At 36.7% G+C, this 72,089-nt stretch overlaps 1 protein-coding gene across 1 annotated transcript; it reads right to left on the bottom strand.

Moving 5' to 3' along the window:
• Nucleotides 1-23,021: 23,021 nt before the first annotated feature.
• LOC105160108 (uncharacterized) lies at nt 23,022-35,062 on the bottom strand. The gene is made up of 2 exons (XM_011077374.1): nt 35,004-35,062; nt 23,022-23,904 (listed from the first exon to the last, which is right to left on the bottom strand). The coding sequence occupies exons 1-2, from the start codon at nt 35,060-35,062 to the stop codon at nt 23,022-23,024; spliced, it is 942 nt and encodes a 313-aa protein (XP_011075676.1).
• Between the last annotated feature and the right edge of the window lie 37,027 nt (nt 35,063-72,089).

Genomic DNA, 72,089 nt, shown 5'->3' with positions numbered 1-72,089 from the left:
TTATACTATGTATTATTTGAAAATATTATAATTTTCAACCTGAAATTAAATTAAATTTCTAAATTGGTCCTCCTACTTAATGATATTTATTAGACTTGTTCTCTATAAACGCTAAGAAATATTAGTCTAGCTTTATATTATACGGTTTCATGCAATTTACCTCATGTGATATTGTAGTTGTTCAAATTATCCCTTAAGAGAAAAAAAATCAAATTACCTTCCTATGTTTTTTTTAAATAGAGCAATTTTTACGTTCCTTTCTGAAAAGGTAAATTACTTCATTTCAAAAAATATACTGAAGTATTTTGCTATTCTTTTATAAAGAATAATTTGTTCATTTGCAATATTACTTACAGCAGGTTGCGTGAATTCGTGTGTAATTAATCTTTATTTATTGATTTGTCAATCAATTTTGTCTTGGGATTTCTTTAGACACTAAAGTTAATGCTTTCATTTTTGCATTACTTAGTGTTTATTTTTTATTCTTTTCATTGTATTTTATACATTGAATTTTAAAATTATTTATTAATTCCATGCTATTGATATGATAAAGGTTATGTCCTCATTTTATGATTGTATACATTATGATAATTTTATTACACTTTCTACTATCATTATTACTGCTTAAAATCCTTCATTGTTTAATTGATTTTATGCAAGTTGCCACTTAAAATTCCTCATAAAATCTCTTATTATAGCATTAATCATGTCAAATTTCCAATTCCTAACTAACTTCTAAACTAAGCCTATCACTTATAGATGATCTAGGTTTCATGAACAAGCCTAAGATTATGGGTTCAAATTCCATTATATTTGACTTACTTTATGTGGGTTTATTAGATTCTATTTCATTATTCTTTGTATTCATATATGAATTTAATATCGATATAATTTCAAGCTAATGCATTGCGATCAATTTAGTAAGATATTATTATTACCATGTAATTACCATTTAAATATATATATATATATAAAACAAAAGGTTCACCCAAAAATTTTCAAGATATGAATTAATTTTCAGTCAATATTTGCATTATTTGACAATTTTTAAATTTCATTAGTTGATGTATTAAAATTTCTATATGTATAAATAAAGAATGAAATTTAATGCTAATAATTGTACCAAAAATTTAGATTATTTTCTTATGAAGAGATTTTGTGTACGTACCGGCCGAACGATGGTGATGGCACGAGTGTGGATGATTGTATTGGTGTGTTGGATACTTTTATTTGAAATTATTTGATAATTTAGTGTGGTGCCCTCCAACTATACTATGGATTATTTAAAAATATGGTGACTTTCGTCCTAAATTAGAACTTGCGATTTGGTCCATTAATTTTAAAAATTTCATGATTCTATGACTTATTTTCCCAGATATTTATAAATTAGTTGGAAAATCACATGTACAAGTCATGCATATTCCTAAATTTAAGCCAACAAAAAAATTGCACGTGCTAATTTTGGACAGATATAGAAATTTCTGTCAAAATTTGTTAGAAAATTGAAAAATTTACTAAGATGATAGATTAAATTGTAAGTTCCACTTTTAAAGGTCTAAAACGCCAAACACCTCTAACTATAGGACAAAAAATTTACAACAGTGCCTTTATAATATTAAAATCAAAATGATGCCACTAATTAACCTTATTATCCAAAGGTAACACGATCTTAATCTAGAATTACTTGATAACTAAACATTCAGCTTTCAGTCCACAAATACTTGTAAACATTAATCGGTTTTAATGAAGTTAATCATTAAAGGCTTCCCATGAAGAACGTGGCCTTGCAGACCTTGCGTCGCCAATTTCATGTCCTCGATTTCTTTAAAGTACACAAAGGCGTAGAGATGGAAGGGGAATGAGTTAATGCTGATAACTTCTCCCTGAGCGACAAACAGAGATTTAAACTCACAATCTATCAGTTTTAGTGACAAAATGCCGATCCACAAGTTGTTAGATAGATGGATCACCCTCTGAGAATCTTTGACAGTGCATCATGGTTCTGTGTAGCTCCAGTCGTTGATTTTATACGTGATGCCATTAAATGGGTCATGTACAGAAAACAAGATAAATGATAGGTCGTCGGAAATTCCGATGTGACCGAAAACCGAAATAGTAAGAGATTACTGTGCAATGGGGAGGTGGTGGAGTGAGGTTTTGTAAATATTTAAAAATATCATAACTTTCACTGTGAATTAAATTAAAATTGTAAATTGGTCCCATATGTTACTTATTAAAAATATTCTTGTGTTTCTAATCTAATTTTGTTGATTTTTCAAGCAAATTTCTCTTGGAATATCTTTTGATACCAAAGTTAATTTTTTTATTTTTGCATTATTTAGTATTCAAATTTTTTCTTGTCACTATATTTTATAAAAACAAACCATGCTAATGACATGATAAGTTTATGTCCTCACTTTATGATTGTCATATGATAATTTTATTACTCAATTCTATTATTATTAGTACTATTTTTGGTTATATATTGCAAAAGTCGACCATTTTTATTCAAAAATTTACTGCTTAAAATTCGTCATTGTTTTATAGATTTTATGCAACTTGCCCCCAAAAAATCCTCCTAAAATCTCTTATAATAGTCAACATCATATAAAATTTTGAATTCATGATTAACATCCTAACTTTTTGTCGATGATATCTTCAAATTCACACCAGCACATGACTTGCACGTGCCAATTTCTAACAAATTCAAAAAAATTTATCAAAATGTGTTAGTAAATATAAAACACAAATAATAAATAAAAAATGCATAAACGATTTTTGTGGCTTAAGGTAGAAAGAAAAAACTAATAAAAATGTAAACCACCAAATTATACCATTTTGATTTTGTCTGAATTTGCTTTGCTCGTTTTTCCTTCTCCGGATCTGCGTTCATGCAAATATCAACTTAGACCTCCTCTTCCTTCATCCACATCACACGTCAGATGCATAATTTTCAATCCACTGTTAGATGACTTGAGATCTGGCAATCGAAACTATTTTTATTGAACAAAATGGATTCGATTCTCAGTTTCAAATTAGTGAATCGGATTTAATTAGCTTTTTCTTGAAACTTGTTCAAGAAGAACTTGATGGAGAAGGGAAGAGAGAGTAGTGGATGGATTGTGAGAGACGTAGAGTAGAGTGAAAAAGCTAATTTTTCAAAACACTGAGATGAGAGATGTTGGGAAAAATAATACACTCGGTGTGTTATACGTCATCATGGCCGAGTGGGGTCTGTAGAGGAGTCTCAACTCCTCTTTTGACCTAGTCACTCTCAAAATCGGCTAGGACTTTAGTTAGGTGGACCAAGTTTGGTTTAATTCAACAACTAAATCAATTCAAGCCCAGCAAGGGTCCATCTGATTTTTAAATTGACCTAATTAATTTTAAGGCCCAATAGGAGTTGAATAAATTTATTTAATCCAATTAAATAAACTAAAGTTCAAGTCCAATATTTAATTAATATAATTAACTACTTGAATTAAGCTCAATTAAATTAATCAAACAAATTAAATTGTGCTAAGCCCCAACTTTTTTTGAGGGAAAAAGCGGATGGAATATATATTGCGAGCAAAAACAAAGTTATTACCAGGCAACAACACAAGCAATAAAACCAGAAAAAGGAAGTCAATAATACTAAAGCCCTAGTTAACAATCCAAGCTGCTAAGCCCAAATTTAATTAATTCAATTAATTAAATTCTGACTAAACTTCTCAAGACATATAATAACCAAATTAAAGACATAGTCATCTTTATTCAAACCCAAGATACGATAATTCACGTATCACTTTAAACATTTAAAGTCGAAAATGGATAGAGATACACTATTACAATGATACGCTTTACATTGTAATTTTAGTCATGTAATTATAGATATTTGGCATATTTGTAAGATTTATAATTTGCGATTTGATTCATTAATTTTGTAAATTTATGATTTGAGGATACATTTTGCCAAAAATTTGAAAATTAGTTGAAAACTACATGTGCAAGTCACGAGTATATCCTCAAATTTACATGAACACACAAATTGCACGTGCTAATTTTCGTCAAATTTAGAAATTTCGAGCAAAAAATGTGTTAAAAAATCGCAAAACTTCTACGAAGATAATACATCAAATTATAAGTTTCATTTTTTTTAAGGTTCCAAACGCCAATTACCTCTAATTATAGGACAAAAATTTTCAATAGAGCCTTTATAATAAGTAATTCAAAATAATGCCATTAATCAAACTCATTATCTGAAGGTAATACGATTTTAATCTAGAATTATTCCTTTTAAAGAAGTTTATGTGTCATTTCAGACATAAAAAGTAAAAAATTACAGGATCAAAAATATATTTAAACTTTCGAAAACAGTATTTACACAATAGAGAATATACAAAATAAAAAAACTAATGAATCATGCACTGGAGTTAATCATTAGAGGCTTCCCGTAAAGAGCGTGGTCTTGCAACCCTACCTCGCCAGCTTCATGTCCTCGATTTTCTTTAAAGTGAACAAAGGCGTAGTGATGCACGGGGAGTGAGTTAACAATGATCACTTCTCCTTGAGCGGCAAATAGAGATTTTAACTCAAAATCTGTCACTTCTGGTGACAAATTGCCGATCGCAACTTGTTGGATGGATGAATCTCCTGTTACAAATCTTTGACGGTCGGATCGTGGTTTTGTGTAGCATCGGCCGCTGATTTTACATGTGATGCCATTAAACGGGTCAAGTACACAGAACAAGAATAATAATGGACCGACGGAGGTTTCCATGTGAATAACGAGATTTGTGTGCAATGGGGATGTGGTGAAGTGAGGTTTTGTAAGTGTATGAGCGGGATTGTTACTGCAATATTTTGTTGGATTTGTCTGAATTTAATGAAATTTACTGGCTCTTTGTTGTATAGTGTATTATTTGGAAATATGATTACTTTTATCCTGAATTAAATTAAAATTCTAAATTGGTTCTATTACTTAATAATATTTATTACACTTGTCCTCTATAAACACTAAGAAATATTAGTATGACATTACATTATTGCAAGAGCCGATCAATTCTATGCGATTTACTGCTTAAAATCTTTTATTGTTTTATTAATTTTATGCAACTTGCCGTTGAAAAATCCTCCTAAAATCTCTTATTATAGCTAAAATGATTTCAAGTTTTGAATTCCTGACTAAGTTCTAAACTTTCGGTCAACGATGTCTTAGCCTATCAGTCGTAGGTAAGCTAGGTTTCATGAATAAGTATAAGATGATGGGTTCGAATCCCACCAAACAAGTGAATATTTGACTCACTTTATGTGTTTATTGTAATTTATTTTATTATTCTTTGTTATATTAATATATGAATCGAATATTGATATATTGTCAAACTAATCAATTTATTAAAATATTGATGTTATTATGTGATTATCATATATATATATATAATAGATTCCTCCCAAAAATTTTGAAAAATAGGAATTAATTTCCCATCAATTTTTGCATTGTTTGACAATTTTTAAATATGGAATCTTCCTTATTAAGAGATTGGTGTAATTTTAGTTGTTTGGCATTTGAGTCCATTAAGAATTAGAATTTGCGACTTGGCCCATTAGTTTTGCATATTTCATGATTTGAGGACACATTTTGCCAAAATGTTAAAAATTAGCTGGAAAAACACATGTGCAAGTCATGAATATGTTATCAAATTATGCTAGCACATGACTTGCACGTGCTAATTTTCGACGTCTACATTCCACTGAAGTCCATGGTAGAATCCCAGCCAGGAGAAACGGAATGGGTAAATTCCTACATAATTTCAGTTCAAAAAAGTATGACTGATTGGAAAGAGCTCGAGCCAGATACATCAAAGATCTCCCAAGATCGGAGGGAGATACAAAAGACGGTTCAAGACTATGGACATAGGTTAATACATATACCTATAAAAATAGAATCTTTGAGCCAAAAGGTGGACGAGGTCCTTAAGATCCTTCCCGATCTACACAAGGGTCTCACAGATCTGAAGGCCGAAATCACAGATCTGAAGAAAAACCAACGAGAGAGCCCTGAGACCTCTAGATCCAGACAGGAGAGAATTACGGACGCCCTCGGAACAGTACCTCTTCTACACCAGAAGGGGAAGGCCACGGAGATTCCAAAGCCAAAGTCAAGAGAAGATCTGATTATTGCATCTATCAGATCTATAAAATAATGGAGATAACAAGAGCAGATCTTTCAGATCTACAAGAACTAGCGGAATCCTTTTCCCAACTCGGGATTGTGGATTTAGTCAATATCCAAACAAATGAGATCACTCCAGCACTACCACCGCCGGAAGGCACTACATGTTCTAATGATCCTCCACAGGATCAACCGATGAGGGAGAGTGCAGGTTTCCACACTAATGCCACACCAACATTCGTGGGAACCAGATTAAAGGAAAATCTAGGAAGAAATCCAAAAAGAGTGCCGGAGAATACACCTTGGGCAAGGACCATACTCCAGCCCTTACATCCATACGGCGCTATACTAAACTTGGATATTATCGATTTCCAAAATACCGAGAAATTAATAGACGAATGGGTTGCAGCAATCAAGATAGCAGCAACTACCCTGGAGCTCGACAAAGAAAATTTCATAAAGCTTGTAGAGTTGAGCTTGGAGGGATCTATAAAAATCGGATGGGATAATACCCCAGAAGATACCAAAGCCAGCATCCTTGCCGGAGATTCAAAAGGCGTGATAGCTGACCGGCTAGGAAGGCTCATCAAGATACACTTCATCGGAGATGGATATTTCGAAGGAAGTAGGGCAGAAAAAGCTAGGGAATATGCACAAGCTCTTTTCAGCCTCGAATTAAGAAGTATTTGCGCAGTAGATGAGTATATCTATTGGTTCCGCAAGTATTTCTTCCAAAGTGGAGTAGCAACAGAAGTAGCAGCTCCAATGTTCTTCGCAAAAATATGCAGTCCATGGAGAAAAATGTTGATCCAATCATACAAAGTACCTGAAGGACAGCTGGATTCAGTGGCGCGAAGAATGTCTTTCCTTAAAGACAAGTTGAAGGATTGGTGTTATCAAGCATCCATCCAGAAGAACATGAAAAGACTGAGAGGTAAAATTAAACGAACCCCTCTCTGTTGTGATAACAATGATTTTCCAACTATTATAGGAGAATCAAGTGAGCCAAAGAAAAGGAAGAAGCGGAATAGTGACTCTTACACTAGGAGTTCCAGAAGAACCTTTTCCCGACGGAGATCATGGTGGTCCAAGTCCAAAGCCAGAACATACAAAGTTGGACAAAGAACAGGACCAACAAGGGCTTCATCCCAAGGATCTAGACGAACAGATGCAAGATCCACCGGAAGAGCCCCTACAAGAAGAACTTTCAGACGGGCCCATACCCGAGCCAATGAAAGTTTTAAAGATTGCAATTGCTTGACTTGCGGAGCAAAAGGACATATATCTCCCGATTGTCCACCGAAACGTGGTGAATTAAGAAAATTTGAAGCCACGGATGACATCCTAGACGCCGTTTACTATGGTGACTTGGTACCCATCTACCAATTCGAAGATCTTCCTTCAGACGAAAGCGTCTATGAGGAGGAAATAGAGACTGATTCAGATGGATCTTCAACCGAGTCAAAATAACTACAATGAAGGAGATAGGCTTCAAACCTCCGAAAGCCTATCAGGATTCTTTTCCAGAATGACAGTGTCAAACAAAATCATGGAAAGAATCATGCGGCAAGATTCCAACCTCAGCCCATATGATGGATTTAGGATCGGAGGAATTGGGAAAGTCCTGAACCAGATAGGACTAAACCAAAGGAAGCATCACATAATCTACAAAGTAAGTTCAGGTGAGTTTGCTATACCAATGGAACTTACTGGTAATGTGATGGAAATGCAGTTAATTCCCAAAGAAGAAATTCTTGAAGAATTGAGTAAGCTTAGAGAAGAAGTAGCCATTACTATGAAATGGATCCACATAGGAACTATTGAAGTAGTAATAAAAGCAACTTCTAAGGAAGGGATTGATTCAGAAATATATTTATCAATAATGGATAGAAGAATCAATAATTTAAGAGATGGTTGTCTTGGAACAATGATAGGTAATTTGTATGCAGGAAAACTGATGTTTGACATTCATCCTAGGATTGCATACAACCTAGCAGACCAAGATTTTAGTAGAGCCTTAACCCTTCATCAAGATTTTAAAAGAAAAGATCTAATGAGAGAAGGAAATAGACCGTATTCTATAACTTATAGAATTGCATATGCCCTTTCCAATACGCATCATTCAGATTTGTTTCTTAGGAAAGAATATATTGAGATTCCTAGAATTTTCAAGGAGTTCGCCAAGGTCATGACACCAGATCCTATTAGGATACCTAGAATAGGCGGTGTTGATATCATCATAAAACATCACCCAGTTTTAGATAAAACACTTAGCTCTAGAATTGATTTCAGTAGTCGAATGTCCTTTTCGGAAGATAGGATTACAGGCTATAAAGGAAAGGAGAAAGAATTATTAAAAGCTTTAACTCCTCAAGAGATTAGGGTAGATAACGTAAAACTTAGATGCCCTAAAAGATGGAAAGAAATACAAGTTATATTTGACATCACTAAGAAAGAAAATTTTTTCCCTTGTGATGACTTATATCATTTGCAGCAACCTGTTGTTGGAAGATATGAAGGCATGTTAGAAATAGCAGGCCATGAAATTTTAGTTGCAGGTGTTGTAGGAAGAGAAAATGGGAGTATGACTTTGGGGTTAAGTTTCCTCGAAGATCATAAACCATGTGGAAGAAAAGGTAACGGAATGGAATTTAGTCTTGATGGTGTCACCATAAGGATTGAATGATGAGTCCTTTTTCTATAAACATATCTGTTGGTATGTTGTATGATCAATATAAGACGGAGTATTTTGCAGCTTATATTGATTCAGGATCAGGTATTTGCACGGCAAAACCTGGAGTTTTCCCTAAGGAAGCAAGGGAAACTTTACCCGTCATTGCAGGAAGGGATTTTTCACAAAAAATCTTGATACTCAATAAGGGAATACGAGAAGCCAAGATCATGATTGGAGGAGCATTTGGATCACCCTGGTTTAGGGTAAAAACAACTCCTATTTACTTTCATTATACAGGTGCCGATATCTTGCTAGAGAACAATTTCATTCAAACATTTGCAAAATATATGTAGGATAATCAAAGAAATCTGTTAATCTTTACTACTAACTGTGGTAGTGAGATACAGGTGTTGCGAAGAGAAAAGGCATTCAACAGGATAATGCCAATAAATTTTTGCAGCAAACGTGGTGATTTTGATGCCAAATTAACTCATCCAAAAATGCAGGATAAGAGGAAATTTGGTAAGGTCCTTTTGTCTTTCAGGCAACAGGGACTCATAGACAGCGATAGCTTGTATAAGGAATCCGAGGAGGAAATGCTAAACCTTAAAGAAGCACTACTAGGAATGAAAGCACTCGACATCAGCAAAGAAAGCAGGCTTTCTCTTGAGAATGTCAAGAGGCTTATCCAGAGGAACTTCAGTGAAAATCCTCTGGCTTGGTGGGATAGGAACAAGATCGAAGCTACTCTTAAGGTCAAAGACGAATGCAAATACGAATATGTTCGATACAAGCCTATCCAGATGAACATGGAGGATAAGAAGGATATGCAGATCAAAGAGCATATCAGTCTTGGACTCATTGAACCTGGAATCTCTACCTACAGTAGCCCTGGATTTTTGGTAAGAAACCATGGCGAGATCAAGAGAGGTAAACCCAGGTTGGTTATTAACTATCAAGGTATTAATAAGATATTAGAATTTGATGGTTATTACATTCCTAGTAGAGAACACTTAATTGATTGCATTAAAGGAGCAAAAGTGTTTTCTAAATTCGATTGCAAATCTGGGTTTTATCAGATTAAGATGGAGAATGAATCAAAGAAATTTACTGCATTCTCCACACCACAGGGACAATATATCTGGAATGTGCTTCCAATGGGTTTAGCTAATGCACCCCAGATATTTCAAAGAAAAATGGATAATCTTTTCAAAGATATTTCATGTTTGTCTATATTGATGACATACTAATTGCATCCAAAAATATGAAAGAGCATATTAAACATCTTGAAATATTTTCCGATGCATGCTATAAAGAAGGTTTAATACTTTCTGAAAAGAAAGCCACTATTGCAGTCAATAAGATTGAATTTTTAGGAATCCTTATTGACGAAGCAGGAATTAAGTTGCAGGACCATATCGTGAAAAAAATCCGCAATTTCCCAGATGTACTCAAAGACAAGAAGCAATTGCAAAGCTTCTTGGGAGTTGTTAATTTTGCAGGAATCTTCATTAAGGATCTTGCAGGATATCGAAAGGATTTCCGACCACTCTTGAAAGAAACGGAGAGTTCAAAGTGGAAATGGGAAGAAATCCACACCAAAAGGATTCGTGAGCTAAAACAAGTTTGCAGTAACCTTCCAAAGCTTGCTATACCGCAAGACGGGGATAAATGTGTAGTCTACACAGATGCCAATGATTATAGATGGGCGGCAGTACTCATGAAGAAGACAACTACAGGGGAGGAACCCTGTAGATATACCGGAGGGTTGTTCTCAGAACAACAAGCCAAAGTTTGACACATAAACGAGAAAGAATTTTTTGCGGTTTGGAAGGCTTTCAAAAAATGGCCTTTATTTTTACTTGCTAAAGAATTTACTTTAAAAGTTGATAATACTAATGTTAAGGCTTTCTTAAAGAATAAATTAGAATAAAAAATAGAGAAAGCTCGTATTATCAGATGGCAAGCTGAATGCCAATATTATTGTTATAATATTGTCGTCATAAAATCTCATGAAAATGTTCTTGCAGATTTCCTGACAAGAGATGGAGGCATCTGAAGCAAACTCCATCATGCTGAGAATCAGGCACCTCCGGGAAAACCACGAGGAGCTTGACAGAAAGTTCGGACAACTAGCAGTCAATGCCCAAGTTGCCGGACAAATCCAAAGAGCCGATCTAGTTCAAGTCGCAATAAGAAGTTCCTTACTAGCATCCACTTCGCTATGGATCGACCAACGAGAACCAATTCGGAAGGCGTCACCTTCGGGGATGACTCACGAGTTGAGGGAGCATGACCCAAAATATGCCTTTAGAGTACAGGGCTCTACACTTAGCATTGGATTCAAGTACCGATTGCACAAGGCCATGACCAGACTCTGGTGAAACGGCAACAATTGAATCACAGGAAGTGCAAACTCCTGTAGGTTCAAGTCAACCCAGCACCTCAGGGGTTAAAGAGGGAGAGATTAGCCTTAGGCCAATGACAGGCACCTCTAAGGCTAATACTAATGAAGTAATATCTTCTTCTCCTTGGCAGGATTATTAGCGTATGTGGGAAAAATTAATTTCCCGGAAAGGAGTCAATCCAGGCAAGACCATTATCGAAACGTCCAGAAAATATAACAGAGTCTGGATGTTAAAAGGGTCTAAACCAGAAGATGTCAGAGAATGGTATGATTTTGGAGCCCTTGCTTCAGTTCATACTATGTCACCGAGTTTTCCAGAACTCTCAAAACTTCCGTAGTGGATTAGTGGGGCGGTCTTTGATTCATGGCAAAACATCCCCCACTTGAAAAGAGGCGATGTTCTGGAGATAAAATTTGTTTCAGTAGCTCCAGAAACTGCAGGAAAGGGGTCTCATCCAGCATTCCATTTCATGAAGCTGCAGAGGCCAGATATGGTAGCTTTCAACAAAGTCAAAGCTGCCTCAGGAGAAGCTCCCTTGGTATCAGCCATTAGCGAAGATAGTATCTCTACCAGGAGAGCTTGGGGACTATGGGTCTGTCTCACAGAGATGGACAAAGTTAAGTATCCATTCAAGATTTTCTCAAACAAAGTGAATGTATCATTCCTATTAAATTTCATGACAGGAAAAAGCACGGAGTTTGCTGAAAGCCTATTCGAAAAGAAGAGGATGTTAATCTGGGAAAATAAGTTGCCGGCAACCGAAGCCACAAGGATGAAGACGTGCAATATGTTGCATGTTGGGCAATGGCATAACCATTTGTGCCCTTGCTGCGAGAAACAAGAAAAGCCCCTGTTCGGGACAAAGATTCGGGTCACGAAAAATAAACCCGAACCGGACCAAGATAAGGAAAAGAGAAAAATTTTTACCAAGAGAAGTAAAAGTTAAACGATGTAAAAAATCGAGAGGATAAGACTGTCGGCAGAAAATAATAAAAGCCAACAGTCAGCCAAGCAGCCAGCTGGAAATCATGTGACCGACAAACCATTATGACAGACAGCTGGAAATCACAAGGCGATGATGAACGCAATGACGTCATCATAAAAACAAGTTTGGAGTCCGAATTTGAAGTCCACGGACGCCTATAAATAAAGATGCAAGGAAGCAGAAGGGGATCATCAGAAATTCTGAGTCATTTTTCTGTAATATTTCAAATTTTCAGTTTATGGGAGTTTCCCCAACAAGTCAAGTCCTCTACACCATGAGAGGCTAAATAGTTGTTTCCTCCAACGGAGGAATAATATCTATGTAATATTTCCTATATTTCTTCAATAAAAGTTAGGCTTCTGTTCAGCTTGTTATCCAAAATTCTATTAAGACCCTGTATTGGAATCCCTTTCACACCCTAAGGTAGGAAACGAAATAGGGTTGTGATGTTTTGTTACTGAAGGAGCCAATTTCCTGCGAACCATCTGCTGCGGTAGTGTGGTTGGAAGAAGTCCGTAAAATCGAGGACTTGGAATACCCGAAAACAAAGCGGTCAAAAGTAAGGTATGAATTTATGGGTTTTTAATTTATTTCGGAAGCATGTTGGGCCTATTCCTAAGCATGAGGTGTAAATACAAATTACAAAAGAAAGATGATTATAGGATCAATAGTGTTAAAATTTGAAAACCAGGGGACCATAACTGTCGACCATGAAAAGCGTGGGACTAGAAGTGATAATGGCCTTATCTAACGGGACCAAAAATGCAATTTTGCCTAAATTAAATTTCTAAATTGGTCCTACTACTTAATGATATTTATTAGACTTGTTCTCTATAAACACTAAGAAATATTAGTCTAGCTTTATATTATACGGTTTCATGCAATTTACCTCATGTGATATTGTAGTTGTTCAAATTATCCCTTAAGAGAAAGAAAATCAAATTACATTCCTATGTTTTTTTTAAATAGAGCAATTTTTACGTTCCTTTCTGAAAAGGTAAATTACTTCATTTCAAAAAATATAGTGAAGTATTTTGCTATTCTTTTATAAAGAATAATTTGTTCATTTGCAATATTACTTACAGCAGGTTGCGTGAATTCGTGTGTAACTAATCTTTATTTATTGATTTGTAAAGCAATTTTGTCTTGGGATTTCTTTAGACACTAAAGTTAATGCTTTCATTTTTGCATTACTTAGTGTTCATTTTTTATTCTTTTCATTGTATTTTATACTTTGAAATTTTAAAATTATTTATTAATTCTATGCTATTGATATGATAAAGGTTATGTCCTCATTTTATGATTGTATATATTATGATAATCTTATTACATTTTCTACTATCATTATTACTGCTTAAAATCCTTCATTCTTTAATTGATTTTATGCAAGTTGCCACTTAAAATTCCTCATAAAATCTTTTATTATAGCATAAATCATGTCAAATTTCCAATTCCTAACTAACTTCTAAACTTAGCCTATCACTTATAGATGATCTAGGTTTCATGAACAAGCCTAAGATTATGGGTTCAAATTTCATTATTTTTGACTTACTTTATGTGGATTTATTATATTCTATTTCATTAGTCTTTGTATTCATATATGAATTTAATATCGATATAATTCCAAACTAATGCATTGCGATCAATTTAGTAGGATATTATTATTACCATGTAATTACCATTTCAATATATATATATATAAAACAAAAGGTTCACCCAAAAATTTTCAAGATATGAATTAATTTCCAGTCAATATTTGCATTATTTGACAATTTCAAAATTTCATTAATTGATGTATTAAATTTCTATATGTATAAATAAAGGATGAAAATTAATGCTAATAGTTGTGCCAAATATTTAGATTCTTTTCTTATAAAGAGAATTTGTGTACGTACTGGCCGAAGGATGGTGATGGCACCAGTGTGGATGGTTGTATTGGTGCGTTGGATACTGTAATTTGGATTTATTTGAATTTAATTTAGTGTTGTGCCCTCCAACTATACTATGGATTATTTAAAAATATGGTCACTTTCGTCCTAAATTAGAACTTGCGATTTGGTCCATTAATTTTACAAATTTCATGATTCTATGATATATTTTCCCATATATTTAAAAATTAGTTTGAAAAATCACATGTGCAAGTCATGTATATTCTTAAATTTCAGTCAACAAAAAAATTGCACGTGCTAATTTTGGACAAATATAGAAATTTCTGTCAAAATTTGTTAGAAAATCGAAAAAATTTACTAAGATGATAGATTAAATTGTAAGTTCCACTTTTGAAGGTCTAAAACGCCAAACACCTCTAATTATATGACAAAAAATTTACAACTGAGTCTTTATAAAATTCAAATCAAAATGATGCCACTAATAAACCTTATTATCCAAAGGTAACACGATCTTAATCTAGAATTACTTGATAACTAAACATTCAGCTTTCAATGCACAAATATTTGTAAACATTAATCGGTTTAGCGAAGTTAATCATTAAAGGCTTCCCATGAAGAACGTGGCCTTGCAGACCTTGCCTCGCCAACTTCGTGCCCTCGATTTCTTTAAAGTAGGCGTAGAGATGGAAGGGGAATAAGTTAATGCTGATCACTTCTCCCTGAGCGACAAACAAAGATTTAAACTCACAATCTGTCACTTTTAGTGACAAAATGCCGGTCCACAAGTTGTTGGGTGGATGGATCACCCTCTGAGAATCTTTGACGGTGTATCATGGTTCTGTGTAGCTCCGGTCATTGATTTTATACGTGATGCCATTAAATGGGTCATGTACGGAAAAAAAGATAAATGATAGGTCGTCGGAGGTTCCGATGAGACTGAAAACCGAAATAGAAAGAGTTTAGTGTGCAATGGGGAGGTGGTGGAGTGAGGTTTTGTAAATATTTAAAAATATCATAACTTTCACTGTGAATTAAATTAAAATTGTAAATTGGTCCTATATGTTACTTATTAAGAACATTCTTGTGTTTCTAATCTAAATTTGTTGATTTTTCAAGCAAATTTCTCTTGGAATTTCTTTTGATACCAAAGTTAATTTTTTTATTTTTGCATTATTTGGTATTCAACTTTTTTCTTGTCACTATATTTTATAAAACAAACCATGCTAATGACATGATAAGTTTATGTCCTCACTTTATGATTGTGTTATGATAATTTTATTACTCTTTCTATTATTATTAGTACTATTTTTGGTTATATATTGCAAAAGTCGACCATTTTTATACAAAAATTTATTGTTTAAAATTCTTCATTGTTTTATTGATTTTATGCAACTTGCCCCTAAAATATCCTCCTAAAATCTCTTAATATAGTCAACATCATATAAAATTTTGAATTCATGATTAACATCCTAACTTTCGGTCGACGATATCTTCAAATTCACACCAGCACATGACTTGCACGTGCCAATTTCTAACAAATTCAAAAAAATTTATCAAAATGTGTTAATAAATATAAAAATTCACTAAGACAATATATCAAATTGTAAGTTTCACTTTTTAAAGGTTCAATAACGACAAATACCTCTTATTATAGGACAAAACATTTCAATAGAGCCATTATAATGTTCAAATCAAAATGATGCCATTAATCAACCTTATTATCTAAACGTAACAACACGATCTTATTAACAAATTTTTGATACCTATACATTCAACTTAGTCCACAAATATTTTTGAACATTTTGTGTGTGTTTTTTGATATTAGTGCTTAATAATCTCATTTGATATGCGACATTCTTTTTAACGAAGTTTATGAGTCCATCAAACATGGAAACTAGCAAAATTGTTGGACAAAAAATAGCCTTCAAAAAGTGTATTAACACTAACCAAAAATAGAAAAAGAAGTAGAGAAATCACAAAATAAAAAAAATCAAGAGATTACCTACCTACTTAGTGAAGTTAACCATTAGAGGCTTCTTGTGAAGAATGTGGCCTTGCAGACCCTGGCTCGCCAACTTCATGCCTTCAATTTTCTTTAAGTGGACAAAGTCATAGTGATGAAAGGGGAATGAGTTAATGCTGATCTCTTCTTTATGAGCGGCAAACAGAGATTTTAACTCAAAATCTGTCACTTTTATGATAACTTGCCGATCCACAAGTTGTTGGATGGATGAATCTCCCATTGCAAATCTTTGACAGCCGCATCGTGGTATTTTGTGTCTTCCATTGCTGATTTTACAGGTGGTGCCATTAAACAGGTCAAGTACAGAGAACAAGATAAATGATGGGTCATCGGAGGTTTTGATGTGAATTAATAGTTGAATAGAAATAGATTTATGTGTAATGGGGATGTGGTGGTGTGAGATTCTGTAAGTGTACAGGGGTTGGTTACTGTAGTCTTTTGTTAGATTTGTTTGAATTTAATGACATTTTGTGGCTCTTAGTTGTTCTCTGTTATTCACAAAAAATTAAATTAACATTCCAAATTGGACCTATATTATTTATCATAAACATTCTTGTATTTCTAATTTTAATTTGTTGATTTTTCAAGCAATTTTATCTTGAAATTTCCTGACTCTAAAGTTAATGCTTTCAATTTTGCATTGCTTAGTCTTTAATTTTTTCTTTCTTATCATTATATTTTATAAGATCAAGCTTTGAAATCTTAAAATGATTTATTACTTCCATGTTATTGATATGATGAAATTTATGTCTTCACTTTTATGATTGTATTATGATAATTTTATTACTCTTTCTATTATCATTGTTACTCTTTTTTGTTATATATTGCAGGAGTCGACCAAATTTTTACAATGTACTGCTTAAAAATTCTTCATTGTTTTATTGATTTGATGCAACTTGTCCATGAAAAATCCTCCTAAAATCTCATATTATACCTAACATCATGTCAAATTTCGAATTCATGACTAACTTGTAAACATTTAATCATCGACATCCTCAAATTTACACCCGTGCTAATTTCGATCAAATTCAGAAATTTCTTTGAAAACAATAAACAACAAATTTACACAATAATGGATCAAATTATAACTTTCACTTTTTAAAGGTCCAAAATGCCGAATACCTCTTATTATAGGACAAAAAAATTCAATAGTGCCTTTATAATATTCAAATCAAAATGATGCAATTAATCAACCTTATTATCTAAAGGTAACAAGATCTTAATCTTGAATTGCTTGATAATATTTGGCTTGGTCCATAAATATTTATAAATCTTTTGTGTGTTTTTTTCGATATTAGTGCTTAAAAAGCTCATTTGATTTGCGACATTCCTTTTAAAGAAGTTTATATGTCATTTTAGACATGGAATGCAGCGAAATTACAAATAATATATTTAAGCCTTGAAAAATAGTATTTACACTAACAAAAAACAATAGAGAAATCATGAAATAAAAAAATTAATGATCACCAACCTGTTTACGAAGAATGTGGCCTTGCAGGCCCTGCCTCACCATCTTTGCGCCCTTGATTTCTTTAAAGTGGACAAAGGCTTAGTGATGGGATGGGAATGAGTTAATGCCGATCACTTCTCCATGAGCAGCGAATGGAGATTTTAACTCAGAATCTATCACTTTTAGTGACAAATTGCCGATCCATAAGTTGTTGGATGGATGAATCCCCAGCTGCAAATCTTTCACGACTGCACTGTGGTTCTATGTATCTTTCACCGCTAATTTTACAGGTGGTGCCATTAAACGGGTCAGGTACAGAGAACAAGATAAATGACAGGTTTTAGGAGGTTCCCATGTGAATGAAAAGCTAAATAGGAAGAGATTTGTGGTGCAATTGGGATATGGAGGAGTAAGGGTTTGTAATTAAGTGCATGGCCAGGTGGTTACTATAATATTTTGTTGGATTGTTTTGAATTTAATGGGATTTGGTGGCTCCTGGTTGTACTCTGTATTATTTGAAATCTTAAAATTATTTATTAATTTCATGTTATTACTATGATAAAGTTTATGTCTCACTTTATGATTGTATTATGATAATTTTATTACTCTTTCTATTAACATTATTACTGTTTTGTGTTATATATAACAGGAGTTGACCAATTTTATACAATTTACTCTTAAATTTCTTCATTGTTTTATTGATCATGTCAATTTTTTTAATTCCTTTCTAACTTCTAAACCTTCTGTCAACAATATCCTCAAATTTACACCAGCACATAACTTGCACCTGCTAATTTTGTACAAATTTGAAATTTTCTATCGACATAGGTAAGCAAATCGCAAAATTCATTTAGATAATAGATCAAATTGTAAGTTTCACTTTCTGAAGGTTCAATAGAGTCTTTATAATATTATATTCAAAATGATATATACCATTAATGAACCTTATTGTCTAAAGGTAACACAATCTTAATTAATCTAGAATTACTTGATAACTAAATATTCAACTTGGTCCATAAATATTTGTAAATATTCTCTACAAAAAATAAATATTTGTAAATATTCTGTGTTTTTTTAGATATTTGTGCTTAATAATCTCATTTGATATGCAACTTTTCTTGTCATAGAAGTATATGCGGCATTTGCTATGCAACTTTTCTTGTATAGAAGTATATGGTTTTTGTACTCCTTCACTACTTCCAAGCGATCAGGTGATAGGGGTTTTTTCTATCTTTCTGCCAAGCCTAAGTGTAGATATTTGGAACCCTTGAAGTCTAATGTCGGCCCCTAGCGCGAGAAATACATTTTTGTTCGACCTCCGCCTGGTGTAGTATAGCCCATCAGGTTAGAGTGGAACAAATATAAACCCTCACCAAAAACAAGTGCAGGGGGTCTGGAAGGTTACCAAATAAATAGCCTGATGACTTATAAATACGACCCGAAGAAGCTTTTAACCGAGAAGGTTTTGTGGTTTGCGCGTCTATCTCCAGCACCCCTCCACATCACAGAGATCTTAGGTGATTTTCTATTTCAAGTGCAGATGCATCTCTTTCACAATTGAATAACTGACTTACAATTGTTTTTCCTTGTCTTGCAGACGAATTAGTCATGAACTCACGACTGGCCTTACGACTGAAGACAATCCAGAATAAGACTGGGGGACAACAGGTCGCTCCTCCTCCTGTCGACACTCCTGCTACAGCGACTATGTCCCGTTCCCCCCTTCGCGCCTTGATCCCCACTGGTCCATCAAATGTCGAGCACAGTACCCTGCCACACGACCCGATTCAAATTGACAGCGAGGGGACTCCTGTTAACGAGTATAATTCGGAAGACCTGGATTTACATCTGGATGACGACCAAAGCGAAGGTCAGAATGCCGACCAGGGCCAGGATCAGGGCGACCAGGACGGTGAGGGAACGAGTTCGAAGAAGAGGAAGAGACATCACAAGCGCAAGGGTAAAAGCCCTGTTGAACCCAATCACTCAGATAGCCGCCGATGCTAAGGTGGGGAAACTCGTGGCCCAGCTTGCAGAGAGGGACAGAAGGGATTAAGCTCACGTGGAGGAGATGCAGACCCTGATCGAAGAAGTCCAAAAAGTAAAGGGTCAGCTTACTGCCGCGGAGGTTGCGTTCTCAGATGGGCAGAAAGAGGGGTTCGCGGCCGGGAGAGAGGCCGGACTGGCAGAGGGCCAAAAGGAGGGTTTTAAGACTGGCCATGCTCAAGGATTAGAGGAAGGCCAGACTGGTCGAATCACTCTAGAGGAGCACCATCAAGCCCTTGCCAGCTCCCGTGTTCCTGTAGCTCGAGATTTTCTAAAGTCTGGCACGTTCAAAACAACTGTCGAAATCAAATCTGCCGACTTCTTCAACAAGGGCTATAGGACATGTGTGGCCCAGATCAGAACCTTGGGTGGCTTCGCAGATTCCTTCGATCAGTCGATTGGACATAACCTTAGATGGGAAGCTGCAGCCATACCCTGAAGAGCCCGCTCCTGAAGATGACGAGTTCTCCACCTTGCTGGACGAGATAGAACCTGGACCTTAGTGGATAGCCTCCAGTTCCTGAATTTTTTGTAACTTGGGGTCGAAAATAGAATATCCTGACTATTTTGTACTAACACCCGAACAAAATGATCCTGTAACTATTATACCATTTGGTCAATACAACACTTTTGAGATCGGTTCTCTGCTTCGCAAATTTATTATCTTCTTCATTCTTGTCAATATCTGTGCTGCATACTTAACTTTTTATCATCGATACTTTAAGGGTGCATCTTTTTACAGATCGCACTTTATTCGATGCCTCTTTTTCAGTTGGCGTTTGGGGTGCGTCTTTTTCAGATTGCACTTTGTTGGATGCCTCTTTTTCAGTTGGCGTTTGGGAGTGCCTCTTTCTCAGATCGCACCTTGTTGGACGCCTCTTATTTAGTTTGCATTTGGGGAGTGCATCTTTTTTAGATCGGACATTATTGGACGCCTCTTTTTCAGTTGGCGTTTGGGGTTTCGCTCGAGAAGTCCAAATAAAAGACAGTAATCATAAAAAATACGCATAATTTTCGAATTGACATAATGTATAGGAGAACTTGGCCTTTTTCAGGCTCCTAAAGTGGAATTAGAGTTTGTACAAATTGACCGGCCTTTTTCAGGCACCAAAATAAGAATTAATGACCTTTTGCTAGCACAAGAAACGCGACCTTCCTAACCTCTGTAGTTTTTTGGCCTTTTGCAGGCACCTAGACATGAGCGAGTTGATGGCCTTTCACAGGCACCTTAGATATGATTCTTCGAGCAGTTGATGGCCTATCGCAGGTACCTTAGATATGATTTTTCGAGCAGTTGATGGCCTTTTGCAGGCACCTTAACAATTATTCTTCGAGCAGTTGATAGCTTTCGCAGACACCTTAAACATGGTTCTTCGAGCAGTTGATGGCCTTTCGCAGGCACCTTAAACATGGTTCTTCGAGCAGTTGATGGCCTTTCGCAGACACCTTAAACATAGTTCTTCGAGCAGTTCATGGCCTTTTACAGGCATCTTAAATATGGATCTTCGAGCAGTTGACGGCCTTTCACATGCTCCGGATATGCGATCTCCTCAGTCATGCATAAAACTTTTTCAGATTCTGGATATTCCACGGTCGTGGTAAGTTCTGCCCTTGCATATCCTGCAATTTGTACGTACCCTGTTTTCTAATTTCTATGACTTTGCACGGGCCTTCCCAAGAAGGATCGAGCTTACCCACGTGCTTTAAAGCCTCCACTTTCTTGAGTACCAAGTCACCCACTTGCAGTAGCCTTGGTTGGATTTTGCAATCATGGTTTTTCATCATCAACCCCTTGTGATGCAGAATTTTTGCGTACGCGGTATCCCTTTTATCTTCTATCACTGTGTGGTCAAAGCTTCATTCACTGTGTTGTTTGATTCGGGGTCATACATTGTGATCTCTACAGGGATTATTGCTTCAGTAACATAAACCAAGCAGAACGGGGTCTCACCTGTTGCTGTTCGGATGTTGTTCGATATGCCCACAGGACTCCCGGTAACTCTTTGACCCAAGACCCCTTGACCGCCCATTTGATTTACCTTCCTGAAGCTTCCGGCCGAGACATCACATGTTTCAAAGGGTGATTGGTCAGCACCACAATTTTGTGCGATTGGAAATATGGTCGTAGCTTGCGGGGTGTGATAACCAGCGTGAGTGCCAGCTTTTCCATCTCTGAATATCTCAATTCCGCTCGTTGTAATATCTTGCTGACATAATAAATAAGGCTTTGACTCCCTTCTTCTTCCTGCGCTAGCACTGAGCTAACAGCGCTCTCGGACATAGCTAAGTACAGAAACAACGTTTCCCCTTCCTTAGGATTTGCGAGCAGTGGAGGCCTTGTCAAATAATTTTGAGATCTTGTAGAGCTTTTTCGCACTCTTCATTCCACTCGAAATTTTTTGTCTTTCTCAAGATTTTAAAGAAAGGTAAGCTCTTATTAGCGGATCTAGAAATAAATCGGTTCAGTGAAGCGATCTTACCCGTCAACTTCTGTACTTCCTTGATTGTGGTCGGCGATCTCAGGCTCATGATGGCTTCAATCTTCTCGGGATTAGATTCAATTCCTCGTTCACTGACCATGTATCCCAAGAACTTGCCTCCTGCTACCCCAAATGTACATTTGTCCAGGTTCAACTTCATTCTATACGTCCTCATGATGTTGAATGCCTGTTCGAGATGTTCGAGGTGATCTTGCGACATCTTGCTCTTGACCAACATGTCATTGACATATACTTCCATGGTCCTGCCGATGAGCTCGTGGAACATCTTATTCACCAATCACTGATAGGTCGCACCTGCGTTCTTCAAACCGAATGGCATTACGTTATAACAATAAATTCCATTATTGGTGACAAAAGATGTCTTCTCCCGGTCGTCCTTGGCCATAAAAATTTGATGATAACCTAAACATTTTGAACCTCGCTGTAGAATCTACCATGACATCAATCCAGGGTAAGGGATAAGGATCTTTCGGGCAGGCTTTATTCAAGTTTGTGAAGTCCACACACATCCGCCACTTCCCTGAGGACTTAGGGACAAGCACCACATTAGAGAGCCAATCAGTATATTGAACTTCAGATTCGTACCCGGCTTCGAATAGCTTGGCGACCTCCTACTCTATAATTTTGTTCTTTTCTGCCCCAAATGACCTCTTCCTTTGCTGGACCGGTCGTGCTGTGGCACCGACATTCAACCTGTGCACGATCACTTCAGGGTTGACGCCTGTAAAGTCTGAGGAGCTCCACGTGAACATGTCTACGTTCCTTCACAAGAATTCAATCATGGCTGTTTCCTTTTCTCCCATGTTTGCCCCAATTCTCGTAGTTCTCCCCTGTTCGCTTTCAACGAGTTGTACGGCCTTACACTCACAACTGGGTTTCATGTGTTCAGCTTCATATGGCCGCGGCTCGGTGTATTCCCCAATCTTTCTTTTCTTCTGAATGGATTCTCCTTTCAACGACAAGTTGTAACATTTTTCGAGCTTCCTTCTGGTCGCAGGCCACCTCTCCTATTCCATTCTCCGTGAGGAATTTTATTTTCATGTGATATGTCGAGATGACTGCTCGAAATAAATTCAGACCTAGTCCGCCCAGAATAACATTATAAGCAAATGGGGTATCCACTACAAAAAATTTTACCATCAGGGTTTTTCGTTTCGGCTCTTCACCCATGGACACCGACAACTCGATCATTCCCAGCGAAGCTACCTCACTCCCTCCAAAACTGACCAGAGGAGTCTTCACAGGTTCCAAATGGGCATTCTCTAGACCCATCTTATCGTCCATGCTCTTGAAAATGATATCTGCAGAGCTCCCGCTATCAACCAGTACTTTATGAACAGTAAAATTCACTATGTCGAGCTTGATGCCCATCGGATCGTTCATGTCTCCACTATCCGCTGGTCTATCTGAACTGTCGAAGGAGATGGCTTCTTCTTCTTCTACTTTCAATACAAACTCCCTTTCTCTGCTCGACCCCAATGTTCGGGCACATCTCTTTCTCGTTCTCTGTGAATCTCCTGCGCTGGACCCTCCAACAATTGTATATGTCACCCCCTTCGTTGGTGCATTGCTTCGGCTAGCGGGGGCCTTATTCGTTCTGGAAGGGCCATGATTTCGATCCCGGCTCCTCGACCTGCTCCTCCTTATTTCAGCTTTGTTGATCTTGCAATTGGCAGGGACCTGATCTCGGAAATACCCCTGTCTCACCAACCTTTCTATCTCATCCTTTAGCTGAAAGAATTCCTCCGTATTGTGTCCCCTTTCACGATGAAATCTGCAATACTTGTTAGAAAATTTTCTTAGAGGGGGTATATCTGGTGTGCCTTGGCGACTTCAAGTTAGTACTAGGCAACAAGACAAGCAATAAAACTAGAAAAGGAAAGTCAATAATACTAAAGCCCTAGTTAACAATCCAAGCTGCTAAGCCCAAATTTAATTAATTCAATTAATTAAATTCTGACTACACTTCTCAAGACATATAATAACCAAATTAAAGACACAATCGTCTTTTATCAAGCCCAAGATACAAACCATTATATGCATGTGATTGTTATGGTTCTTCAAGTCCAAGGACTAAATCCAATACTTTCGAGGCCGAGGGATGCAAGTCATATGTACCAACCAAGCCTCAAAGGATGACACCTTGTGAGCCAGTTCGGTTGAATTGATAACCGTTGTCAACTATCCATTAAACTTGCATAAACATCCTACATTTGTCGTCAATGAAATGCAACACAAACCTAATGGATCCTCAATTTGAAACATTTTAGACCCAACTCTCAAAAGTTGGTTTCATAACTGTCAATCAATACGCAACCCAACTATATAGATTGTACGATTGGTTTGTGGATTTTGTTGCAATTTTAAAGCAATAAAGCATAATAATATAAACAATAAACACATTTCAAATGAATTCTAACTATATTAATTTAATTCAATATTAAATTCAAACAAAATTACTAAATAAATTACGAAAACACCAATCTAATTAATTATCCAGTTACCAATTCTAACAATAACTATGTCAAGAAATTTATTTTCATACAATCCAAGATAAATGAAGTCCTAAAAAGCAACAGATTCAATATTGAAAGTCGAAAATGGACGTGATACACTATTACAATGATACGCTTTACAATAAGCAATATTGTAATTTAGTCATGTAATTATAGATATTTGGCATATTTGTAAGATTTATAATTTGCGATTTGATTCATTAATTTTGTAAATTTTATGATTTGAGGATACATTTTGCGGTTAAATTTGAGGATAAATTTTATTAATTTGAGGATATATTTTGCCAAAAATTTGAAAATTATTGAAAACTACATGTGCAAGTCACAAATATATCCTCAAATTTACATCAGCACATAAATTGCACGTGCTAATTTTCGTCAAATTTAGAAATTTCGAGCAAAAAATGTGTTATAAAATCGCAAAACTTTTACGAAGATAATACATCAAATTATAAGTTTCATTTTTTTAAGGTCCAAAATACCAATTACCTCTAATTATAGGACAAAAAGTTTCAATAGAGCGTTTATAATATGTAATTCAAAATGATGCCATTAATCAAACTTATTATCTGAAAGTAATACAATTTTAATGTAGAATTATTTGATAACTAAACATTTATTCCTTATAAACATTCTGTGTGCGTTTTCAAATATTAGTGCTTAATAATCTCATTTGATAAGCATTATTCCTTTTAAAGAAGTTTATGTGTCATTTCAAAAATAAAAAGTAGAAAATTACAGGCTCAAATATATATTTAAACTTTCGAGAAAAGTATTTACACAATAGAGAAGTCAAAAAATAAAAAAACTAATGAATCATGCACTAGGTTTAGCGAAGTTAATCATTAGAGACTTTCCATGAAGAACGTGGTCTTGCACACCCTACCTAGCCAACTTCGTGCCCTCAATTTCTTTAAAGTGAATAAAGGCGTAATGATGTAAGGGGAGTGAGTTAACACTGATCACTTCTCCATGAGCAGCAAACAGAGATTTTAACTCAAAATCTGTCACTTTTGGTGACAAATTGTAGATCGCAACTTGTTGGATGGATGAATCTCCAGTTGCAAATCATTGACGGTCGGATCGTGGTTTTGTGTAGCTTCGGCCTCTGATTTTACACGTGATGCCATTAAATGGGTCAAGTACAGAAACAAGAAAATAATGGACCGGCGGAGGTTCGCATGTGAATAAAAAACAAATAGAAAGAGATTTGTGTGCGATGGGGATGTGGTGAACTGAGGTTTTGTACGTGTATGAGCGGGGTTGTTACTGCAATATTTTGTTAGATTTGTCTGAATTTAATGAAATTTAGTGGCTCTTGGTTGTATAGTGCAATATTTGGAAATATGATAATTTGTATCCTGAATTAAATTCAAATTATTAATTCCTTCTATTACTTAATAATATTTATTAGATTTGTCCTCTATAAACAATAAGAAATATTAGTATGGCATTACATTATAGGGTTTAATGCAATTTCCGTCCTATGGTATTGTACTTGAGTAAATTATCTCTCTATGAAAAAAAAATCAATTTACCTCCCTATATTTTTTAAAAATAAAGCAATTCACATATGTGTCTAAAGAGATAAATTATTTTATTTTAAAAAATATAAGGAGGTAGTTTGCTATTTCTTTTTACAAGGAATAATTTATTCCTTTTCTATAATAATTACAGGAGGTTGCTTTCAGTTTTTTCTCATTATTACAAACTTTCTTGTGTTTTTAATCTTAAATTGTTCATTTTTCAAGCAATTTTATCTTGAAATTTTTTTAGACACTAAAGCTAATGCTTTCATTTTTGCATACTTAGTGTTCAATTTTTTTTCCTTATCATTATATTTTATATAATCAAACTTTGAAATTTTAAAATTATTTACTAATTGCATGCTATTGATATGATAAAGTTTATATCCTTACATTATGATTGTATTATGATGATTTTATTACTCTTTTTACAATTATTATTACTCTTCTTGTTATATATTGCAAGAGCCGATCAATTCTATGTGATTTACTGCTTAAAAATCTTTCATTGTTTTATTGATTTTATGCAACCTGCCGTTGAAAAATCCTCCTAAAATCTCTTATTATAGCTAAACTCATGTCATGTTTTGAATTCCTGACTAACTTCTAAACTTTTGGTTAACGATGTCTTAGCCTATCACTCATAGGCGATGGGTTCGAATCCCACCAAACAAGTGAGTATTTGACTCACTTTATGTGTTTATTATAATTTATTTTATTATTCTTTGTTATATTAATATATGAATCGAATATCGATATATTGTCAAACTAATAAATTTATTAAAATATTGATGTTATTATGTGATTACCATATATTTATATAATGGATTCATCCCAAAAATTTTCAAAAATATGAATTAATTTTCCATCAATTTTTGCGTTGTTTGACAATTTTTAAATTTCACTAATTGATGGATGGGTTCTTCCTTATAAAGAGATTGGTGTAATTTTAGTTGTTTGGCATTTGGGTCCATTAAGAAATGGAATTTGCAACTTGGCCCATTAGTTTTGCATATTTCATGATTTGAGGACACATTTTGTCATAAAGTTAAAAATTAGCTCCACATGTAAGTCATGGATATGTTATCAAATTTATGCTAGCACATGACTTGCACGTGCTAATTTTTGACAAATTGAGAAATTTCTAGCAAACAACGTGTTAGCAAATCGAAAAATTTACTAGGATAAGTGTAACTTTTTGAAGGTCTAAAACGCCAAACACGTTTAATTATAGGACCAAAAATTTTAATAGACTTTATAATATTCAATTCAAAATGAAGCCACTAATCAAAATTATTATCTAAATTTAACATGATTTTAATCTAGAATTACTTGATAACTAAATATCCAACTTGCTCCACAAATATTTATAAACATTCTGTGCGTGTTTTTAGATATTAGTGCTTAATAATCTCATTTGATATGCAATATTTCTTTTAAAGAAGTTTATTTTCAGACATGGAAAGTAGAAAAAAAATAGAGAAATCAAAAAACTTAAAATTAAAAAATGACCAATCAGTTTAGCGAAGTTAATCATTAGAGTCTTATCGTGAACAACGTGGCCTTGCAGATCCTACCACGCGAACTTCGCGCCCTCGATTTCTTTAAAGTGCACAAAGACGTACTGACTCAAGGGGAATGAGTTAATGCCCATCACTTCTCCACGAGTTGCAGACAGAGATTTTAACTCAGAAACTGTCACTTTTGGTGACAAACTGCCGATCCATAAGTCGTTGAATGGATGAATCTCCCGTTGCAAATGTGTGACGGTCACATCATGGTTCTGTGTAGCTTGCGCCACTGATTTTACATGTGGTTACCATTAAACGGGTGCTTCACACCCAAAACAAAAAGAAGGGAGCTACGTTTGAGTTAAACTTGGAGATGGAAGTCTTCTTTCATTTCTCGACGGTGAAGTAAGACCAAGCTCATGAGCTTATTATCCTAGGTCGGAACAAGTCGATAGGATCCCCTTTGTTACGTCCCCATGTCCCCCCGTGTGGGGACATGGGGGCGAAAAAAGGAAAGAGAGGGATGGGGTTTCTCTCGCTTTTGGCATAGCGGGCTCCCAGTGGGAGGCTCGCACGACGGGCTATTAGCTCAGTGGTAGAGCGCGCCCCTGATAATTGCATCGTACAGAGAACAAGATAAATGATGGTTAGTCGGAGGTTCTAATGTGAATGGAAAGAGAATAGAAATAGTTACTCTAATATTTTGTTGAATTTGTCTGAACTTAATGGCATTTGGTCCTCCTAGTTATACTATGTATTATTTGAAAATATTATGACTTTCACCCTGAATTAAATTAAAGTTCTAAAGTGGTCCTGTTTACTTAATAATATTTATTAGACTTATTCTCTGTAAACACTAAGAAATATTAGTCTAGCTTTACAATAAAGGGTTTAATGCAGTTTACCTTAGGTGCTATTGTAATTTGTCAAATTATCCCTTATGAGAAGAAAATCAAATTACGGCCCTAATTTTTTTTTAAATAGAGCAATGTTTACATTCCTGTCTGAAAAGATAAATTACTTCATTTTAAAAAATATAGGGAAGTATTTTGCTATTTTTTTATAAAGAATAATTTGTTCATTTGCAATTCTATTTACAGTAGGTTGCGTGCATTTTATTTTTCATTACTATATACACTCGTGTGTTATTAATCTTAATTTATTGATTTGTCAAGTAATTTTGTCTTGAGATTTCTTTGGACACTAAAGTTAATACTTTCATTTTTGCGTTACCTTGTGTTCATTTTTTTTTTCTTTTCATTGTATTTTATAAAATCAAACTTTGAAATTTTAAAATTATTTATTAATTCTGTGCTGTTGATATGATAAAGTTTATGTCCTCATTTTATGATTGTATTATGATAATTTTATTACACTTTCTAGTATCAATATAACTCTTATATATTGCAAGACTCAACCAATTTTATGCAATTTACTGCTTAAAATCCTTTATTGTTTGATTGATTTCATGCAATTTGTCCCAGAAAAATCCTCCTAAAATCTCATTATAGCCAAAATCATGTCAAAATTTCAATTCTTGACTAACTTTTAAACTTAATTTATCACTTATAGGCTTCATGAACAAGTGTAGGGTGATGGTTTCAGATCCCATCAGATATGTGAGTAATTCACTCACTTTATATGAGTTTATTATAATCTATTTAAATATTATTCTTTATTATATTCATATATAAATTGAATATCGATATATTGTCTAACTGATGCATTGGCGATCAATTTAGTAAGATATTGATATTATCATATAATTATCATTTCAATATACATACATACATATATATAAAAACAATAGATTCACCTAGAAATTTTCAAGATAGAATTAATTTCCCTTCAATATTAGCATTGTTTGATAATTTTTAAATTTCACTAATTGATGGATTAAAAATGCTAAATGTATAAATAAAGGATGAAATTTAATGCTAATAATTGTACCAAAAATATAGATTTTTTCTTATAAAGAGATTTTGTGTATGCACCGCCCCGAGGATGGTGATGACACGAGTGTGGATGGTTGCATGGGTGCGTTGGATACTGTAGTTTGGATTTGTTTGAATTTAATTGAGTATGGTGCCCTCCAACAATACTATGGATTATATAAAAACAGATTTTGCACGTGCTAATTTTGGACAAATTTAGAAATTTGTATCAAAATTAATGAAGATAATAGATCAAATAGTAAGTTTCATTTTTTGAAGGTCCAAAACACCAAACACCTCTAATTATAGGACCAAAAAATTCAATAGAGCCTCTATAATATTCAAATCAAAATGATGCCACCATTCGACCTTATTATCCAAACGTAACACGATCTTCATCTAGAATTACTTGATAACTAAACATTCAGCTTGGTCCATAAATACTTGTAAACATTCTCTGCGTATTTTAAGATATTAGTGCTTAATAATTTTTATTTGATATGAAATATTTATTTTAAAAAAATATATGTGTCATTTAGACATGGAAAGTAGAGAAAAAGTAGGAAAACAATAAAATAAGAAAATCAATAAATTACTAAACGGTTTAGCGAAGTTAATCATTAAAGGCTTCCCATGAAGAACGTGGCCTTGCAGACCTTGCCTCGCCAACTTCGTGCCCTCAATTTCTTTAAAGTACACAAAGGCGTAGAGATCAAAGGGGAATGAGTTAATGATGATTACTTCTCCCTGAGCGAAAAACGGAGATTTAAACTCACAATCTGTCACTTTTGGTGACAAAATGCCGGTCCACAAGTTGTTGGATGGATGGATCATCCTCTGAGAATCTTTTATGGTGCATCATGGTTCTTTGTAGCTCCAGCTGTTGATTTTATACGTGATGCCATTAAATGGGTCATGTACAGAGAACAAGAAAAATGATAGGTTGTCGGAGGTTGCCTGGCCTATTCTGCATCTTGAGTTGGGGTTAGTTAGGTTTTTAGTTGATTATTCCTTTTTCCGTGCTGTTTTTGGACCTATTTTTAAAGTCGAGCTTCCTTGAGCTCACTATTGAGAATAATTGAATACAATCAATACACAGGAATTTTTGCTCATAACATTCCATGGCTTCAACAAATTTTTCACTACAATTGCAGTTTTCAACATGGTATCAGAACCTTCTTTTGAAGGTCTCTGCATACTTCTCTCATCAATGTACAAACTATGTTTGATTATATTCCTCAATGGCGCCTAGAGGTTCAGAGGCAATGGAAGGGAATGTTGTGGAGACTCAGACTGCTCCGGTGAATCAAAGTGCAATTGTAAACCAAACAACAGTAGATATGACTCTTACTGAAAACACCAAAAAATGCGAGTGGATCAGCCCAAGAATGCGCAAGCGAAAGCGATAATGCGGAAATTTGGAAATAAAAACCAAACATAATAAAATCATAATTCCAAGGGGTGTACCCTTGGAGTTTTCGAGGATTCGATATAGTTAATCACAATACCAATAACTTAAATGGGGCTAATGGTAAAAGAAAAAAAAATGAGAGGCACATAAATCATAAATGAAAAGTTACCTCTTTGATTTGATTTACTTCGAACCTCTTTCGTTTGGTTTGTTCATGCAATGCTTCAACGTAGAGAACCTCTAAAGTTATGTCCATACCACACCAGAGCTGGGATCCCTCAACTCAATTTGCTAGAAAAGAAATTGGAATAAAAAAAACAGCAAGTGTGTATTGGAGAGGGGCGGCTGAGTGGATGTATTAGAGTGTGTCTAGGTTCATCCTATCATCCATAAGGTAATAAAATCCGATATTTCAAATAAAGGATGACTAATATAGCACTTTCCAAAAAGTGAATTTGTTAGTCAATAATTTCCTTTTTTAAGATTTTCCACCAACTTAGTTATGGGCTTGCATTGGCCGATTTTATTAAATAAAATACAAGGCCCAATAATTCTAATTATATCTAATTTAATTAAAGCCAACTTAATTATGTCCATCATATATTTAATCAAATTAAATATATGAGTCCAATAAGTTTTTATTAATAAATAATAAGGGCAAGCCCCATATAAATTAATCTTATTAATTTATTCTTGTTCTCCTCCATCCAATGGACCCCTCTCATTAATAAGTAATTCAATTACTTATGAAATTAATTTCTAATTCATTCGCCGTCCCTTCTTAGTGATTTGTGTTTGACTCTTTAGGTTCACCTTTCAGCTAGACTATGGCTGGTGTTAAACACTATTATTAATTAAATCTAATTTAATTAGTAATTCTCCATCAACCCTTCATCAAGAAAGCCCATCACCATGGGTAGCCGTTTAGCAACCGTCCATGGCACTAGAGACTAGGCGAATATCCATATGAACTTTTAGACTCTCGAGTCCATACGGGTACGGTCCTTCTGTCTCCTATCTGGCGGCCTTAGTCTAGGGCATGGAATTGGGTGTCGGTTCCCATCCTCGACTAGGCGTCTATGCTTAATACTTGAGATCGCGTTACGCCAAATTACTCAACATAGGAACCTCTTTTTCCTATTCGATCAATTAATAGCCGCAATTTTATAGAGCGTAAACGCATCTCCAAGTGCATCGGAGATACCTCTATCACGTTTTGACAGGGGACGAATCGTCTTTTTGGGACGAACTCACCGTTCTCGCTACATGCTTTGACTGTACTGGACAAAGCTTATGATGACCATGTTTGGGACGATCACCTCTCGCACAAATCCAAGATACAATCATCGCATGCACAAGACTGTGTAATTCCTCAAGTCTGAGGACTACTCCTGTACTATCGAAGCAGGGGATTCGAGTCATACCAACCAAGGCTCTGAGGCTTCCATATGACCATCCCCGTGAGTCAGTTCAGTCGATTCGACACCTAGCCAGTCGATCCATTAAGATTGCATAGACGTCCCACATCTGTTGCCGATGAAACACGACACTCATCAAATCAATACGACTCTTAGTGCAAGTCTTCATAGAACACTCACTGCCCATTCTCGAGGTCCTCGACTTGGAACATTTCAGACCCAACCCTAGACAGTTAGTTTCATGACCGCTATCTAATGCGCAATCCAACTGTTGTACGACTGTTAAAGTGCTCTATGGGCTTTGTTGTGATGTTTAAAAGAAATGCAAACAAATGTGTAATGAGCACAACAAATGAAATGTCAATTGTCAATACTCATTTTATTCACTATATAGTGTTATATAAAATTGAGTTACTGGCAGAATAGATTACAAGTGTGCCAATCTAATTGGCTTTCAGGTCACATATTCTAACAATTATAGCTTTATTCATCTGACCATCCTACCTGGATAGCAGCTCTTGCTGCGAAAATGAAGCTGGAATTTATATATATGGAAGCTTGGTCAAACCTGCTGAAGTTTCAGAGGGGTTTAAGAAATGGAATTGTATTCATTCCATGTTGACAACTTGGATCCTAAATTCTATTTCAAAAGATATAGTTGAGGCATTCATGTATGTTAGTTCAACAAGGGATTTATGGATGGAATTAGAAGCTCGATATGGAGAGAGCAATGGTCTATCAATCTATCAATTACAATGTGAGATCAGATTCATCGTGCAAGGAAATATGTCGGTGACAAATTACTATACCAAATTAATGAAATTGTGGGATAAGTAGGCCTGCTTGGCACCAACTCCTAGATGCGCAACTGTTGGACACTACCACTTGTGATGAAAATAAACGTAATAAACTTTCATGAGTTCATTTTAGTTGTAACTCCAGCCTATCTTAGGTAATATCATGTAATAATGACGTTTGGTATAACGGACAAGGCCATTTGTCCAAGAACTCAATGAAGCATATTTCTTCTACTACACTGGTCTCACAGGTTGGTTGTTACCTGTGGATGACGTGCAGGCGACTAGGGGATGTCGGCCAGCACGTAGCGATGATGGAGCGCAACCTTGGGCGCGAGTAGAAGCTAATATGCGGAGTAGAGTGCTTTGATGTGTGGAGTAGAGTGCTTTATCCTTGGAGATGTTGAAAAAGTGCACTCCTCGGCCCTTTGAGTGTTCTACTCTTGGAACAAAAAATTATTTTCTTAAGCCTATTATAAGGGGGACATGATACGGTAAGCCACAGCCGGTCCTCCCCGTGCACGACGGCGGTACATGAGAAGACGTCTGCACTAAATGAGTATCTCTTAGGGGCATGATGGGGGCCTTGAACAGTCGGTTCTAGGCAGCTCGTGAGAGGAGCGCTAGAGTCCCCGAAGGGCTTGAAAACCTGACGGGCAGCGTAGGGCCAGGATGGCCTACGTTGGGCGTCGAGACTGCCGAGAGGCTCCATGTGATGTGCAAGGTTGCCCCGCGGGCTGCGGGATATCTGGGGCAACACCTCTCGTGTTAATGGGTGATCGAGGCAAGAATTAAAAGACCTCGTGATCAACTCATGGAATGCGCTATCGAGTTCTAGCCATCCATGGGGGTCCGTTGGTTAAGGATAGGCAGTCATGGGACGACGCCGCACTTGTGGGCATATTGTGAAGCCAAAGCCGAAAGACAAGAAGGCATGTCCGGCATAGCCGTGCGGGAGAATGGCAAGGTGTCGGCATATTGGTTGGGCCTCGGACTTATGATGCTGTCCTACTCGGGCGAGGCATGCAAGGCGGCCATCTGTTGTGGTGATGGACGACGACGAAGGCGAACGCCTAGGATATACCGAGTGAGTTTGGGCATGAGATAGGTGTTGCGGGTGTAATCGTAGTGCCGCAATGTCGAAGCGGAGCAAGGATGCTCCTTGCCATTGAGCAATGCGTCGACAGGTTCCAAGATTGTGTGCGAGACGCAAAGGCACGGGTGTCAAGAGCCTCAGCGAGCACACAGACTGTCGCGATACTCTGATGTGTGCATAGGCTGGACGATGGTTGGGCATCACCTTTGGGGCCGCACAGGCAAAAAATATATGAGAATTACATTCCGTTGCATTGAAGACGAGCACGCCTGTGACAAGTGGTATAAGAGCCTTGTTGCCTTCACGGGACGAGGTGAATTGCGAGCCTGGAGGATGAGAACTTCCAGTTGAAAGTTGTGCCTATCTGATTGGGCACACGCGTTCTACCTGAAGTAGAGGCGAGTTGGTATCAGTTGAGATCGTTAGTTGGGACAAGATTAGGCCGTTTAACAACGTTTGGTTTTGGGGGACGTCTACTGTGAAGATCATGTTGGGTAGAGTCCTTTGTGCGCGTTTAGGCTGCTATAGAGAGCAAGCGGCTATGGTCCAACTTCATTGTTGTTGGTTGGCAGGTGAGGGAGCGAGCGCAGATGTGTGGGCGAGCTGTCAACCGTAGTGCAGAATTTTCTTTTCCGTAGATTCATATTCGGACTTCAGAATTCACTTGGCTTCCCTGAGTGAGAGGGGGACATGCCGATGCGTCGGGTGAACTGCGAGAGCCATGTTTGTGAATGAGGGTAAAAACCATGTGTGCGGATTGCCGCAAGCCAGGAGGCGGTCTACGCGGTGTGGCCGTTTTGGTGGGAGAGATACCACCTTGAGCTGACAGGGGTGGATGAAGGGCCATCTTCTCAATCTAAAGAACCTTCGTGAGGAGAAGGACGCGCTGAATGTTCAAGAGCCGAAGCACAGTGCACATGAGGTGCGTGAAACGAGCCACACTTAGGTTTGCAAGGAGTGGACGTTGAGACCCTTTTCCTTTGTGGCCAGTTGTCAGTGTGAGCCGTGTGTGGCCGAGTAGAGTTTTGGGATGAAATACTATTGTGGTAGATGAGGGTGTGTTTAGAGGAAGACGACACGCTTCAAAAACCAAGGAGCATAGGCATCCGTTATGTGTGAAAGACAACTTGTCCGGCGCTTGAGTGGGAGCAGCCCACTAAGCTGTGTGTGTTGGGTGCTCATCAGGAGCACGAGTTCGAGCACGATTGTGAACATTCCTCGACGGGATTCTGACACCATAATATGGGCTCTTTGGTCTAAGATTTGCGATGAGGACTATCGTGTGGATATTTGAGTGGAGCAGTAGGCTTCATCGATACCAGGAGCAGCAGGCTCCATTGGCACCATGTGCGGCAGGCAGGTCGGCAAGGATTAGGAGCGGGAGATCCCAACCTTGTTAGTGCGGTCGAGACAGGACTTGTACATCCCATTCCTGTTTGTAATCGTACCGATGCGAGACTGGCGTTTAGAGTTGCTGCCGGATGGGGATTCAGAGATCCTATCCTTGCAGTTTCCGTCAAGCGCTCGGGACGAGACAACGAGATTGTGTTTTGCGGTCCACGAGCGGCGTGGTTCCGGCAGTTGGGCAGGTGGGCCCATGATTTGCGGTTGAGCTAGGAGAAGCTTGGTCGTCAACCAGATTTGGGACAGGCATGTCCTATTTCCGTGGTGGGTTGAGCGGCAACCCTTTTTCATGTTCGGTCCACGAGCGGCATGGTTCCGACAGTTGGGCAGGTGGGCTCATGTTTTGCGGTTAAGCTAGAAAAGCTTGGTCGTCAACCAGATTTGGGATAGGCGGGTCCCAATTCCGTGGTGGGTTGAACGGCAACCCTTTTTCATGTTCGTCTATGAGCGGCGTGGTTCTGACAGTTGGGTAGGCGGCCCATGCTGTGTTTGCAAGTGTTTGAGTGTAGTCTACCGTAGAGGCGGGTCCGCGTGTTGCCTAGGGCGACAACACATCGAGTGGGGGAGAGAGTGTGAAGTGTGACGCTGCCGGGACTTCACACTTCCGTTCCAAGTGTATTCGAGGCACTATTTTGAGGGACAACACAGACTCCACACTTCCTTCGTTCCAGATCAATTCGAGTGTATTGAGGCACTGTCTTGAGGAACATTGGGGATTTCAGAGGCGCACTTGACAAGACTTGGAGCACAGTTGAGGGAAGCGAGTGTAGACGAGTACACAGACTTTCAGCTTGAGGCGATCAAGTGGGTGTATAAAGGCACTGTTTGTTGCGAGCTACCCGACACCATAGGAAGAGAGTGTAGTGAGAGGCACAGACTTCCGTACAGGTTTAGTGTTGATTGAGTGCATCAGAGACACTATGTTTTGTGGAGGAGCAGCTTAGCGTCGCCTCGAGGAGATCTCGTGTTGTGCTGCAGAGGCACTTCACGATTAGAGCGCTCGAAAGAGCAGGATGTCGGTCTGGTGTCGCAAGATACTGAGAGAGTATTGGGCACTGCATACACCTCAATCCTTCGTGTATGTGTTGACGAGGACGTCAACAGATTAAGTGGGTGAGGATCTCACAGGTCGGCTGTGACTTGTGGACGACGTGCGGGCGACTAGGGGATATCAGCTAGCACGCAGTGGACGATGGCTCGTGTTGTGCAGCAGAGGCACTTCACGACTGGAGCGCTCGAAAGAGCAGAAGGTTGGTCTGGTGTCGCGAGATACTAGGAGAGTATTGGGCACCGCATACACCTCAATTCTTTGTGTATGTGTTGACGAGGACGTCAACATATCGAGTGGGTGAGGGTCTCACAGGTTGGTTGTTACCTGTGGACGACGTGCAGGCGACTAGGGGATATCGGCCAGTACGTAGCGACGATGGAGCGCAACCTTGGGCTTGGAGATGCTGAAAAAGTGCACTCCTCGGCTCTTTGAGTGTTCTACTCTTGGAACAAAAGATTATTTTCTTAAGCCTATTATAAGGGGGACATGATACGGTGAGCCACAGCCGGTCCTCTCCGTGCACGAAGGCGGTACTTGAGAAGATGTCTGCACTAAATGAGGATCTCTTATGGGCATGATGGGGGCCTTGAAGAGCCGGCTCTAGGCAGCTCGTGAGAGGAGCGCTAGAGTCCCCGAAGGTCTTGGAAACCTGACGGGCAGCATAGGGCCAGGATGGCCGACGTTGGGCGCCGAAACAGCCGAGAGTCTCCGTGTGATGTGCAAGGTTGCCCCGCGGGCTGCGGGATATCTGGGGCAACACCTCTCGTGCGAATGGGTGATCGACGCAAGCATTCAAAGACCTCGTGATTCAACTTATGGAATGCGCTATCGAGTTCTAGCCGTCCATGGGGGTCCGTTGGCTAAGGATAGGCGGTCATGGGATGACGCCGCACTGTGGGCATATTGTGAAGCCAAAGCCGAAAGGCAAGAAGGCATGTCGGGCATAGCCGTGCGGGAGAACGGCAAAGTGTCGGCATATCGGTTGGGCCTCGGACTTATGATGTTGTCCTACTCGGGCGAGGCATGGAAGGCGGCCATATGTTGTGGTGATGGACGACGACGAAGGCGAACTCCTAGGATGTACCGAGTGAGTTTGGGCATGTGATGGGCGTTGCGGGCGCAAGCGTAGTGCCACAATGCCGAGGCGGAGTGAGGATGCTCTTTGCCATTGAGAAATGCGTCGACAGGTTCCAAGATTGTGTGCGAGACGCAAAGACATGGGTGCCGAGAGCCTAAGCGAGCACACGAACTGTCGCGATACTCTGATGTGTGCGAAGGCCGGACGAAGGTTGGGCGTCACCTTTGGGGCCGCACAGGTGAAAAATATATGACAATTACATTCCGCTGCATTGAAGACAAGCACGCTTGTAACACCTGGTCTCTACTTCTTACAATGTCATTTATAATATCTGTCCCTTAGCTAAACTTCATAGATTGGCATTTCATTCCAACAACATTTACTCCAACTCCATCTTTGATCTTATCCATGTCGATATTTGGGGACCTTATAGGTAACAAACAATCTCTGGGTGTCAATTTGTTCTTACTATTATTGATAATTTTAGTAGAGCAACTTGGACATTTCCAATGAGACACGAGACTCTATATCCTACAAAAATTTTGCATCTTGTTCAGACACAATTTGACAAGATAATAAAGTGTGTGAGATCAGATAATGGAGTAGTGGACCATAAGTATAGGCATCTTCTAAAGGTTGCAAGATCCATTATGTTTCAGGTTTTACTTCTTAGGAAATTTTTGGGTGATGCCATTCTTTCAACTACTTATCTCATAAATAAGTTCCACTCTCCTCTTCTTAATTGTAAAACACCATTTCACATTCTATACAACAAGCCAACCTCGTATGAACACCTTAAAACATTTAGTTGTCTTTATTTTGTTTTCAATAAATCCAAATTTGATACATTTGCCTCTAAATGTATCTTCCTGGGTTACCCCCTTGTCAGAAAGCCTATAAAGTGTATGATCTCGAATCTTACCACACATTTGTGCCTTGCGATGTTAAATTCCATGAATATGTGTTTCCTTCTGCTCATGTTATTCCTACTTATGCACACTGTGCATTGTCAAAGATTCCACTTACCGCAAATGCTGTTGACCCCATACCTCCGACAAATTTATCCCCACCTAAACCATCTCTCCTACCTTCTTCCCATTCTGATTCTACTACTGTCCCTTACACACAACCTAGACGGCCACAGAGAGGCCATCAACAACTATTTTGCTTTATGACTTTGTGATCGACGCTCGACTTTTGGGGAGGATGCTGGAAATAATTGTGATGGCCATGAAAGTGCAACTACAGTCTAGCATCTCCAGGATCCAGCCTGAAGAAAGAGGAAGACGGGCTATCCATACAAGTTTTTATATATGAAAATGCATTTCACATGCATAGATATTTTTTATGTCTAGCTGTTAATTTCGACAGGTGTTCAAGTTGGTTGGGGTTAGTTAGGTTTTTAGTTAGTTATTCATTTTTTCTGCTGCGTTTGGACCTGAACTTACAGAGAAGCTCCCTTGAGTTCACTTTTGAGTAATGATGGCAACAGGGCAGGTCTGGTGCGGGTTTGCCCGGACCCAGACCTTCCCCTCTTCGTAAACCCCGAACCCGTACATTGCATCGCCTAGAAAAACCCCGAACCCACCCCATCCCCTTAAAAGCCCAACCCCGCCAAACCCGTCCCGCAAGCCCATCCCATTTCGCTACATTTTAATTTTTTATTATTTAAATAAATAATTTCAATTTCAATTTAGTAATTTAACATAGATTATTTTTTATCTAAAATGAATTATATAATACAATGAATATATTCAATTAATATTTTATTTTTTCAATAAGTAATATTAATTAATATTTAAACAAAACATTTATCTAAATTTTTTAATTTCACCGATAAGTAATCTCCAATTTTCATTAACATGGTTTTAACTAAAATGTATTATATAATACAAATAGTACATTCAAGTAATGTTTTCTATAAGTAATACTAAATTTTATTGTAAAGTTACGTAATCTAACATAACTGTTTTTTATCTTAAATAAATTATATAATACAAATAGCACATCCTACTATTTTACTTTTGGTATTTTGCATATAGAGTTGGATATATGCAAAATGATTTATAAATTTACCCATAACATCATAATTTTCTATTAATAATGTGTTAGATATGAATAAATAAATAATAAAAAATTTTAAAAAATAGACCAGGGTGGGTTCAAAATTGATCCGATACAAAACCCATAACCAATGCACTCATGGATCTGCTATTGGACGATGGTTCATAAAACTTTTTATTAATAAAAAATATTCTTGTTCTTATTTGATAATATTTTTATTAGTTAGGTTTTTAAATTTTTTATATACTAAAATTATATTAGAATAATATTAATTTCCATATTTTTTTTAATACAAAATAAAGAGAAGGGTTATTCAGTAAACTTACAAAAAATATTGTTTTATTCTCAATCTGTTTTTCTAGTACCAAACAAGTAGATGTATGTGAAATTTAGTCCACTTCAAATTATACCAAACAACTTGAAGAAAAACAATTATTATTTTCTTTCCCTTCCCCTTTTTACTTTCATTTTTCTCTCATTTGAACCAAACAAACCCTTAGTTAATGATAAATCATGTTAACAAACTTGCGAAAGTCTTAGATGTTGGGCATATGCCTCTAACATGTTGTTTTGAAGTCAAAGAGGACTAATCATGGGTTTTCTATGGAGTTTTCTTTGAAAAATATGATTTGAAGCTTGAATTTCTTTAAATCCTGCTATCGTAAAAAGACACACCATCGGTGTACTATAAAAAATGGAGAATTTCAAATGAGCATTTACGGGGTTAAATAGATGAGTTATAGAGCCTGAGATCAACCATAAAAATCATAAATCACAAAAAAATAGATAAATTAAAAAAAAAAGCAGAATGGAGTGCATGCGAACTACATACACTACTACACTTAAAACTACACACTCTTCACACGGAATTCATGTTGACGCCATGGCCGACGAGGATGAAGACGATCTGGTGGCGGGGATAGACGAAGGCGAGTTGGGGAATGTTGTTGACGAACAAGGAGGGCAGGCGAGCAGCAACAACGCAGTAGCGACGGATGACAGATTGGACGGGGAAGATGCGTCGGCGATTAATCAGTCCCCCATGGAGTTTCAATTTGCAGATTTTATTGTTTTGGCCAATAGAGTAATCGATAAAGGGGATGATGAATATGTTCGTGCACTGAATCTCCACCAGTGTTGGACAGCGAAATATAGAGAAGGCGATACGAATTCGCAGGAGCTGTTGTTTTGCCATTCAGTACGCTTGACGGCTGAACAGGCGGTGGAGCATCCTCCTTGCTTGGCGGCTACAGATCTCTAAAAATAGGGCTACTGCAGATTTGAATCTGAGGGTCTCTATGGTGCTGCTAGCGATACGAGATGAAACTGCCATAGTTGCGCAGGCAATTACTCCTAGCCTACATCGGATACAGAACATTGGAGAAGATGATGATAATGATCCCTGCTGCGCATACAGCAGCCACTGCACAGATCGCGCCGGCGACTGGACAGGCTGAAACTACTAAAACCGCCGCTGCAGCAATTTCGGCCTTTAAAGTAACGCTGCCGGAACTGCCTTCTGCCTACGCTGTTTCTGTTGATGCTGCACCAGTGCATGTGACTGCAGCTGCCACATCACAATTACCAATATCTTCGCCCACCGGAATCTTTATCGGTCAACTTCATGAATTATTACGATAAAATTGTCAATATTTTCCATAATTCGTCTTGAAAAATATTGACTTATGTTCCACCTATGATGCAAAATGGCAAAATTACTGTACGACCCACGTTGGATATTGTTCGAGATGGTTCACGTCGCTGGATTGCGAGAGCAGTGGGTTAAGTTTTGGGCAAAAGACTATGTCAAATCTATTGGGACATTGTTAACAGAAGTCACGACCACAGCAAATGAACTTTTCTTCTTCCGATTCAAAACTATAGTGGCAATGGAAGAAATTACAGAGGGCGGACCATAGTTGTTCCAAGGACAACCAATTGTGTTGCAGAAATGGGAGTCGGGAATGGTCCTATGTAAGCTAAAACATACCCAAGTCCCAATTTGGGTTAACCTTCGACACTTGCCAGTTGAATTGTGGACTAATAATGGCTTGAGTACGGTGGCAAGTGGCATTGGACGACCTCTATCCGGATGCGATCACACGCACATGCACGAGACTGGATTTCACTTGTGTATGTGTCATGCTTGACATCAATGCCAAACTCCCGAAGCATTTGGTTATTATGTCGCCAACAGAGGAAGGTGGAGAAATTGCATGCAAGGTTGACGTAGAATACGAGTGGCTGCCCCCTAAATGCCCCACTTGCATGAGCCTCGGACATGCCATGGAGGATTGCCCTTCCATGAAAGCACCGAAACCGCCGGTGAATGTTTATGTGTAGAAGGCATGAGTGCAGCCGCTCATAGCTGAATCGAGTAAGGCTGTCAAGGACGACAAGAATAACTCTTGTGGAGATATTAATCAGTAGCCTATTGTATCTGAGACTCCGAGTACACCTGTCGCACAAGGAGTCAACGAAGGAAGGAACAAGGGTAAGGAGTTAGTCATCTTTAATACTTTTGATGCACTTAACTCCCTTGATGATGCAGATGATACCATTCAGTGTCCTAACATAAGCAGCCCCGCCACGGGTGATCCATGTTAAACGCTGCTATGTGGAACATGCATGGCCTGAACAAAAGGGACCATCAGCCGGCACTGAAAGACGTAGTCACTGAGTACAGGTTATAATTTATTGGCCTTCTTGAAACGCGTGTATGAAATACTAATATTGCGCATATACAATCTTTCTTACTGCCTCAATGGAAGTGGTTTGTTGATTCTGTGTCTGTTGAGAATCATATATGGATTGCATGGGACGATACTATTCTTGATGTTAATATAGAGTTGGGTGATCAATTTGTACACTCTCGTGTAACTGTTAGAGCACTCCAAACGAATGTGATTATTATTCTTGTGTATGGTGCCAATGAAATTGCTAAGCGGCGTGAGTTATGGCGATCACTAAGGATACTTGCGGGTCAGTGTGTGGATGACCCGTGGATAGTAGGAGGAGATTTTAATGTTGTTTGTGACCTCAGTGAGGTGTGTGGTAATTTTGGTGATATCAGATTGGCGATGCTATTGTGCTTCGTAGTGGAAAAGAATTGCAGGAAAATGTGAACGAAGATGGCACTAAACATGAGCACGGTGTGAAAAGAAAGCCGGAAAAGGAAATTGAGGTCCAACAAGAACAAGCCGAACCCGAAGCGGACCATCCGAAACCTTTGGTAACTAGACCACCTTTCCCAGAAAGATTCACCAAAGTAAAGAAGGAAGAGGAAGAAAAAGAGATTTTTGAGACATTCCGCAAAGTAGAGGTGAACATCCCTTTATTCGATGCCATCAAGCAAATACCCTGATACGCGAAATTTCTCAAAGAATTGTGCACTAGCAAGGGTAAACTCAAGGGAAACGAACGGGTAAGTATGGGGGAGAACGTCTCTGTAAAATTGGTGTGATTGGAATAAAGAGTGCTATGTGTGACCTTGGAGCGTCAATAAATGTTATGCCCCTCACCATTTTTGAGTCCTTAAATGTTGGTCCCTTAAAGGAAACAGGGGTAGTCATCCAACTTGCAAATCACTCTGTAGTCTATCCAGAAGGAGTCTTGGAAAATGCTCTCGTACAGGTAAATGAATTGGTGTTTCCCGCTGATTTTTACGTATTGGACATGAGGGAGGACAACTCCCCAATTCCACGTCAATCCTGCTTGGAAGACCGTTCCTCAAGACAGCTCGAACAAAAATCAATGTGCACAGTGGAAGTCGCACCATGGAATTCGATGGGGAAATCATAAGATTCAATATCTATGAATCCATGAGGTATCCAACTGATTTTACCTACCGCTTTTCTTTTAGATATTTTTTACCCTCTCATGCAGGATGCACAACAATTAACGGCAAGAACCATGTAAAGTACGCATTGGAAGAAAGGCTCACGTTAGAGAAAGCAAAAATTTTGGAAGAAAACATGATCATAGATCCGTTGGTGCAAGAAATAGCTAAATTCGATAGTTATAAAGACTTCAGCTCTTGTCCGAAAACTTATAAGAACAAAGCATTTCACAACAAAATAAGTTCGAGGAAGAATTCTATCATGAACCTCAAAATTTCCCTTGATCCACACCATCTTTGGGTGAACGACAACGAAGAAGAAGAGATTTTAAAGTGCCCAACTTATTCAAGTTGAGGCACAACAATGTCTAGCCAAAGACATTAAAGAAAGGCGCTTCATGGAAGGCAACCCATGAAATTTCTATCCTTTTCATTCCTCTTTCGTTTGATTTTAGTTTTTGAAATTTTATTCAAGTTTTGCGATGCGTGCCGTGCTTAATGAAGCATCCAAATCTGTTTGGATGGCTAAATTGGACAGATTTGAAGTTTCCACTAAGCGTGCCCACGCTTAGTTGATCTTTCAAAACTGTTAAGCTCACTTCACCAAAACAGATTTGGAGTTTCCACTAAGCGTGCCCACGCTTAGTCGCACCTCGTAGGATGTTATTCACTTCATTTATACTTATATTTTTTTTATTTTATTTACGAAAAAATAATTTCAAAAATTCAAAAAATCAAAAGAAAGAAGGAAATCAGTCAAATCTTTCCATCAGTTCAACATCTTTGACCGATAGTTTTTTTTATCTCTCTCAGCTCACCTATACCAACTTCAAATCTGCCAAGAACTCTCTATCTCTGTCAACAAAGCCATCTCGCCATTTGCCGTCGTCGCTCACGAAGTTCTACTGCTGTTTTGCCGTCGAAGAGAACCAAGTTTCATCCGTCGTCGCAGTTCGCGAAGCCACTCGCCGTCTCGCCTCCGACACCAAAAACCGACAACTCAAGTTTTCGTCTTCTATCTCCGTTCAGTCACTGTTCGCCGTTCACCTTTCCCCGCTGCTCCGACGAAGGAAACCCATCTCAGCCGTTGCTGCGACTCGCACATTCGAGGCCATCCGTGCACGATTTTATCTATCTCTTTTCTCACATTCTTCTTCTATTATATCTTATCTTCTTCTATTTTTCTTCAATTGATCAAAGATGAGTAGCCGAAAAAGAAGCCGTGAAGAAGGAACCTCCTCCTGATTGGGACCCCATGCCCGTAGCACGTGCTGTGCAAACACACTTCCGCCATCATCTGAAGCTCTTAGCGGCATCCTCAAATTCACAACTCGTATGGAGAAGGATCGCTCGAAAAATCACTCGCATAGAAGCCAATTTGATGGGCTTATTTGAACACTTCGAGCTGACACCAAGGCAACCACCCGCACGATGACCTTTTCGCGACATGCACTCAGGGATGCTTCCTTAAACTCTCTCCTTTTAATTTTTCCTTGAAATGCATGTCATAGTCCACATTGAGGGAAATGTGGATTTTAAGTGTGGGGGTATTATTGTTGAGCATGCTTCTTGAATTGGGTGTTGTTGGTTGCATGTTGAAAATGGCTGTTGCTCTTGTTGATTGTTGAAACTGCTTGAAAAGATATTTTTGTGCTTGATTTTCTTGATTTTTGATAAAATTAGCTTGATCAAAACTTTTGAAGATTTAGTCTTGTGGAAATTTCTTAGCTTTATGGAAAATTTTTTGCTTGGTTTTGAAAAATTTTGGCATGATAAAACCCTTTCAATTTTGGACTAATCTTGGCTTGATGATGTTATGTGTAAAGAGTACATGTTTTATGTTTGAGGATAACTCTCTAGTTGAAAACTTGTTTTTACCAAAATGACTTGAGTTAAAATCTTCTGATGTAGGATTAGTGGACTAAAACATACCTCGTGAGATTTTGAGCTTGATATGTCCATAAAAAAATCTTCATTCTTACTTGAGAGAATAACACTTCTATGGCTTTGTCTTCCTAGAACCTGCATTGAACCACATTGAGGCCACACAAATGTGCATTTATTTGGATATGATAAAGGCATTAGAAATCAGTTTCGGCCTTCTTCAACCACCCAACAAATTTTAACATTAGAGAACCCCTTTGAGCCTTTTGACCTATTTTGTTGAATAACCCGTCATATACGAACCTATCCCGTTGTTTGTTTAAAATCTTGATTTTGATCCCTCCAAGAACTATTAGAGCATCAAGGGAAATGGGTTTATTTTCAAAAGAACAAGTTCTCAAGATGGGGGATTAACCTTTGTGATTTATGTGTTTAAAAGATGTATCTCGAAATGAGTGTGGGGGTTCCAAAATTATGTTCTTCTTTACTTATTGGGAACCGACATCAATTTTCTTGGTCTATGCCTATCACAAAAAAACGGAGAGGAGAAAAAGAAAACAAAAAAAAAAGAGAAAAAAAGAAAAGAAAAAAAAAGAGAAGAAAAAAAAATGTATGAACTCTCCAAAAGGAATAAGAAAGGCATAGTTCAAGGAATTGTCCAAAGATCTTGAAGGGAGATGAGTAAACTTTGAGAGCTTCGAATTATTGTTCACTCAAGTTTTTTGTTGCTCTAATTTGTTTCTTGGAATTTAACCTCATTATCCTTTTATCCTACCCCAAACAAAAGCCCCATTACAACCAAAATTAAAGACTTTTTGAAATGTGGTGGTGGAAATGTGCACAACATATATGCACAAGACTAAATATGCACAACATATTTCCACCACATATATGCATATTTCAAAAGTGGTGGAAATGTGGTGTATAGGCAAGCCTATGGTAAAGCATTGTCGTAGTAAGTGTCGAGAGATACACTTGAGCCATATATACACTTGAGAGAATGGAAAGCGAAGAGAAAATAATCCACTAGTTTTATGCGATTGGTTTTGATAATGGTCAGCACGTGAAAACTTGTTTGATAAATGTTGAATTATCTTCTTCGTAAAGTATGTCATTTACTTTGCACATGATTACAAATTTCCTTGAGTAGTTCAAGATTTGGAGGGAATTTTTGAATGCATCTTGATTTTGCTTGAGGACAAGCAAATATCTAAGTGTGGGGGTATTTGATAACTCTGCGATTGTCATGATTTTATAGCGATTTAATCTTTCTTTTTAAGCCAAAACATCCCTAATTATGTGATTTATTTGCATATTCAGCAAAAAAGGAAGATATGAGGCAAAGATGGCAAAAATCAAGCTAAAATCAAAATTGAAGGCATCAAAAAGAAAAAAAAGGAGATTACAAGGAAATTTCTGCAGAATTGACTAAGCGTGCCCACGCTTAGTGGAGTGGTCAACTCGGGATAAGGAGGATTACGAGTAATTTTCGCAATAGATAAAGGAATGAAGTGTTTAGGTTTAGAGAGGATTCTTTAAAACTTATCTCTTATGATTTATTTACCTTTTTAGAGTTAATCACGTATTTATCTCCCGCCCTATGTCTAGATTTGTAGGAGACTTTTATTATAAATAGGGGGGGTCTCTTCATTTGAAGGGATTCAGTTATTGATTAGAACTCTATAGAATTCTTTATTCATCCTTTCTCTTTTATTTTTATTTTATAACCGGAATTAATGGAATTCCACTTTTTAGTGTGTTCTTCCATTAACATGTCCGGCTAAATTCCTTATTTTCTGGTTAAGGTATGGTGATTGCTTGATTCGTAATCGTTGTCAGATCTAATTTGCCTTTTACACATGTTAAATGAATATTCATGCTATTCTCTGTGCTTTAATTACAAACATCTGATTTATGAATGATTCGGCCAATTGTTCATTATCAAGAAGGTTTGCTTAGCTAATTGGACTTTATAAATCCGTTTAATTGTTTATTTAGTTCAATGCTTAGTAGCAACGTAGCATGATTAATTATATCATAGTAATTAGTTATGTTATGGGGAATGCATGATCTAGTTTAAACAAATTATTCTCGTAGGGGTTTGTTGATTAGAATCAGGCCTTTCTAATTCTTAATGCTGTTAATAGATTAAATCTTGTGGACGTGCCCAGGGTTGTCTGTTAATTAGGGATCTAGCCAACGGTCGTACCTTGGCTGACGAAAAGGTAAGGAAAGGTGAGGTTGTTAGGTCGTACCAACAACCATAACTAGTTTATTTGTTTATACATGTGTTATTCTTGCATCAATGATCAACTCACAAGAATCAAGTATGATCCTAGCTTAACCGGAAAATCTTCCTCTCGTATCTTCACCAGGTATTTTTAATTATATATTTAGTTTTCAATTACTTCTTTTTATCATCAATCTCCCCCCATTATTTTCTTTGTCTTAAAGAAATCAACTTAAAACCAATCTTTGTGGATAGACCCTACTCCCACTTTCACAAGTGTAGTAGGAATTATTTTTGGTGATCTCGACACCCACCATCTGTATGGACGGTCACTAACAATGGGGGTTCGTTGGGCTGGAGGAAACTCCTTCATCTATGCCCCTTGCTTCCATCAATGGTGGACTATCAGATTTGTTATGGGAATTCATTTTATCTGTGGCATGATCCATTGCATCACCTTGGTCCCATTATTGAGAGATTCCCACGGGGTCCACGTCTGCTTGGGCTTGGGACACGGACAAGCTCAGCAGTGTTATTATGGAGGGGCAATGGCATTGGCCTCTCATTACGGACATTGAGTGCTTGGAGATTTTTCATGCATTGCCAATAATTCATGGCTAGACAGATTGCATTATTTGGCGATTCGAGATGGGACGACCCATAGTTGCATCTCTTTACAGGCTATTGGACCCACCGGGACCCAAGGTAGGTTGGTCTTCAATACTCTCGAGTTTCCTGAAGATCCCCAGGCATAATTTCATCATATAGCTTGCGATTTTGAGAAAACTATCCACAGCTGATAAGCATGCCTATCATACCTAGGCGCCTGTATATTATGTAATGAGAGCGCAATAGAGACAAATACTCATCTATTCTTTCGATGTTGTTATGCCAGAAGATGTCTGACAGCGATTCGGCGGCTTGTTCGATTTGAATGGCCTCATAGAGAGTGGCCACGAGATATTGAGTGGGCTGCAAGGAAATGGAGAGGAAAACATATCATTAACTTGGCTTATCGTGCACTCCTTGTTGCTTGCATTTACCACATTTGGAAGGAACGAAATTTGAGACGCTTTGAGCATACAAATCAACCACCGAGCATCATAGCCACCATCATTGTGGAAGATATTAGATAGAGGATGATCAGTGTTAATTTATCTCATTCTGTTAGTTCATGTGCATTATATACATTATGGCGTATCCCTTGGCCTATCGAGGGAGAAACCACCAGTTGAGCACTGTTGTACTGTACGACCTTATTTTATTAATAAACTTATATTTACCAAAAACCAAAAATAGATTATATATTTGGTCTAAACCTTTTACAAAAACACGTGTTTTGATAATTTTTCCCAATTAGGTGGAATAATTAAGGTTTAAGTTATTTCTATTAATAATAGTTTAACAAATACATAAAGCATTAAGTTCTTTCCCACTCACATATTATGATTTTCTAAATATATAGAGCATTAGTATATTCACATTAAATTAACGACTACATAGAGTGTATTTATTCTTAGTTTTTGCTAGATTAAAGGAAAATTAATGAAAGAAGTGAAAGTGGAAATTATATTGAATTTAAAATCCAATTAAGAGAGCGTACTTCTTGATTTTTCGGGCATTCGAAACTTAAAAACACAAATAATAAATAAAAATGTGCATAAATGATTTTTGTGGCTTAAGGCAGAAAGAAAAAACTAATAAAAATCTAACCACGAAATTATACCATTATGATTTTGTCCGAGTCTGCTTTGCTCGTTGTTCCTTCTCCGGATCTGCGTTCACGCAAAGATCAACTTAGACCTCCTCTTCCTTCATCGACATCACATGTCGGAAGCATAATTTTCAATACCACTGTTAGATGACTTGAGATCTGGCAGTAGAAACTATTTTTATTGAACAAAATGGATTCGATTCTCACTCTCAAATTAGTGAATAGAATTTAATTAACTTTTTCTTGAAACTTGTTCAAGAAGAACTTGATGGAGAAGGGAAGAGAGAGCAGTGGATGGATTGTGAGAGATGTAGAGTAGAGAGAAAAAGCTAGTTTTTCAAAACACTGAGATGAGAGATGTTGGGAAAAATAATACACTTGGTGTGTTATACGTCATCATGGCCGAGTGGGGTCTGTAGAGGAGGAGTCTCAACTCCTCATTTGACCTAGTCACTCTCAAAATCGGCTAGGAATTTATTTAGGTGGATCGAGTTTGGTTTAATTCAATAACTAAATCAATTCAAGCCCAGCAAAGGTCCATACTGATTTTTAAATTGACCTAATTAATTTTAAGGCCCAGTAGGAGTTGAATAAATTTATTTAATCCAATTAAATAAACTAAAGTTCGAGTCCAATATTTAATTAATATAATTAACTACTTGAATTAAGCTCAATTATATTAATCAAACAAATTAAATTGTGCTAAGCCCCAACTTTTTTTGAGAGAAAAAGTGGCTGGAATATATATTGCTAGCAAAAAAAAAGTTAGTACTAGGCAACAAGACAAGCAATAAAACCAGAAAAAGGAAGTCAATAATACTAAAGCCCTAGTTAACATTCCAAGCTGCTAAGCCCAAATTTAATTAATTCAATTAATTAAATTCTGACAACACTTCTCAAGACATATAATAACCAAATTAAAGACACAGTCATCTTTTATCAAGCCCAAGATACAACCATTACATCATGTGATTGTTATGTTTCCTCAAGTCTAAGTACCAAATCCAATACTATCGAGGCCAAGGGATGCAAGTCATATGTACCGACCAAGCCTCAAAAGATGACACCTTGTGAGCCAGTTCGGTTGAATTGATAACCGTTGTCAACTATTCACTAAACTTGCATAAACGTTCTACATTTGTCGTCAATGAAATGCAATACAAACCTAATGGATGCATCACTTAGTACAAGTCTTGATAGAGTCCTTGATGTCTGTACCAAGATCCTCAACTTGAAACATTTTAAACCCAACTCTCAAAAGTTGGTTTCATAACTGTCAATCAATGCGCAACCCAACTACACGGATTGTAAGATTGACTTGTGGATTTTATTGTAATTTTAAAGCAATAAAGCATAATAATATAAACAATAAACACATTTCAAATGAATTCTTACTATATTAATTTAATCCATTATTAAATTCAAAAAAATTACTAAATAAATTACGAAAACACCAATCTAATTAATTATCCAGTCACCAATTCTGACAAAAACTACATCAAGAAATTTATTTTCATACTCCAAGATAAATAAAGTCCTAAAAAGCAACAGATTCAATATTGAAAGTCGAAAATGGACGTGATACACTATTACAATGATACGCTTTACAATAAGATTTATTGTAATTTTAGTCATATAATTATGGATATTTGGCATATTTGTAAGATTTATAATTTGCGATTTGATTCATTAATTTTGTAAATTTTATGATTTGAGGATACATTTTGCCAAATATTTGAAAATTAGTTAAAAACTACATGTGCAAGTCATGAATATATCTTCAAATTTACATCAACACACAAATTGCACGTGCTAATTTTCGTCAAATTTAGAAATTTCGAGCAAAAAATGTGTTATAAAATCGCAAAACTTTTACGAAGATAATACATCATATTATAAGTTTCATTTTTTTAAGGTCCAAAACGTCAATTACCTCTAATTATAGGACAAAATTTTCAATAGAGCCATTATAATATGTAATTCAAAATGATGCCATTAATCAAACTTATTATCTGAAGGTAATACGATTTTAATCTAGAATTATTCCTTTTAAAGAAGCTTATGTGTCATTTCAGACATAAAAAGTAGAAAATTACAGGGTCAAAATTATATTTAAACTTTGAAAAACAGTATTTACACAATAGAGAAGTCACAAAATAAAAAAAACTAATGAATCATGCACTGGTTTAGCGAAGTTAATCATTATAGGCTTCCCGTGAAGAACATGGTCTTACACACCCTGCCTCGCCAGCTTTAAACCCTCGATTTCTTTAAAGTGAACAAAGGCGTAGTGATGCAAGGGGAGTGAGTTAACACTGATCACTTCTCCATGAGCTGCAAACAGAGATTTTAACTCAAAATCTGTCACTTCTAGTGACAAATTGCCGATCGCAACTTGTTGGATAGATGAATCTCCTGCTGCAAATCTTTGACGGTCGGATTGTGGTTTTGTGTAGCTTCGGCCGCTGATTTTACATGTGATACCATTAAACGGGTCAAGTACACAGAACAAGAATAATAATGGACCGACGGAGGTTCCCATGTGAATAAAGAGATTTGTGTGCAATGCGATGTGGTGGAGTGAGGTTTTGTAAGTGTATGAGCGGGGTTGTTACTGCAATATTTTGTTGGATTTGTCTGAATTTAATGAAATTTACTAGCTCTTGGTTATATAGTGCATTATTTGGAAATATGATATCTTTTATCCTAAATTAAATTAAAATTCTACATTGGTTCTATTACTTAATAATATTTATTAGACTTGTCCTCTATAAACACTAAGAAAGATTAGTATGGCATTACATTATAGGGTTTAATGCAATTTCCGTCCTATGGTATTGTACCTGAGTAAATTACCCCTCTATGATAAAAAATAAAATTACCTCCCTATATTGTTTAAAAATAAAGCAATTTATATCTGTGTCTAAAGAGGTAAATTATTTCATTTTAAAAAATATAAGGACGTACTTTGCTTTTTCTTTTTACAAGAAATCATTTATTTAGCTATAATAATTACAGGAGGTTGCTTTCATTTTTTTCTCATTCTTATAAACTTTCTTGTATTTTTAATCTTAAATTGTTGATTTTTGAAACAATTTTATCTTGAAATTTCTTTAGACACTAAAGTTAATGCTATCATTTTTCCAAACTTAGTCTTCAATTTTTTTCTTTTCATTATATTTTTTAAAATCAAACGTTGAAATTTTAAAATTATTTATTAATTGCATGCTATTGATATGATAAAGTTTATATCCATACTTTATGATTGTTTATGATAATTTTATTACTCTTTTTACTATTACTCTTCTTGTTATATATTGCAAGAGCCGATCAATTCTATGCGATTTACTGCTTAAAATCTTTCATTGTTTTATTAATTTTATGCAACTTGCCGTTGAAAAATCCACCTAAAATCTCTTATTATAGCTAAAATCATATCAAGTTTTGAATTCCTGACTAAGTTCTAAACTTTCGGTCAATGGTGTCTTAGCTTATCACTCATAGGTGAGCTAGGTTTCATGAATAAGTGTAAGATGATGGGTTCGAATCCCACCAAACAAGTGAGTATTTGACTCACTTTATGTGTTTATTATGATTTATTTTATTATTCTTTGTTATATTAATATATGAATCGAATATCGATATATTGTCAAACTAATCAATTTATTAATATATTGATGTTATTATGTGATTACCATATATATATAATAGATTCCTCCCAAAAATTTTCAAAAATATGAATTAATTTCCCATCAATTTTTGCGTTGTTTGACAATACTTAAATTTCACTAATTGATGGATGGGTTCTTCCTTATAATGAGATTAAGTTTAGTTGTTTGGCATTTGGGTCGATTAAGAATTAGAATTTGCAACTTGGCCCATTAGTTTTGCGTATTTCATGATTTGAGGACACATTTTGCCAAAAAGTTAAAAATTAGCTGCAAAACCCATGTGCAAGTCATGAATATGTTATCAAATTTATGCTAGTGCTAATTTTTGATAAATTTAGAAATTTTCTAGTAAAAAATGTGTTAGCAAATCATAAAATTTACTAAGATAAGCTTAACTTTTTGAAGGTCCAAAACGCCAAACACCTTTAATTATAGGACCAAAAATTTAATAGACTTTATAATATTCAATTCAAAATGAAGCCATTAATCAAAATTATTATCTAAAGTTAACATGATTTCAATCTAGAATTACTTGATAACTAAACATTCAACTTGCTCCACAAATATTTATAAACATTCTGTGGGTGTTTTTAGATATTAGTGCTTAATAATCTCATTTGATATACAATATTTCTTTTAAAGAAGTTTATTTTTAGACATGGAAAGTAGAAAAAAAATAGAGAAATAAAAAAATGAAAAATTAAAAAATTACCAACCAGTTTAGCGAAGTTAATTATTAGAGTCTTTTCGTGAACAACGTGGCGTTGCCGACCTTGCCACTCCAACTTCGCGCACTCGATTTCTTTAAAGTGCACAAAGACGTATTGACGCAAGGGGAATGAGTTAATGCCCATCACTTCTCCATGAGTTGCAGACAGAGATTGTAACTCAAAATCTGTCACTTTTGGTGACAAATTACCGATCCACAAGTTGTTGGATGGATGAATCTCCCGCTGCAAATCTTTGACAGTCACATCGTGGTTCTGTGTAGCTTGCGCCGCGAATTTTACATGTGGTACCATTAAACGGGTCAAGTACAGAAACAAGATAAATGATGGGTCGTCAGAGATTCCGATATGAATGAAAGTTGAATAGAAATAGATTTCTGTGCGACGGGGCTGTGGTATGTGTAGTATGTATATCGGTGTTGTGGTTATTGTAGTATTTTGTTGAATTTGTCTAAATTTAATGGCATTTGGTGGCTCCTAGTTCTACTATGTATTATTTGAAAATATTATAACTTTCACCTTGAAATTAAATTAAATTTCTAAATTGGTCCTACCACTTAATGATATTTATTAGACTTGTTCTCTGTAAACACTAAGAAATACTAGTCTAGCTTTATATTATAGGGTTTCATGCAATTTACCTCATGTGATATTGTAGTTGTTCAAATTATCCCTTAAGAGAAAAAAAATCAAATTACCTTCCTATGTTTTTTTTAAATAGAGCAATTTTTACGTTCCTTTCTGAAAAGGTAAATTACTTCATTTAAAAAAATATAGTGAAATATTTTGCTATTTTTTTTATAAAGAATAATTTTTTCATTTGCAATATTACTTACAGCAGGTTGCGTGCATTCGTGTGTAATTAATCTTTATTTATTGATTTGTCAAGCAATTTTGTCTTGGAATTTCTTTAGACACTAAAGTTAATGCTTTCATTCTTCCATTACTTAGTGTTCATTTTTTATTCTTTACATTGTATTTTATACTTTGAAATTTTAAAATTTTATTTATTAATTCCGTGCTATTGATATGATAAAGGTTATGTCCTCATTTTATGGTTGTATATATTATGATAATTTTATTACACTTTCTACTATTATTATTACTGCTTAAAATCCTTCATTGTTTAATTAATTTTATGCAAGTTGCCACTTAAAATTCCTAATAGAATCTCTTATTATAGCATAAATCATGTCAAATTTCCCATTCCTAACTAAACTTCTAAACTTTGCCTTAGATGATGGGTTCAAATTCCATTATATTTCACTTACTTTATATGGGTCTATTATATTCTATTTCATTATTCTTTGTATTCACATATGAATTGAATATCGATATAATTTCAAACTAATGCATTGCGATCAATTTAGTAAGATATTATTATTACCATGTAATTTCCATTTCAATATATATATATATAAAACAAAAGGTTCACCCAAAAATTTTCAAGATATGAATTAATTTCCAGTCAATATTTGCATTATTTGACAATTTTTAAATTTCATTAATTGATGTATTAAAATTTCTATATGTATAAATAAAGGATGAAATTTAATGCTAATAATTGTACCAAAAATATAGATTATTTTATTATAAAGAGATTTTGTGTACGTACCGTCCGAAGGATGGTGATGGCACGAGTGTGGATGGTTGTATTGGTACGTTGGATACTGTAATTTGAATTTATTTGAATTTAATTTAGTGTAGTGCCCTCCAACTATACTATGGATTATTTAAAAATATGGTGACTTTCGTCCTAAATTAGAACTTACGATTTGGTCCACTGATTTTACAAATTTCAGGATTCTATGACATATATTTCCAGATATTTAAAGATTAGTTGGAAAATCACATGTGCAAGTCATGTATATTCTTAAATTTAAGCCAACACGACGTGCTAGTTTTGGACAAATATAAAAATTTCTGTCAAAATTTGTTAGAAAATCGAAAAATTTATTAAGATGATAGATTAAATTGTAAGTTTCACTTTGAAGGTCTAAAACGCCAAACACCTCTAATTATAGGACAAAAAGTTTACAATAGAGCCTTTATAATATTCAAATCAAAATAATGCCACTAATTAACCTTATTATCTAAAGGTAACACGATCTTAATCTAGAATTACTTGATAACTAAACATTCAGCTTTCGGTCCACAAATATTTGTAAACATTCCCTGTGTGTTTTTAGATATTAATGCTTAATAATTTTCACTTGATATGCAACATTTATTTTAAAGAAAATTATTTGTCGTTTCAGACATGGAAAGTAGGAAAAAAAATTAGAAAACTAATAAATTACTAATCGGTTTAGCGAAGTTAATCATTAAAGGCTTCCCTTGAAGAACGTGGCCTTGCAGACCCTACCTCGCCAACTTCGTGTCCTCAATTTCTTTAAAGTACACAAAGGCGCAGAGATGGAAGGGGAATGAGTTAATGCAGATCACTTCTCCCTAAGCGACAAACAGAGATTTAAACTCACAATCTGTCACTTTTTGTGACAAAATACCGGTCCACAAATTGTTGGATGGATGAATCACCGTTTGAGAATCTTTGACAGTGCATCATGGTTGTGTGTAGCTCCAGTCGTAGATATTATACGTGATGCCATTAAATGGGTCATGTACAGAGAACAAGATAAATGATAGGTCGTCGGAGGTTCCGATGTGACTGAAAAGCAAAATAAAAAGGGATTAGTGTGCAACGGGGAGGTGGTGGAGTGAGGTTTTGTAAATATTTAAAAATATCATAACTTTCACTGTGAATTAAATTAAAATTCTAAATTGGTCCTATATGTTACTTATTAAAAACATTCTTGTGTTTCTAATCTAAATGTGTTGATTTTTCAAGCAAATTTGTCTTGGAATTTCTTTTGATACCAAAGTTAATTATTTCATTTCTGCATTATTTAGTATTCAATTTTTTTCTTATCACTATATTTTATAAAAACAAACCATGCTAATGACATGATAAAGTTTATGTCCTCACTTTATGATTGTGTTATGATAATTTTATTACTCTTTCTGTTATTATTAGTACTATTTTTGGTTATATATTGCAGAAGTCGACCATTTTTATACAAAAATTTACTGCTTAAAATTCATCATTGTTTTATTGATTTTATGCAACTTGCCCCTAAAATTCATCACTAAGACAATATATCAAATTGTAAGTTTCACTTTTTGAAGGTTCAATAACAACAAATGCCTCTTATTATAAGACAAAATATTTCAATAAAGCCTTTATAATGTTCAAATCAAAATGATGCCATTAATCAACCGTATTATTTAAACGTAAAAAAAATGATCTTATTATCAAATTTTTTTATAACTATACATTCAACTTAGTCCACAAATATTTTTAAACATTTTGTGTATGTTTTCTGATATTAGTGTTTAATAATCTCATTTGATATGCGACATTCTTTTTAAAGAAGTCTATGAGCCATTCAAACATGGAAAGTAGCAAAATTGTTGGACAAAAAATAGCCTTCAAAAGCTGTATGAACACTAATAAAAAAAAAAAAAAGTAGAGAAATCGGAAAATAAAATAATCAAGAAATTACCTGCCTACTTAGCGAAGTTAACCATTAGAGGCTTCTTGTGAAGAATGTGGCTTTGCAGACCCTGGCTCGCCAACTTCATGCCCTCGATTTCTTTAAAGTGGACAAAGTCATAGTGATGATAGGCGAATGAGTTAATGCTGATCTCTTCTTTATGAGCGGCAAACAAGGATTTTAACTCAAAATCTGTCACTTTTGTGACAAATTGCCGATCCACAGGTTGTTGGATGGATGAATCTCCCGCTGCAAATCTTTGACAGCAGCATCATGGTATTGTGTGTCTTCCACCGCTGATTTTACAGGTGGTGCCATTAAACAGGTCATGTACAAAGAACAAGATAAATGATGGGTCATCGGAGGTTTTGATGTGAATGAATAGTTGAATAGAAATAGATTTATGTGCAATGGGGATGTGGTGGTGTGAGGTTCTGTAAGTGTACGGGGGTTGGTTACTGCAGTCTTTTGTTAGATTTGTCTGAATTTAATGGCATTTGGTGGCTCTTGGTTGTACTCTGTTATTCACCCAAATTAAATTAAAATTCTAAATTGGACCTATATATTATTTCTCATAAATATTCTTGTGTTTCTAATTTTAATTTGTTGATTTTTCAAGCAATTTTATCTTGAATTTTCTTAACTCTAAAGTTAATGCTTTCATTTTTGTATTGCTTAGTCTTTATTTTTTTTTCTTATCATTATATTTTATAACATCAAGCTTTGAAATCTTAAAAATGATTTATTAATTCCATGTTATTGATATGATAAAGTTTATGTCTTCACTTTTATGATTGTATTATGATAATTTTATTACTCTTTCTATTAACATTATTACACTTTTTTGTTATCTATTGCAGGAGTCGCCCAAATTTTTATAATTTACTTCTTAAATATTCTTCATTGTTTTATTGATTTGATGTAATTTGTCCATGAAAAATCCTCCTAAAAATCACATATTATAGCCAACATCATGTCAAATTTCGAATTCATGACTAACTTGTAAACATTCAGTCAACGATATCCTCAAATTCACGCCCGTGCTAATTTTGGTCAAATTTGAAAATTTCTTTCAAAATGTGTTAGCAATAGCAAATTTACTAAAATAATAGATCAATTATAACTTTCACTTTTTGAAGATCCAAAATGCCAAATATCTCTTATTACAGGACAAAAAAATTCAATAGAGCCTTTATAATATTTAAATCAAAATGATGCAATTAATCAACCTTATTATCTAAAGGTAACAAGATCTTAATCCTGAATTGCTTGATAACTAAATATTCGGCTTGGTCCACAAATATTTATAAATATTTTGTGTGTGTTTTTCGATATTAATGTTTAACAAGCTCATTTGATTTGCGACATTCCTTTTAAAGAAGTTTATATGTCATTTCAAACATGGAATGAAGCGAAATTACAGAACAAATAATATATTTAAGCCTTCAAAAAAAGTATTTACACTAACAAAAAACAATAGACAAATCATGAAATAAAAAAATTAATAATCACCAACCTGTTTACGAAGTTAATAATTAGAGGCTTCTTGTGAAGAATGTAGCCTTGCAGGCCCTGCCTCACCATCTTTGCGCCCCTGATTTCTTTAAAGTGGACAAAGGCTTAGTGATGAGAGGGGAATGAGTTAATGCCGATCACTTCTCCGTGAGCGGCAAATGGAGATTTTAACTTAGAATTTGTCACTTTTACTGATGAATTGCCGATCCATAAGTTGTTGGATGGATGAATCCCCAGCTACAAATCTTTCACGGCTGCATTGTGGTTCTATGTACCTTTCGCCGCTAATTTTACAGGTGGTGCCATTAAACAGGTCAGGTAAGATAAATGACAGGTTGTAGGAGGTTCCCATGTGAATGAAAAGCTGAATAGGAAGAGATTTGTGGTGCAATTGGGATATGGTGTAGTAAGGGTTTGTAATTAAGTGCATGGGTGGGTGGTTACTATAATATTTTGTTGGATTGTTTTGAATTTAATGGAATTTAGTGGCTCCTGGTTGTACTTTGTATCATTTGAAATCTTAAAATTATTTATTAATTTCATGTTATTAATATGATAATGGTTATGTCCGCACTTTATGATTGTATTATGATAATTTTATTACTCTCTCTATTAACATTATTACTCTTTTGTGTTATATATAGCAGGAATTCACCAATTTTATACAATTTACTGTTTAATCATATTTTAACAGATTCAAGTTGTTCAATCAAATTTAGCATTTCAACACGTGCATCATAATTTAGAAAATATTGCACGCACTGCAAAAAATAGAACATCGAACTACATCATTCTTCATTAATCATTCGTATTACCCTGTTAGTTTCAAAAAATTAAAAATAGAATCTATAGAAAAACAACGGCTCCTAGTTCTTTGAGCATGTCGAACCACCAAATATCTATCTTAGATTGGATTGAACAACTAAATTTGTACGACCCATAAATTTAGCAGCATTCAACTAATTACTGTGAAATCATAGCTTCTATTTCGACTAACAAAAACAAAACACTCTATCAGGTCATTTACGTTCTCATTGTAATCAAAAGGAGAAAAAAGAAAGAAGTAATAGCTTGGCATGTGTAGTTGTATCCTATTTCGTTGGAAATAATGGTGATGGCCATGAAAGTGCAGCGGCAGTCCAGCATCTTTGGAATCCAGGCTCAAGAAAGAGGAAGACACGTTATCCATACAACACGCTTTTATAAGTGAAAATGCACTTTCTTATGCATATGTATTTTTTATGTGTCCACCTGTTAATTGTTAAGTTTGACAGGTGTCCATGTTGGTTAGGGTTCAAGGTGCATGTGGGCTGGGTCAGTTCAAGACTGACATGAACCAGCCTGAGAAAGTCCACCCTAGGACCGGCCTGCTACTATTCATGGCCGGTCTTTGGGCAGTCTTGGAGATCTAAGTGTGCCCCAATTGTGTCTATTTTTAAACCATAGTTCAATCCATAGACCAGCCCGGTTGAGGCACGAACCAAGCCAAAACCAATCCCGCATTAGGTACGCATGTGTTTGTTTTATATTTTTATGATATTGAAGTGTTCTTGTATAGAATTACTTAAATTTATAATTATCTTATGAAATAAATAAATAATAAATTAAATCACATAAAAATTTATATGTAGAAAAATAATAGTTAAGAATATATAATCTTTTTAAAAGAAGGCCCAACAAGCCCGTTACAAGGCCAGGTGGTTTCGAGCCACTAGGTTGGGCTGGTCCCAAGTATTGATTCCTGGGACCGGCCAAGGACCAGCATGGTCCCAAGCAGGCATAGGCCAAACCAACCCCCTTTTTAATTGGTTCAATCCGGTTTTGGATTGGGTTAGCCAAGCCTGGCCTATTGTGCATCTTGAGTTGGGGTTAGTTAGGTTGTTAGTTGATTATTCATTTTTCCTTGCTGTTTCTGGACCTATTTTTAAAGTCGAGCTTCCTTGAGCTCACTACTGAGAATAATTGAATACAATCAATACACAGGGAATTTTGCTCATAACATTCCGTGGCATCAACAAATTTTTTCACTGCAATTACAGTTTTCAACATGGTATCAGAGCCTTCTTTTGAAGGTCTCTGCATACTTCTCTCATCAATGTACAAAACATTATCGATTATATTCCTCAATGGCGCCTAGAGTTTCAGAGGCAATGGAAGGGAATGTTATGGAGACTCAGACTGCTCCGGTGAATCAAAGTGCAATTGTAAACCAAACAACGGTAGATATGACTCTTACTGAAAACACCGAAAAATGCAAGTGGATCGGCCCAAGAATGCGCAAGCGGAAGCGGTAATGCGAAAATTTTTAAATAAAAACAAAACATAACAAAACCATAATTCTAAGGGGTGTACTCTTGGAGTTTCCGAGGATTCGATATACTTTATCACAATACCAATAAAGTTTAACGGGGCTAATGGTAAAAGAAAAAAAAAATGAGAGGTACATAAATCATAAATCAAAAGTTATCTCTTTAATTTGATTTATTTCGAATCTCCTTCATTTGGTTTGTTCACTCAATGCTTCAACGTAGAGGCCCTCTAAAGATACGTCCATACCACACCAGAATTGGGATCCCAAAACTCAATTTGCTAGAAAAGAAATTGGAAAAAAAAAATAATAAGTGTGTATTGGAGAGGGGCGGCCGAGTGGATGTATTAGAATGTGTCTAGGTTCATCCTATCATCCATAAGGTAATAAAATCCTTTTTTAAGATTTTCCACCAACCTAGTTATGGGCTTTGCATTGCCCGATTTTATTAAATAAAATACAATGCCCAATAATTTTAATTCAATCCAATTTAATTGAAGCCAACTTAATTAATTCCATCATATATTTAATCCGATTAAATATATGAGTCCAATAAGCTTTTATTAATTAATTCGTAGTCCCTTCTCAGTGATTTGTTTGTGACTCTTTAGGTTCATCTTTCAGCTAGACTTGGGCTGCTGTTAAACACTATTATTAACTAAATCTAATTTAATTAGTAATTCTCGATAAACCTTTGATCAAGAAATCCCATCACTGTGGGTGGCCCTCTAGCAACGGTGTATGGCACTAGAGACTAGGCGAATATCCATATGAACTTTTAGACTCTCGAGTCCCTATGGGTACGGTCCTTCTTTCTACCGTCTGTTGGCTTTAGTCTTAGGGCATGGAATTGGGTGTCGGTTCCTATCCTGGATTAGGCGTCTTTGCTTAATACTTGAGATCGCGTACCAAATTGCTCAATATAGGAACCTCTATTTCCTATTCGATCAATTAATGGCCACAAGTTTATAGAGCGTAAACGCATCTCCAAGTACATAGGAGATACCTCTATCACGTTTTGACAGGGAACGAATCCTTTTCTTGGAACTCACCGTTCTCACTACATGCTTTGACTGTACTGGACAAGGCTTATGATGACCATGTTTGGGACGATCACCTCTCGCGCAAATCCAAGATACAGTCATCGCATGCACGTGACTGCATAATTCCTCAAGTCCGAGGACTACTCCTATACTATCAAAGTTGGGGATTTGAGTCATACCGACCAAGACTCCAAGCTTCTATATGACCATCCTCGCGAGTCAGTTCAGTCGATTCGACACCTAGCTAATCGACCTATTAAGATTGTATAGATGTCCCACGTATGTCGCTGATGAAACACGACATTCATCAAATGAATGCGACTCTTAGTGAAAGTATTCATAGAACACTTGATGCCCATTCTCGAGGTCCTCAACATGGAACATTTTAGACCCAACCCTAGACAGTTAGTTTCATGACCACCATCCAATGTGCAGTCCAACTGTTTTATGGTTGTTAAAGTGGTCTGTGGGCTTTGTTGTGATGTTTGAAAGAAATGCAAACAAATGTGTAATGAGCACAACAAATGAAATGCTAATAGAGAATACTCATTTTATTCACTGAATAATATTATATAAAATTGAGTTATCGGCAGAATAGATTACAAGTATGCCAATCTAATTGGCTTTCAGGTCACATATTCTAACACTTACAGCTTTATTCATCTGACCATCCTACCTGGATAGTAGCTCTTGCTGCCAAAATGAAGCTGGAATTTATATATATGAAAGCTTGGTCCAACTTGCCGAAGTTTCAGAGGAGTTTAAGAAATGGAATCGTATTCATTCCATGTTGACAACTTGGATCCTAAATTCTATTCAAAGGATATAGTTGAGGCATTCATGTATGTGAGTTCAACAAGGGATTTGTGGATGGAATTAGAAGCTCGATATGGAGAGAGCAATGGTCCATCAATCTATCAGTTACAACGTGAGATCAGATTAATCGTGCAAGGAAATAAGTCAGTGACAAATTACTATACCAAATTAAAGAAATTGTGGGATAAGTTGGCCTGCTTGGCACCAACTCCTGGATGCGCATGTGTTGGATTCTACCGCTTATGATGGAAATAAACCTAATAAACTTTCATTAGTTCATTTTAGTTGTAACTCCAACCTATCATAGGTAATATCATGTAATAATGACCTTTGGTATAACGGACAATGCCATTTGTCAAAGAACTGAATGATGCATTTTTCTTCTACTACCCTGGTCTCTGCTTCTTAAAATGTCATCTGTAATATTTGTCCCTTAGCTAAACTTCATAGATTACCATTTCATTCCAGCAACATTTGCTCCAACTCCATCTTTGATCTTATCCATGTCGATATTTGGGGACCTTATAGCAACACACAATCTCTGGGTGTCAATCTAATCTCACTATTGTTGATGATTTTAGTAGAGCAACTTGTACATTTCTAATGAGACACGAGACTCTATATCCTACAAAAATTTTGCATCTTGTTCAAACACAATTTGACAAGAGAATAAAGTGTGTGAGATCAGATAATGGCTGGAATTTCTCAACGAGCAATGTCAAAATTCTTTCATAACCCCGGGATCATTCATCAAAAGAGTTTCACGTACACACCACAACAAAATCGAGTAGTGGACCGTAAGCATAGGCATCTTCTAGAGGTATTATGTTTCAGGTTTTACTTCCTAGGAAATTTGTGGGTGATGCCATTCTTTCAACTACTTATCTAAGAAATAAGTTCCACTCTTGTCTTCTTAATTGTAAAACACCATTTCACATTCAATACAACAAGCCAACCTCGTATGAACACCTTAAAACATTTAGTTGTCAATAAATCCAAATTTGATAGGCTTACCTCTAAATGTATCTTCCTGGGTTACCCCCTAGTCAGAAAGCATATAAAGTCTATGATCACGAATCTTACCACACATTTTTGTCTCGTGATGTTAAATTCAATGAATATGTGTTTCCTTTTGCTCATGTTAATCCTACTCCTGCACACTGTCCATTGTCAAAGATTCCACTTGCCGCAAATGCTGTTGACCCCATACCTCCGACAAATTTATCCCTACCTAAACCATCTCTCCTACCGTATTCCCATTCTGATTCTACTACTGTGCCTTACACACAACCTAGACAATCACAGAGGGACCATCAGCAACTATCTTCGCTTAATGAATTTGTATGTCATATATATGATCGTACCTCTACACCAACTCTCAGAAACTTTACCCCTACATCCTTGAAATTTATGGCACCATTATCTATTTTGCAAGAACCATAGACTTATAAGCCGGCTTCTATTAGTACCCCATGGGTGAATGCTATGAACCAAAAGCTTATAGCCTTTGAGAACAATGACATGGAAGTTGGTCCTTTGCCTAAAGGGAAGAAGGCAATTAGTTGTAAGTGGATTTTCAAGTTAAATGGAAATATGATTATTCTGTTAATCGTACAGAGCCCGACTAGTGGCCAAGGGCTACACCAAGATTGATTACAATAAGAGCTTCTCACCAATTGCTAAAGTTGTTACGGTGCGCTTCGCTTGGCTGTTGTTATAGACTTTCGATGGCCCATGCACCAGATTGATATAAATAACGACTTTCTTCATGGTCATTTGCAAGAAGAAATTTATATGACCGCTCTTAAAGGTTATGTTGTTGCGCCGGGCCATATTTGCCGCCTAAAACGCTCATTGTATGATTCGAAAGTACGATTCGGATAAATGGAATCGAGAATTCTCCAACCAACTGCTCTGTTTGGTTTTCATCCTTCTACCCACGACTATTGTCTTTTCGTCAAACGTGTCGACTGATGATTGCATTGGTCTTTTGGTCTATGTCGATGGCTGTCTCGTTATGGTCCCTACAGAAGAATTGATCTCTCAGGCTAAGGTCTATCTTGATGATATCTTTACTATCAAGGATTTAGGAATTTCCTTGGGCTCCAAATTGTGGGATCTGCTCACAGCACCTCCATTACGCTGTCCAAGTATATCTTGGATATTATTACTGATTGTAGGCTTCAGCAGGCACTTTCCGCCGCTACTCCTTTGCCGCAGGGCATGAAATTACATTCTCATACTGATGCTTACTTGAATGGTCCTAAACCGTATCCCCGTTTAGTGAGGCATTTGCTCTATTTCAGCTTCACGCGCCCTGATATTTCACATGGCATTCAACAACTTAGCCAATTCCTCCAAAATTCATGTGAGGATCACTGGCATGCGATACTGCATGTGGTTTGCTAGTTGAAAGGGTCTCCTACTAAAGTCCTTCTCTTTCCTTCCTATCTTGTAACCTATTGTATTGCAGATTGGCGTTCTTGTTTGGATTTGCACGGTTCACTGACTAGGTTTTGTATTTTTCTTGGAGATGCCCTTGTTTCTTGGAAAATGAAGAAGTAGTGTACAATTTCTCGATCCTCTGCTACGGCCGAATATCATAGCATGGGGCCTAGTATTTGCGAATTCAAGTGCATCTCTTAAATCCTTTGTGATTTTGGGACTGTTGTCCTACGCTCATTCCTTTGAATTGCGATAATCCGACCGCCTTACATATCACGGCCAACAAGGTGTGTGATGAACGAACCAAGCACTTGGACATTGACGGTCACATTGTCCCTAATTGTTACAAAGAAGGGCTTTCTTGCTCTTTTTGTTCGAAGTTGAAAACAACTTGCTTATATGTTTACCAAAATTCTTTTGGGAGCTACCTTCGATTCTTTGCTGTGCAAGTAGGGTTTGATCTCCGGTGATAGACGTTCAACTTCTGGGGAGGATGTTGGAAATAATGCTGATGACCATGAAAGTGCAACTACAGTATAGCATCTCCAGGATCCAGGCTGAAGAAAAAAGAAGACGCGCTATCCATACAACATGTTTTTTATATTTGAAAAATGCATTTCTCATGCATATATAGTTTTTATGTCCAGCTGTTAATTTTGACAGGTGTTCAAGTTGGTTGGGGTTAGTTAGGTTGTTAGTTAGTTATTCATTTTTCCCGCTGCTTTTGGACCTAAACTTACAGTCATGCTCCCTTGAGTTCACTTCTGAGTAGTGATGGCAACGGGGCGAGTCTGGTGCGGGTTTGCCCTTGCCCGGACTCGGATCCTCTGCTTTGTTTCGATGAGCACTCGACTTCTGCTTATAGGAGCATGAATCCCCTAGCTAGCAATAGTAGTTCTTCATCAATAGGCAACTGCCCACCGATAAAGGGTGGATGCCTCCACCTCTGAAAGCAGGAGCCACGGAGACATGACATGAGCTTACAGGAGTAGAATTGCCCCTGCCTCTTTCTGCTGTTCGACCTGCCAGCTGCTGCTTCATTTCGTATAGTGATAACGCTTTCTCTTATAGGGGTCTACCTTCCCCTCTTCGTAAACCCCAAACCCGTACCCTGTCTCGCCTGGAAAAACCTCGACCCCACCCCACCCCGCGCAAGCCCACCCCATTTCCCATGATTTTAATTTTTTATTTACTTAATTAAATAATATCAATTTCAATTTATTAATTTAACATAGATTTTTTTTTATCTAAAATAAATTATATAATACAATGAATATATTCAATTAATAATTTATTTTTTCAATAAGTAATATTAATTTATATTTAACCAAACCATTTATCTAATTTTTTAACTTCACCGATAAGTAATCTCCAATTTTAATTAACATAGTGTTAACTAAAATAAATTATATAATACAAATTGTACATTCAACTAATTTTTTCTATAAGTAATACTAAATATTATTGTAAAGTTAGGTAATCCAACATAACTTTTTTATATAAAATAAATTATATAATACAAATACTACATCCAACTATTTTATTTTTGATATTTTGCATATAGAGTTGGATATATGCAAAATTATTTAAAAATTTACCTATAACATCATAATTTTCTATTAATAATGTATTAGATATGAATAAATAAATAATAAAAAATTTTAAAAAATAGACCGGGGTGGGTTCAAAATGGATCTGATACAAAACCCATAACCAATGCACTCATGGATCTACTATTGGATGCTGGTTCAGAAAAATTTTTATTAATAAAAAATATTCTTGTTCTTATTTGATAAATATTTCTATTAGTAAGATTTTTAAATTTTTTATATACTAAAATCATATTAGTATAATATTAATTTGCATATTTTCTTAATACAAAATAAAGAGAAGGGTTATTCAGTAAACTTACAAAAAATATTCTTTTCTTCTCAATCTGTTTTTCTAGTACCAAACAAGTAGATGTATGTGAAATTTACTCCACTTCCAATTATACCAAATAACTTGAAGAAAAAATATTATTTTTTTCTTTCCCTTCCCCCTTTTACTTTCATTTTTCTCTCATTTGAACCAAACAAACCTTTAGTTAACAATAAATTATCTGAAAAAACTTGAAAAAGTCTTAAATGATGGGCATATGCCTCTAACATGTTGTTTTGAAGTCAGAGCGGACTAATCATGGGTTTTTTATGGATTTCTCTCGGAAAAACATGATTTGAAGCTTGAATTTCTCGAAATCCTGCTATCGTAAAAAGACACACCATCGGTGTACTATAAAAAATGGAGAATTTCATATGAGCATTGACAGGGTTAAATAGATGAGTTATAAAGCATGAGATCAACCATAAAAATCATAAATTACAAAAAAAATAGATAAGTTAAAAGCAGAATGGAGTGCATGCGAACTACACACACTACTACATCTAAAACTACACACTCTTCACACGGAATTCACGTTGACGCCATGGCCGAAGAGGATGAAGGCGATATGGTGGCGGGGATAGATGGCGGCGAGTTGGGGAATGTTGTTGACGAACATGGAGGGCAGGCGAACAACAACAATGCAGCAGCGACTAATGACAGATTGGACGGGGAAGATGCGCCGGCGATTAATCAGTCCCCCATGGAGTTTCAGTTTGCAGATTTTATTATTTTGGCCAATAGAGTAATCGACAAAGGGGATGACGAATCTGTTCGTGCACTGAATGATCTCTACTGGCGTTGGACAGTGAAATAGGGAGAAAGCGACAGGAATTCGCAGGAGCTGTTATTTCGCCGTTTGGTGCGCTTGACGGCTGAACAGGCGGCGGAGCATCCTCTTTGCTTGGCGTCGTCGTTGTAGATCTCTGAAAATAGGGCTATTGTAGATTTGAATCTGAGGGTCTCTGTGGTGCTGCTAGCGGCGCGAGATGAAACTGCCATGGTTGCGCAGGCAATTACTCCTATCCCAGATCGGATACAGAACATTGGAGAACCGGAGATGATGATGATGATCCCTGCTGCGAATATTGCAGCCACTGCACAGATGGCGCCGGCGACTAGACGAGCTGAAACTGCTAAAACCGCCGCTGCAGCAGTTTCAGCCGTTAAAGTAACGCTGCCGGAACTGCCTACTGCCGACGTTGTTTCTATTGATGTTGCGCCAGTGTACGTCACTGTGATTGCCACGTCAGAATTACCGATATTTTCGCCCATCAGAATTATCGTCGGTAATGTGCCACTTCAACATTGTTTGAACTTCATGAATTAATACGATAAAATTGCTGATATTTTCCATAATTTGTCTCGAAAAATATTGACTTATGTTCCACCTATGATGAAAAATGGCGAAATTATTGTACGACCCACGATGGATATGGTTCGGATGGTTCACGTCGCTGGAATGCAAGAGCAGTGGGTTACTTTTTGGGCAAAAGACCGTATTTTCATCACGTGAAGGACTACGTCAAATCTATTTGGCCATTGTTAACAGAAGTCACGGCCATGGCAAATGGATTTTTCTTCTTTCGATTGAAAACTATAGTGGAAATGGAAGAAGTTATAGAGGGCGGACCATGGTAGTTCCAAGGAAAATCAATCGTGTTGCAGAAATGGGAGTCGGGCATGGTCCTACGTAAGCTAAAACATACCCAAGTCCCAATTTGGGTTAAACTTCGACACTTTCCAGTTGAATTGTGGACTAATGATGGCTTGAGTACGGTGGCAAGTGGCATTGGACGACCTCTGTATCCGAATGCGATCACACGCACATGCACGAGACTGGATTTGGCTTGTGTATGTGTCATGCTTGACATCAATGCCAAACTCCCGAAGCATTTGGTTATTATGTCGCCAACAGAGGAAGGTGGAGAAATTGCATGCAAGGCTGACGTAGAATACGAGTGGCTCCCCCTAAATGCCCCACTTGCATGAGCCTCGGACTTGCCACGGAGGATTGCCCTTTCATGAAAGCACCGAAACCGCCGATGAATGTTTATGTGCAGAAGGCACGAGTGCAGCCGCCCATAGCTAAATCGGGTAAGGCTGTCAAGGAAGACAAGAATAACTCATGTGGAGATATTAATCAGCAGCCTATTGTATCTAAGACTCCGAGTACCCCTGTCGCACAAGGAGTCAACGAAGGAAGGAAGAAGGGCAAGGAGTTAGTCATCTTTAATACTTTTGATGCACTTAACTCCCTTGATGATGCAGATGATACCATTCGGTGTCCTAACATAAGCAGCCCCGCCATGGGTGATCCATGTTAAACGCTGCTATATGGTACGTGTGTGGCCTGAACAAAAGAGACCATCAGCTGGCACTGAAAGATGTAGTAACTGAGTACAGGTTATAATTTATTGGCCTTCTTGAAACGCATGTATGAAATACTAATATTGCTCATATACAATCTTTCTTACTGCCTCAATGGAAGTGGTTTGTTGATTCTGTGTCTATTGGGAATCGTATATGGATTGCATGGGACGATAGTATTCTTGATGTTAATGGGATAGAGTTGGGTGATCAATTTGTACACTCTCGTGCAACTGTTAGAGCACTCCAAATGAATGTGATTATTACTATTGTGTATGGTGCCAATGAAATTGCTGAGCGGCGTGAGTTATGGAGATCACTAGGGATGCTTGCGGGTCAGTGTGTGGATGACCCGTGGATAGTAGGAGGAGATTTTAATGCTGTTCGTGACCTCAGTGAGGTGTGTGGTAATTTTTGTGATATCAGATTGGCGATGGATGAATTTAATGCATGCATACAGGATACCGGATTGCTACAAATGCCCATGCAGGGTGAATGGTACACATGGCATAACCGGAGTTCGAATTCGCGAATTTTATGGAAGCGTTTGGGTCGGATGCTCATAAATGACACATGGCTTGAGCGTTTCCCTAACTCATACTATTCAAGTCTCACCCCATGCACCTCGGATCATTCACCACTGGCGCTATATGGGGATCGACAACAACAACTGGGAGGTATGTTCAAATTTGATAATTACCTTACTCTTTCACCAGATTTTATTCCCTGTGTGCAGAATGTCTGGCAACACGACATTGTTGGAGTGCCTATGTATGCGATTACGCGGAAACTAAAAGCTTTAAAGCCAGTATTCTGAGAGCAACGGTACAATAAAGGAGATCTTTCGGAGAACGTACGCTTGGCTAAAGGATTCCTTGAGGAAGCACAGATCTTGGTTATGTTTGACAGACAGAATGACCTCTTTCTACTCTTGGAACACTTTTGTCGTTTGGTATACGCCAAGGCGGCAAAAATGGAACAAATCATGTTACAGCAATGAGATAAGATGCAATGGATGAAGGATGGAAATCAATGCTCACGAGTCTTCTTTTGCAAGATAGCTCAGAGACGTGCCACTCGGAGAATCTTGCAAATAAATGATGAACATGGGACCACCTACTCAGAGTCAGGAACGGTTATTCATGAGTTTGTCTCCTTCTATCAGATTCTATTAAGCAGAGAAAGACGGAGGCAGGTGATAGATATCCGGTCTCTTAGGCCATAGGCTAGACATGTCCTCAATGAGGAGGAAGGGCTTCAGCTCCTTACACCTGTCACTGCAGTTGACGTTAAACAAAAAGTGTTTGACATTGCTAAAGATAAAGCACTTAGACCTGATGGATTCTCATCGGGTTTTTATAGAGCTGCCTGGCCAATCGTGGGTCCAGAGGTTACGAAGGCAATCCTGGAGTTCTTTACCACGGAAAAACTGCTGAAGCAAATCAACACCACAGTTCTGGCATTTATCCCTAAGGTACATGCCCATATGATGGTCACAGATTTTCGCCCTATTTCGTGTTGTAATGTTTTATATAAGATTATTTCCAAACTTATTGTACAAAAGTTGAGTATGGTGTTGGATAAGTTGATAAGCCCTTGCCAGGCTGCCTTTATTCCTGGTCGTAGTATTGGAGATAATATACTGTTAGAACAGGAACTATTTACAGGTTACAATCAGGCACGCCTACCTCCTAGATATGCACTGAAAGTGGATATCTGAAAAGCTTACGACACGGTAGAATGGAATTTTCTACTTGCAGTGTTACACCTGTTTGGATTCCCGACAATGTTCATTAGGTGGATAGAGGAGTGTGTCACGACACCCTCGTTTTTCATCGGGTTGAATAGCAAACCTCAGAGTTTCTTTACGGGATCGAGAGGGTTACGGCAAGGGGACCCTTTATCGCCAATCTGTTCGTTCTCGTAATGGAGGTTCTGCATTTGATTCTTCTGTAGATGATTGTTCAGGACATGCATTTTTCTTTTCATTAGAAATGTGAGCCTTCTCGATTATTTTAGCTTGGATTTGCAGATGATCTGTTGCTGCTCTACAAAGCTGATATGCACTCTATAGGGGTCTTTAAGCAGAGGTTGGACCTATTCGCCTCCTGGTCAGA

This window comes from Sesamum indicum, linkage group LG4, assembly GCF_026168435.1.
Source record: "Sesamum indicum cultivar Baizhima isolate 11 linkage group LG4, ASM2616843v1, whole genome shotgun sequence".
Taxonomy (NCBI): Eukaryota; Viridiplantae; Streptophyta; class Magnoliopsida; order Lamiales; family Pedaliaceae; genus Sesamum; species Sesamum indicum.
Note: the sequence above shows the minus strand (reverse complement) of the source record. Positions and strands in the feature narration are given on the sequence as shown.

What these genes read in the sequence shown, in the direction of transcription:
- LOC105160108 (XM_011077374.1), bottom strand. Translation starts at nt 35,062, where the DNA reads ATGGCTCTCGCAGTTCACCCGACGCATCGGCATGTCCCCCTCTCACTC. An exon ending in CTCTCACTCAGGGAAGCCAA is followed by an intron (nt 23,905 to 35,003) that starts GTGAATTCTGAA and finishes CAAGTATTGCAG; the next exon opens with ATTTCATCGTGAAAGGGGAC.